At 34.4% G+C, this 69,323-nt stretch overlaps 7 protein-coding genes across 8 annotated transcripts in view; 5 read left to right on the forward strand and 2 right to left on the reverse strand.

Moving 5' to 3' along the window:
* Positions 1–2,509, forward strand: part of LOC120348103 (heparan-sulfate 6-O-sulfotransferase 2-like) — a 4,258-nt gene extending 1,749 nt beyond the window's left edge. The window contains exons 3-6 of the mRNA XM_039418222.2: positions 284–423; positions 976–1,172; positions 1,645–1,815; positions 2,040–2,509. Coding sequence (XP_039274156.2) covers positions 284–423; positions 976–1,172; positions 1,645–1,815; positions 2,040–2,123 — 592 coding nt within the window. The 3' untranslated portion in view covers positions 2,124–2,509. The remainder of the gene's footprint in view (positions 1–283; positions 424–975; positions 1,173–1,644; positions 1,816–2,039) is intronic.
* A 2,364-nt stretch (positions 2,510–4,873) lies between these two features.
* Positions 4,874–16,556, forward strand: LOC144429521 (uncharacterized). Its single transcript, XM_078117590.1, has 21 exons — positions 4,874–5,094; positions 5,514–5,615; positions 5,934–5,968; positions 6,324–7,035; positions 7,438–7,523; positions 7,900–8,039; positions 8,647–8,782; positions 8,989–9,137; positions 9,653–9,789; positions 10,219–10,368; positions 10,993–11,059; positions 11,467–11,547; positions 12,276–12,410; positions 12,515–12,631; positions 12,747–12,913; positions 13,045–13,212; positions 13,873–14,000; positions 14,239–14,373; positions 14,781–14,885; positions 15,476–15,734; positions 15,856–16,556. The coding sequence occupies exons 1-21, from the start codon at positions 4,998–5,000 to the stop codon at positions 15,960–15,962; spliced, it is 3,213 nt and encodes a 1,070-aa protein (XP_077973716.1). The 5' UTR covers positions 4,874–4,997; the 3' UTR covers positions 15,963–16,556.
* Positions 16,557–17,754: 1,198 nt separating this feature from the next.
* Positions 17,755–22,431, forward strand: LOC120348102 (uncharacterized). Its single transcript, XM_039418221.2, has 5 exons — positions 17,755–18,188; positions 18,462–18,626; positions 18,877–19,062; positions 20,006–20,188; positions 20,914–22,431. The coding sequence occupies exons 1-5, from the start codon at positions 17,903–17,905 to the stop codon at positions 21,228–21,230; spliced, it is 1,137 nt and encodes a 378-aa protein (XP_039274155.2). The 5' UTR covers positions 17,755–17,902; the 3' UTR covers positions 21,231–22,431.
* Positions 22,432–28,154: 5,723 nt separating this feature from the next.
* Positions 28,155–35,376, reverse strand: LOC120348101 (COP9 signalosome complex subunit 4-like). The gene is made up of 10 exons (XM_039418220.2): positions 35,081–35,376; positions 34,287–34,366; positions 34,025–34,176; positions 33,420–33,545; positions 32,847–32,978; positions 31,494–31,654; positions 30,083–30,243; positions 29,763–29,878; positions 28,960–29,044; positions 28,155–28,836 (listed from the first exon to the last, which is right to left on the reverse strand). The coding sequence occupies exons 1-10, from the start codon at positions 35,155–35,157 to the stop codon at positions 28,697–28,699; spliced, it is 1,230 nt and encodes a 409-aa protein (XP_039274154.1). The 5' UTR covers positions 35,158–35,376; the 3' UTR covers positions 28,155–28,696.
* Positions 35,377–40,375: 4,999 nt separating this feature from the next.
* On the forward strand, positions 40,376–43,489 carry LOC120347461 (transmembrane protein 87A-like). The gene has a single exon (XM_039417457.2). The coding sequence runs from the start codon at positions 40,430–40,432 to the stop codon at positions 42,257–42,259; it is 1,830 nt and encodes a 609-aa protein (XP_039273391.2). The 5' UTR covers positions 40,376–40,429; the 3' UTR covers positions 42,260–43,489.
* A 5,795-nt stretch (positions 43,490–49,284) lies between these two features.
* On the forward strand, positions 49,285–58,852 carry LOC120347626 (intraflagellar transport protein 172 homolog). The gene is made up of 9 exons (XM_039417672.2): positions 49,285–50,111; positions 50,443–52,753; positions 53,036–53,175; positions 53,777–54,875; positions 55,341–55,580; positions 56,237–56,410; positions 56,916–57,148; positions 57,826–58,010; positions 58,579–58,852. The coding sequence occupies exons 1-9, from the start codon at positions 49,327–49,329 to the stop codon at positions 58,677–58,679; spliced, it is 5,268 nt and encodes a 1,755-aa protein (XP_039273606.2). The 5' UTR covers positions 49,285–49,326; the 3' UTR covers positions 58,680–58,852.
* Positions 58,853–60,261: 1,409 nt separating this feature from the next.
* LOC120347469 (uncharacterized) overlaps positions 60,262–69,323 on the reverse strand; it is a 16,063-nt gene continuing 7,001 nt past the window's right edge. For both annotated transcript variants that reach the window (XM_039417465.2, XM_039417466.2), the window contains 6 exons: positions 66,995–67,077; positions 66,206–66,314; positions 65,283–65,457; positions 64,365–64,526; positions 63,046–63,155; positions 60,262–62,328 (listed from right to left, as the gene is read on the reverse strand). In XM_039417465.2, the coding sequence (XP_039273399.2) occupies positions 62,164–62,328; positions 63,046–63,155; positions 64,365–64,526; positions 65,283–65,457; positions 66,206–66,314; positions 66,995–67,077 (804 nt within the window). In that variant the 3' untranslated portion in view covers positions 60,262–62,163. The remainder of the gene's footprint in view (positions 62,329–63,045; positions 63,156–64,364; positions 64,527–65,282; positions 65,458–66,205; positions 66,315–66,994; positions 67,078–69,323) is intronic.

The raw sequence follows: 69,323 nt of genomic DNA on the forward strand, positions 1-69,323 counted from the left end.
ATAACATTAGATTACATCAACGAGGATAAAATAATTAGTAAAGTGTGTTCGTCTTCCTTTGGAGTAGACTGTTTATATGTAGAAATTTATATATATGGAAATATATTTGAAGGACAACAAATTTGCGATCATTCCACTTTTGAAACGATTAAAATTGATGAAACATGCGTGATGAAATCAATTCAAAATTAATGACTTTAATCTGTTGCACAATGTAATTACTATGCGTAAATCTAGAAAAGGGCAAATAAATTCAACGACGATTAATTAATGTATTTTTTAGATATTTTTACATAACTTTGCTCAGAAATCCAATTCAACGATACATTAGTGAATGGATTCATGTAAAACGAGGAGGAACATGGAAAACTACTAAATATGTTTGTAAAGGCCAACGGTCATATATTCCCCGGTGCTACTCAGGTTAGAATACCGTAATTATGCAGATTCGCGTAGCGTGAGTGTTAAAAATAAACGCAACGTATCGAGTATTAATATAATAAAAACTTACCTGTTACAGTACCGGTCCGGTACCGTCAAAAAAACTTCCCATAGTAGCATGAGATAGGTGGAAACACCACTACAAATAATTTGTATTAATTTTCAAGAAGTCGTCACACATAATTTCGAAGTAAATATCGGACACGAAATGGATCGCCGGAAAGCTATTACTTTTTCGTGTCCACATATTTGAGCGTACGTACGTTTGCTATTGCAGTTTTTAATGATGAAAAATTTTTCTCCAAAACTAATTCGTCAATCAGTTTCATTTTTTGTGCTTAAAACTGGTATGGGTCGCAATTGCTTTTATTTTATTTTTCCTAATCTTCTACGATGAATATATATTTTGTTCAATATTTTGCTACTCTTTAATAAATCATGGGAACACTTTTTATAACATATGGTGACACTTTTATATGACATTTGACTGTCAAAATGTTTAACCATTGTTCTTTTCCCCATCTACATCAACAGGAACAACATGGTCTGATGTAAGTCTTTCAAAATTTATTGAATGCCAATATAATATGGCTAATAATCGAGAGACGAGGATGCTCGCTGATCTCAAATTAGTTGAATGTTACAAGATGTTCATGACAAATGAAACATATCCTGATGTTTACAACGTTTGGCAAAGAAATATGTTGAATAGTGCGAAGCAAAATTTGGAGGTATATTATCTTTTTATGATTTGTAAACAACTACTACCATACGACACGAGCAGGGGCACAACATATTGAAGGCTCGAAAAAATAAATAAATAAAATAAATCACGGTTTTACTGTATAATGCGTGTTTTCAATTTATATGTCTGCATGTAAACTTTATATCCAGCATGCTTTCTCAAAATAGGTATCCATTTAAAAAAGGGTTTCACATCCGAATATTTAAATGTAATGCTCCTGGAAAAGGGTTGTTCCGGGATACACTTCGTAATTAACAAATTTTTTAGATGTTTTCAAAATACATTCTTCAATATTTTTTATTTCGATCAACGTTGACTACAGCCTTTTTGTTAATTCATGATTGTGTGTGAAACAGTGATTAGCATTATTATTTTTGTCGTGAACAAGATGGTCTACAATCTGAAAATCTTGCAATTTCTAGTAAACAGAGGTAACTTTGATAGCTTTTCTTGTGCAGTCAATGGCTTTCTTCGCAATAACGGAGCGGATGGAAGAAAGCCAAATGCTTTTTGAACACAAGTTTGGTCTCCGTTTTCAATCAAAAATGGAACAATGGAATAAAACTAATGCAAATACGTATCAACTGACAAAACGAGAGATGGAACAAATAAAACGTAACAATCAATTGGTAAGTAATATTTCAGTAAAAAGCATGCTGAAAAGTTCAACGCATCAAGTGACTAGTTTCACGTCAAATATTTTAAAATAGATTAGCAATTCACTGCACTATATCAAAATTATAACAATACGAAATAATTTAATATGCTAAACAACGTAAAGTTATTTCGAATTTTGGCACTTATCAAAGTAGATTTTTCTTTTGATATATAAATGTCTTTTCATTACTTTCAGGATATGGAGTTGTACGAGTTTGCTGTAAAACTATTCAACAAGCGACTGTCATTTATTAAAACACAACCACGGATTATTGTGTGAAGTTTTCCTATATTATGCACCAAAATACCAGCAATTACTTATGGCAGATGTTGATAGTGTTAAGATTGAAAATAATTTTCGAAATTAGGTAATATGAACTGTCTGAATGAAACGGCATAACAACGATATTCGAGATTCATTTGTGTTGGAATACTCACTAATTCGACAAGTGTATATTTTGTTTTATTTGGATAACATATATATAAGAAAAAAAAAATCAAGTATTATTATATATAATATATTTACTATATATATAGCATAATATACTGTACATATAAACTCTACTTTCAATATCGGCAAACTTAAACTGCCTCATTTTTTGTTAATAAAAGAATTTTATATTTAATTTTCGTGTGTTGTGTTTTAAAGATTTACTTCTCCTGAAGTAAAGATATGTGCATTGTTACTACAGTCTACAAGGTATGTTATTAGGTGTAGGATTTGTAAAATCACCGCCGTAGGTCTGAACTATTTTTATAACAGTGTTACACATCTGTGTCTTAGGCCAGTAAGGTCTTGAACATGTATCCCGTCTCTTTTATACCGTTTGACGTAGTGGTATATTTAAGGTTTAACGATTATGCAGATACTGTTACATTCTGAGGCAAATAAACATACATACGATGAGCCACACCGCCGCTTAGATGTCAGATAAACCGAGACCAGTATTTGCATTAAATAAAAGAGAGAGAGAGAGATATTTATTATTTTGTCAACCAAAATACCAACAGTCATCATACGAAAAAATGTAACAGGAATAAAACCGCTTTGGTATGGAGGTATTGGTTAATACTATCATTTCAGTCTTGCTAAAATGAACTTAACTGACTTGTTCTGGCCACTTGTTTGCATTTTTTTTAAAAACAGCAACTTTTGTAGTCCATTCAAACAGATCCAATGGTTTAATATAATAGATCAAAAATTTCATTTATGTCCAAAATTGCACCAACTCTCTTCGGCTACATCTAGTTAGCCTACAGTTCTGTAATTAGATTCACTGGAGGATATATTTTAGTCCGTGTTTTCCAAAGTTTCAGTCCAAAAATGTCTTTTTCCATCGTCCAATATTGCGTCGGCATCCGACGGCGCTCAGATCAGAATTCCTGTTAGCTATTCCACAACCTCATGTCGTACTTATATTGGTATCCGGACAAGACGATCCAACGACTAACATACCGAGACGATCGTAGTAAAAACTATCTCAATATATTCTTCATCTCCTATTTTTATTACTGATACGCTGATTAGAGTCTACTTGTTTTTAGGGTACGCGCAGGATGTTATGCTCCTAGCAGACAGTCGGACTGTTGGCTTCGGTTTACAATGTGCTTTACCCGCATAAAGTTTTGTTAATGGAGAAGTATTGGATGAATAAACAAACAAAATATTAATTTTATAGAATATAATTGATTGGACTACAAATTTGCTCACGGATATTAAATAGACCTATGTTCTCTTCTCAGTTATATTTCATATTCAAATATTTGCTATCTGCTGATGCTGATCTGAATTCAGTAATTCCAGAATTCTGTGATTACTGAATTAGCTTTAGTCTAGGTAGGCTTAATCAGAAGCAATCTCTGAATCTGCAATGGATGATTCGACATTGCCAAAACCATCATACAAATTAACCTTGAAATCATCGTATCAACCTGCTACAGAAATTATTCCTACCCCGTTACCTCAAGGTAAGTCCGTAACTTCTATGATACTGTCCGGAGCTGCCAATAATGTATTATTCAATTTAGCACCAACTGAAATAAAAAATATTGTCATTTATATGGTTACTTACAAGTAGTCTATGTTTTTCAAAACCTAGGTATTTTTTAATTACCGTACTGAATTACTGGTTTATTCATTCATATTAAAAATATGTCAGTATCGTAGGCAAATAAACATACATACGATGAGCCACACCGCCGCTTAGATGTCAGATAAACCGAGACCAGTATTTGCATTAAATAAAAGAGAGAGAGAGAGATATTTATTATTTTGTCAATCAAAATACCAACAGTCATCATACGAAAAAATGTAACAGGAATAAAACCGCTTTGGTATGGAGGTATTGGTTAATACTATCATTTCAGTCTTGCTAAAATGAACTTAACTGACTTGTTCTGGCCACTTGTTTGCATTTTTTTTAAAAACAGCAACTTTTGTAGTCCATTCAAACAGATCCAATGGTTTAATATAATAGATCAAAAATTTCATTTATGTCCAAAATTGCACCAACTCTCTTCGGCTACATCTAGTTAGCCTACAGTTCTGTAATTAGATTCACTGGAGGATATATTTTAGTCCGTGTTTTCCAAAGTTTCAGTCCAAAAATGTCTTTTTCCATCGTCCAATATTGCGTCGGCATCCGACGGCGCTCAGATCAGAATTCCTGTTAGCTATTCCACAACCTCATGTCGTACTTATATTGGTATCCGGACAAGACGATCCAACGACTAACATACCGAGACGATCGTAGTAAAAACTATCTCAATATATTCTTCATCTCCTATTTTTATTACTGATACGCTGATTAGAGTCTACTTGTTTTTAGGGTACGCGCAGGATGTTATGCTCCTAGCAGACAGTCGGACTGTTGGCTTCGGTTTACAATGTGCTTTACCCGCATAAAGTTTTGTTAATGGAGAAGTATTGGATGAATAAACAAACAAAATATTAATTTTATAGAATATAATTGATTGGACTACAAATTTGCTCACGGATATTAAATAGACCTATGTTCTCTTCTCAGTTATATTTCATATTCAAATATTTGCTATCTGCTGATGCTGATCTGAATTCAGTAATTCCAGAATTCTGTGATTACTGAATTAGCTTTAGTCTAGGTAGGCTTAATCAGAAGCAATCTCTGAATCTGCAATGGATGATTCGACATTGCCAAAACCATCATACAAATTAACCTTGAAATCATCGTATCAACCTGCTACAGAAATTATTCCTACCCCGTTACCTCAAGGTAAGTCCGTAACTTCTATGATACTGTCCGGAGCTGCCAATAATGTATTATTCAATTTAGCACCAACTGAAATAAAAAATATTGTCATTTATATGGTTACTTACAAGTAGTCTATGTTTTTCAAAACCTAGGTATTTTTTAATTACCGTACTGAATTACTGGTTTATTCATTCATATTAAAAATATGTCAGTATCGTATGTCTGTATGTGCTGATTATTCTGTCATTACATATTTTATATTTGAATGTGCAAAAAGTTATTGAGTTTTCATCTTCTGTTTGGGATGTAGGTAATGCAACAGTAACTAATGTCTAAATCTCAAGTCCTATACAATTTACTGTCAAGTAATTACATTCTAAACGCTTATACTGGTACCAGATGTTTGAAATTCAACTCCTAATTGTGTCTTTCAATTCTAGGTCAAGAGAAAATCCTTCTGAATTCTCAGCATTGTTCTGATGGGAAGCAGAAATATGTTGTGTATCTTAATCCCAGTATTCAACCTAGCTCTTCACATGAAGGTAATTTTTTGCAAAACAACATAGTTAAAATATATTGAGAGCATCAATAAATATTTCATTATGTAGAACATTTAGTGTGCTTCCATTTGATGCGTTAAAAGATATGTTTCCTCCTAATTTACTGCACGAGTTCAAGATAGACATATCAAAAAACTTTGTCTCATTTAGAAAATGCAAAATCTTAATAATATTATATAGACTTTGACAAGAATAAATTGTAAATAAATATAGTAAGGAAATACCCGTACTGAAATCCAATGATTATAATAACAGTATTAACTTGTATTTTATTGCTCACAGTTAATAATTATATTTTAGATGCCAGAGGAAACTCACAGATTAAAGTAAAATTGGTAAGCAAGGATAATGTATACGCCAGACTCAATTTCAAATTGTTCATATTTTTGTATTTTACGATGGAGATTGTCTAATTTATTAATATGAAAGTTTTCGTTGTTTTTTATTTTTTAATATACCACATCTTCAAACAAATACTGCATTTTCATAATCAATTACCTATTTTGGACTATCTCAGTGTGACATATGTGTCCAAGTTTAAAATTATGACATAACCACAGTCAGCACTCGTCCATAACTGTGTTATGCACTTACGCTATCTGTTTATTTTTGTTTGATTTATTGCCTATTATCCTAAGCCAATCTCCCTTTTTACCAATCATCTCATGGAAATGTTTTTTCCATTCCAAGCCTGAAAAGTCTTCACCATCTACATTCTCAAGAAACACAAGGAATTCTACAAGAAAAATACTTCCAAGAAAATCTATCAAACAAAATGCACAATACATTGTAGTACCAGCATCAACAAATATACAAAAACTTCAAGCTCGACTACTTTTGCCATCAAACTCTGTTTCAATTCCAAAACAAAAATCTGCCCCTGATTTAAGAACATTATGTCAAAGTGTATCTCTGCATCCAAGTCAGTTTCAGCAAAGTATCCCTGAAACTTCATCAACAGGATTTCAAGTGAGCAGTTTTAACACGGCAAGCATGTCAAATGATAATGTCGTATTGCAAGATGATATTGGTCAGTTTTCTTCTAGAAATCAGTTCGATACTGAACAATTGATGTCTAATTTTAGCAAAGCTGACTCACTTGTTCCACATACAGAAGAAATATTTTCTGGGCCATATTTTCAAAGTTTGATAGAGGGTGATAGCAGCATGTATCATCCAACATCTACAAATGAAAATGTAGAAATTGGTCATGTTTTAAGTGAGGATGCCAATACTCACCCATACCTGATACAAATACCCATGCCATCATCACAGAATGTGGCTGGGACAACTGTTTTCACCTCACTGGCAAATACGACTTGGAGGGCCGAGCTTGGTAATAAAATAATAAATAGTGAGGAACCGTCAAATATTGAAAGTATCGCAGGAGTGTCTTCAACAGGTATTATTATTTTTTATATTATAACTCATTTTCAGCGAGCTTATTCAATGAGCATCAACTTCCATTGGTTTTCCAAGTTTTTAAGAAAATGGAAGAAGGTAATTTGTCATGATGAAATACAATATGCATGAATCAATTTTACTTTTTTGTAAAATAAGACGCAGCACAAATACTAAATTAACTTGATTTACGAAATGAATTTTTTCATAATTTCATGTTACACATAAAGAGGTAATGTGACCAAGGATATCTTTCGTGAGATTTTTTTAAATTTATAATAATGATCTAATCTAATGTGAGGCATCAGCCACAATACGTCTTGTATAATTAGGAAGATAGCTATCACAAGGCTACTGTGATAGCCATGCAACTCGGCAAATTGTTTTCTTCTTCTTCATTCAGGACAAGTAGATGTTGAAATGCCAGTCCAATCAATTAATTTAGATGGCCATTCCACTGGCTTGTTACAAAAGCTTGATGAGTTCAGGGTGAGTTTTCCCATTTGCCACAGTAGTCGTAATTTGCACCCCAAGGAATTGACTATTATCAATCAATGTAAAATTTGATTTCCACTATGAGATTAATTATTGAATGCATTATCACTATGTTATTTTTAACATTACTATGAAAGTTTACTATTGCTATTTTGTTGAAAGTTTTCAATGATAAGCTCAAACATAAACGAATGCTTGTATAAGGGCACAAAAATTGTATCTAGAATTTAAGTTTTTAGTTGCTTCTTGAACGATGTACATATGTCTTAACAAAATGCTATCTTCTCAAATCTCTGTGGTATTCTGGCAATCATAATTTGAGATTGGTGGAATTTAGACATGAAATCTTAGGAGAACACTTTTTTATTAGAAAAAAGAAGAATTCTGTGATCTTACGATTGTAATTGGACGAACAGAAATGCATTGTCATTCAGCAGTCGTTGCAGCAATGTCACCTGTACTTTACTGTCTATTACAACCTCAATCTCAATATGGAACAAGTCTTAAAAGGTGATGGGTGTTTTTGTGTATTATTCATTATTGAGCCAAAGTTGACTATCAACTCAGATTTTTGTATTCAAATGGTCTAATGTTCACTAAAGTACTGTGGAGAAAAAAATAGTTGGAATCTGCACTACTATTCGCAATAATAAGAAATGGTAGCTATTTGGATCATCGATGCCCTAATGGTTTGAAGCGTTCTATATAAATATTTTAAAAAATTATTGAAAATGAATGAATGATGAATGAATTTTTACATGTGTGGTCGGCGGTGTAATACCGGGTTTGCAGGTACAAATTTCATGGGGCAAATTATGTGCGAGAGGATTGCTGGACACCTTGCCGCTGAAGGGTGGTTCGCATGACCACGATTTCCTCCACTCTCAATTCCATGCATCTGGAAACAAAAATAACTGGTTAACTACCGGTAATCCCATACCAGATATGGACTGGTCACTAGACTGGAGGACGTGGTTTGCCATATGATTAAGTCGCTTAATGACCTATCTCTCCCCAAAATAAATATGTGGATCCTTGTTATTTGTATATAGCTTGCTATGACTATTGAATATGCAATATGAGTATACTTGTAGTTATATTTTCTTCCTGATTTTAGGAAAATTTTCATCAAGCTCGATGACAAACTGGATGCGGTCTCACTTTCTGACTTGTTGGATTCAATGTATACTGGGTGCATCAAAATATCCAAAAATACAGCTAAACAAATGCTTATTATATCATCATATCTCAAGGTAATCTTTTCTATTTTAATAAATTCTGATTTTTTACGACTTTTCCTGAGTTGAGTCAATAGTCGACATATTTAACAGATCCTAAAAATACATGTAGGCCAGAGCTTCTCTTTATCGAAATTTTGTTGGCACAGAACTGGGTCAAACCTCCTCATAAATTTGGTATATTTCCCATATTGTGAACCAAAAAATGTTTCCATTGACAGATGACTTCAGTGCAGAATATATGTGGAAATTATTACAAATCGTTATTTGTAAATAACATGTTTGACTTTGCGGGGATTTACTCATATGTGGCGGGTTTATCAGATCCTTCTCTATGCTCCACCTCAACAGATATCACTTTGCATGATTTGTAAGTGTTCAAGTGTATATTCCTTTTTCACTGCAGGTAATTAGCTTGTATCATGATCCTTCGTTATTTTGGTATCCAGGCCGGATAGCGACTGTCATAATGGCGACCGCATTAAAACAGCGACTGCTATGATAGCGACTTGGCTAGTGTTAGGGTTAGTCCAAATAAAATGTTGTTTTAAAGTCCCTTTTGGTTTCAATCTTTCACTACGCAGTGTTTGCCTGTTTGTGCGTGCATACGTGTGTGGAGAGGTGTAGGGGATGGAAGGTGTGTGTGTTTGTGTGAAAGAGTGTGTGTGCGCGTAAGCCTTGGATGGATTCAATAAAATAAGTGATGTCGCTGTTGTGGCAGTCGCTGTTTTAAATGAATCGCTGTCGTGTAGTCGCTCTATTGACAGTCGTTGTTTTCAATTGATCACTGTCGTGTGGTCGCTCTATTGACAGTCGCTATTTGGAACCCTAGTCGTTATTTCAGTCTGTGATTTTATGTCTGAATAATTGATAAATTTTAACCAGAACGCCAGCGAATGAGAAAGCTGCATATCAAACACAATCGACTGATGAGATTGAATCTAGAACTATAGTGTCTGATAATGAAGATGACCAACTTGTAGTTGACGAGAATCCTACTAGCTCAAACTGTTTAGAAACAGGTACAATGATTGTCAGTCAGGGACTCCTGTTACATATGGCTCGTTGTCTAGAACTGTTGGAATCTTTGGTAGAATTATTACCACATCAATCCTGCTGGACCCTCCCCCCTCGTCTTTTTGAAATGTAAAACAATATTTTATCTGATCTGTTTCATCTGACTTTAGGTCAAACTCCCTTTTTGATCCCAGTTTTCGTCCAATATTAGCAAGAAACAAACTCTGCCTCCAAAGCCTATTTATAAATTAGAATATGGAATATTCAGCTTTAAAAACCAGATGCATCATATACAAGACAATTTATCAATTAAAAAAATTGAAATTTTTCCTGGTAATGAAATTGCAAAAACTGGTAACACTGCTTACGCAAATATTGTCATGTTTGTTCTTTCTCTCATGAACTTGAAATCAAATTATCTACCCCTAATTCAGCCGACGTGACAAAGCCAAGGTCATCATTAACCAATCTGGTTAGAGTTGCTTCGGAAGCATTTGAAGATCTTGATCAAGAAGAAAGCATTGATGACAGTTTAGAAGTTTCTACTGATGATAATACAGCTCTCTCATCTGAGGAATGTCAAGGTATATTGGTCAAGTATTTGTGTAATTGAGCACAGCATGTTTTATATTGTTTTTATGATGGCTTAAAGAAAGATCACAAGATAGGATTCACAAATTTATCCCGGGAGAGAGGAAATCCGATAAGATGGCTTAATCATATGGCGAACCACAGTCTCTCATTCAGTTACCAGTCCGTGTCATTTATGGGTTGGTTAGGCAGTTGTTTGTATGAGATTTATAGGCTTGATGGTGGAAGAAGCCTTAACTAACCAGCGATCACATGAACCACCCTACGGCGGCGAGGAGCCCAGCAATCCTATCGCACACAATTCGAAACTGCGAACCCACACAGGGTAATCAGATGTGCGATTCGAGGGTATTCCTAACACTGAGCATGATGTACCACATCACCGACCAAACTTGGAAAGTCAAGTCAACACTGTTGGGAAATCAGTTTTATGAAAGAGGCCCTTGAAAGTAGATGTTTAGTAAGAAATTTTGTTCGGTTTAGTATATTTTTGTTTCATTCGTACAAATATTCCACTTAAAAAGACTTGGTTTCATTCATTGGTTTTTAAAATTTTTTAGTTTGATTGTTCTAAACGAAAATAAAATCAGACCTCACATTTCATTTTTATATTCAAGATGCAATTCAACCAGATTCTAACAACGAAACTCTGGACATAACACCGCCTGTGACAAATGAAAAATGGTAAGATCTAATGGTGGAGCATGAACATCATATGATTGTGACAGCATTTTAGTCACATATTTGACAGACCATTTTTTCTCAAAAATCGTTTATGCGTCTTATTTTTGTATTTAATGAGCTTTGTACGGTCACAATACTCCTCAAAAACCGTTGCACCTGATAGTACGGAGCATCTTATGTATGGACAAAACCCCAATCTAACCAAGTTATAAACAGTGTGACTTATAAGCTGGTGCACCTCATGGTTCGTACAATATGGTACTATGGATATAAGTATTAACCCTGTTGAACTTGTTAGCAATAGCCTAATTCTAGCATTTTGTGATATAGGTGATTTTTCCTAAAATTCATAAGTCTGCTTATATATATGTATATATACATCAATCACGAATGTATTTTTTTTGTAGGTGTAAAATTTGTGAAAAACAATTCAGTAGTACAAAAAGGTACAAGAACCATCAGAAGATTGTACATTCTCAAAGTCAAAAGTGAGTGCTGCTCAACAGATTTAGTGTGATCTCTGACTTTACTTAGGAATCAAGGAACAGCATTAGTAAAACTTTACTATACTTATTGGACACAGAGTTTTCATATGGATCATTTTGTTATTAATATTTTGTTGTTGTTAGAATTCTTTTTCTTGTTGTTGTTGTTATGAAAAAAGTGCTTTTCTCATCAACTACTGGTTTGAAATTTTCAATGGTCAACTATTGTAATATTCGCTAGAAGGATATTACTTTCATTTATTTCAAAAAATTCTGTGGGCTCAATGGGATTCATTTTTTGTGTGCGATGTCGTCATCAAAATTAAAAAAATTGCGCGCCTTGTCGTGGTTTCGAGTTAGGTCTGGTAGTCAGGCGAAGTCATGAAAACTGTCGTCATTTACTGTGACAATTTGCATACTTGTATTATCGCCGTGATGTCCATATATTTGAGCATCGCTCTCTTGTTTTATATAATCTGACTTTATTGTAGTTAGGACCTGTCTAAAAGTAAAAGTGTGTATAGTATAGAAATTTTGGAAGTGGTTATATGTACAATGTATTTTGTATATACCGGTATATTAAAACCATCCTTGAGTTTATGTGTAAGTGTTTTTTATGTATTTGGAGGTACTATTGAAAATTTTGTAAAAGTAAATGTTTTTACCGGTTCTCTCCTCCCATGTTTCAACCTGGCAATAAGACATTGAACAGATTTGATTATTTTATTCAGAAAATCACAAAAATGTAGTTATTGTGAAAAACGTTTTGGAAAACTTTCTGATCGATTACTTCATGAAAAGAGAATTCATACAAATGAAAAACCATATCATTGTGAAGTATGTAAGAAGAAATTTTGTTTGCAGAGGTACAGTATAGTTTTTTGAACTGTGTGGGATTATTGATGTTATCATGAGTTAGCAAATGCTGTTTTTATATAAAGTTTGCTATTCTATTTTATATTTTTTTTAGAGAATTAAAAAGACATTTGAAGTCTCACAAAGAAAATAATCTTGTATGTATGATTTGTGGAAAGAAGTTGGGAAGTGACGCAGGAATGAAGCTCCATATTAAAGCACACGGAGAAAAGTAATGAATTTTTGTTGTTAGCTTTTTATGTAAAAAAATGTTAGGTGAGATTCAAGTTCAGTACTGAACTAATGTTATCAATAGATTCTGAGTAAAACCCAGTTTGTACTTCCAGGAAATTCAAATGCAGACACAGCAGTTGCAATACAGTATTTGCTACTATTCAATTGAGAAAAAGACACGAGAAAAGCCATTCTTTACGTAGACCATTTCAATGTGACAAATGCGAAGCTGCTTTCAAGTCTAATCATGAACTCATAAGACATAAATTAACACACTCTGGTTTGTGATCTTTTTTAAGTTCTTGATATATGATAATAATAAGAATAATTTGTATTTTTTGTCTTGTTTTTCTTCATTTTTTTCTTGTAATGTTCTTTTAATCTCATTAATGTGTTTTCATTTCTTTCCAGGCGAAAAACTTTTTAAATGTGATAAGTGTTCAAAATCATTTGGACGTGCGGAGCATTTAAAAAATCACATGTTAACTCATGATGATAGTCGGCGTTTCAAATGTAGTAAATGTGGTAAGACATTCAAACAAAAAGCTGGACTCAATGTTCATGAAAGAAAGCATTCAGGTCAGAAGATGAATAGATCTTCATATAAGAAACACCAATTTAATTATTATAAAAGCCTACATGATATATATAATCCCATTTTTGAATAGGTGTATCAACATACCGTAGATGAATCTTTCCAATTATTAAATTCATCCTAGATTTTTATGCAGATTTTTACGGCATGATTTGTTTCATAAAATACCTAATCAAATAGAATGTGTTCAAATAGTTTAAAGAACTCAACTATAACTAGCAAATGATTCACAGTTCTTTCACAAATTCTAGCTTGAATAATAAAGAGACGAAAGCCAACATTATTTTCAATCCTAAACCACCTGGTTATTGGTTATTCAGAACTACTGATATGGTTCCAGAATTTGGGTAAAATTTATAGGGAGAAAGAGAATTTATTGCTTTTTGTCAAACCTGTAAACAAACATATAAATGTAAACAAAAAATGTATTCAATGATTTTGGTATATGACTAGGTGGTAACGATATGAGTCTGTTACCACCCAATACAAAATACATGAATAAATAGTTGTCAGGTTCAATATTTTTAACTCTCTTTATATTTCTAAAATTATTTAACAAAAGAAATATCGAGAGAAACTTTACTAAGCACTCAATAGTTGAAGTAAAATAAAAAATTTTCATTTGTAATTCTCTTCATTTTCAGCTCCCTTTAATTATGTATGCGATATTTGTGGATACAAGTGTCATTCCAAAGGTTATCTTCAACTGCATTCAGTGACTCACAGCAATGAACGGCCTTTCCGATGTGATATATGTTTGACGCGTTTCAAGGTATTATAGCATGTTTTATATTGATGTAAAAAATACGCATGCGCTTTCACATAAGAAAGTGTATTTATATGCCAAGTGGAAAGAAAAGGTAATATTTACAAATCAATCCAAGTCCAGTTACTGGTCCATGTGATTGTGAGGTATGGGAATAGCTAACCAGTTACACAATACAGTTCCACAATTAATTTTATATTCACAGGGTAAGCATTTATTACTTAAATTGCGTTGTCTATGTCAGGCGAAAAAACATCTCAATCGTCATTTAAAAATCCATGAAAGAAAGGGAGAAACAGATGCAGAAAAATATAAAGAACTGAACAATGCAAAGTCAAAAAATTCTATGAATAAGAAGAAACTCAAAAAGAATGACCAGGTAAAGTGTACTCATGCAAAAGCTGAAGATAATAATATGGATCGTAATTTATATTGTTCGTGGACATAGCAAAAATACATAGATTCTAATGCATCCATTATCTGATTACATCGGTCAAATTCAAGTCACATCTTCTTGTCATTTCGATTCACCTTCCTTGGTTGCCATATACATAACATTCTTATACAGCTGTGATCTCGGTCTGCTGAAGACCTGCAGTGCATCTTTCAAATATTTTGATTTGAAGAAGAATAAAACTCCTTACAACAATTTATCAAATTGATTTTATCCATATATTTTGATGATTTGATTTAGATAATACGGCCGATTTATCTAATATGTGACAACATCAACGAAACAGCAGCAAGGATTTCTTATATTAAATTCAATTGTAAACTTTTTTTTAGGTCATATTCCCCAAAAATATTCCACTAATTCATGGAAAAACTGTACACAATAAGGCATCAACCAACAATGCAACCCACATTATACCAAAAGATCATTCAATTCAGGTACTATTTTTATTCATTCATATATATTCTGTGTATTCAATATTCATATTGTACATGTACCGACTTTATTTTCAGTAGCTTTTTTGTATGGTATTATTTTTTGTGCAAAAATCATAATGTTTCAATCAAGTTTCACTCTTATTTATGTGATATTAAAATGAAAATTTTGTTTTGTCTGTCTGAGACTATAATTCTACAAATTGTGATTTGAAATTTATCCATTATCTCAATTCTCAAAAGCAAAACTGTTTGTCTTTCTTATAAGACTTGGGAGTTTTTACACTTTTCTCTACCCTCTCACTGGTTAATATCCATTTGAACAAAATGTAACAACTAATTATCACTTGCATTCTTTCACATTTGGCTGATAATGTATTACGCATTGCCTCATAATGTACTGTGGGCTATGACGTTTTCTGTAGGTGATAACAGCCTTCATATGATTTTTCATAATGTGTAGCTGAAGTCTTATTTTTTTTTTGTCAACTCGTTGTGTTGTGCTATTTATTTGCTTTTAAGTCAGTGACATTGTAAAATCGGAAACTACGTTTATTCATGATTTCAAAGCTTTGTGCAAATTATTATTTTAGACAAATTTCTATGATGGTGAATCGATGAAATTGTATGCTCTTTCAAATCAACACACTGTTACTGTTTTACCATCATTGCGTGAAGCATTTTGTTCTGGTTCTACATCAAATCCTTCTCAAGCATCATTACAAATTCAAGAATCCAGTGTTCAAGTTAATGAAGATCTTCTTCAGTTTTCAAATGCTGTGCTATTGGATACTAGGCATATTGTTGACAAAAATATGAATGAAAATGGAACAAATACTTCACCCTGGCAATGTATGAATAAAATATATTAGCTAAAACCCGATTGAATAAAAAAATTACTTCAATTACCCTTTGTTGTTAAATAGCCATAATAAGGACTCATTTATCTATGGTTTATGTATTTATGGTTTAGGTTCTGCTCAAGAAATTCGAAATGACGAAATACCTGATACAGAAACTTCTATGAATCTGACTGATGAAGATTATGTCCCAGTCCTCACTGCCGAAGATTTTCTTTAAAAACAACTCATCTTATAATTAAATTTAAAGAAGATAGCTTCACAATTAAAATAAGTGGATGTATGTTACGAAACACTGTGCTTTCAAACATTAGTTTGGGATTTTAATATCATGTATGAAAGGAAAGCTGGTAAAATTGTTTTATTATGGTGGGCAAAGACTTCCGACTCTGGTAACCAGTCCAAGTCGGGTATGGAAACATTTACAAGGTTCAGTGTTCCATATGCATGGACTTGGATGATAGAGGAGGTCAAGTGGGTGAACCACGCTAAATCAGCAGTTTCCATCTTTGTGGAGTATAGTTCTTTTCTCACTGGCAATGATTTATGTGAGCCTGTATAAAACTGAGTTGGGCTTGTTTTTATTCTTTTCATGTAGGAAAGATGGCATTTTCTTTTGAGATTGGACATCGGGCAGGCAAGACTCTTAAAGTTAATTATTTTCATATAACATCTTAATTTTAAGGTATAATGAGACTGGGCCCCACGCAATCCGTTTCGCATATGGCCTCGCAATAGTTGAGGCCGGCCCTGCTTTGACCCATTGCTTTTCTTTTGCGACAGATATTGTTTCAATAAAGCTATTGCTTTAAAATGTTGTATTGAACATTATTAAGGTCTTTGTAGCGTCGCGATCTTGCTAGCAACCCGGGATGAATATTTTATCCTTCAAAGGGTTAGTTTTTATGGGTCATGCCCGAGAGGATTGCTGGACCTTTATTTAGCTGTACAAAATTACGATTACAGGTGTTGCCCAGGTTCACGATGATTATTATGAAACGCGAAAAGTTAATTTATAGGTTTGCGACATTGATACGCAAATTTTTGTTTCTATTGATTGAGCTATGCTCCGCGATTTATTAATTTCGCAGACTGTATTCGATTGCGCAATCCCTGGCAGATAAACCATGTCGATGTCAGAGTCGTTTTTCATTTTGTAATTCATTGAGAATAACCTGTGCGTTAAGGACTTTTTTCATAGCGGGGTGTTGTTCAGCTTGGATAAAAAGGAAACGGTTCTTATAAACGGCCTCGGGACATTTGTGGCGTTCGGCGCTTACAGGTTTTCGTTGGTGACGTTCCCAGAAAAACTATTGTGTATTTTGCGATTTCTGGAATAGTCTACCAACGGCTTGCAGATGTCAGGAAGTGTTCCCGTTTACATACTGTAGTTGAATATTTGTGCAAGACACTGTTAAGTATTCTGTCACAAATTCTTGATAATAATTTATAGTATAAAAAAGTTTTCAACTAAACTTGAAGTCAATCACAGCCAGCCAGGACTCCTGCAATTTATCCCAGCATATGATTAACTTTATCCCAATAACTAACACTTAGGGAGAATACCGGTATAACTTATACTGTTATAAGACAGTAAGAAGAAGAAAATTGAAAGGTGAATACCAAATAACAGTCTTTCGTTGGTTAACTGTATTGAATGTAGACTAGACACAATTAGTTTTTTTTTTCGACTCCATAATCAGCATAACAGGCAATAAAATGACTGCGAAAGAACAAATAAATAAAACTTTTTATGAAATGAGGAGAGCAAACAAAACATTCTGACATTAGATAAGGTTCGGTTTAAAACTTACAGAATATACAGATATAAGATGGAAAGTCTTGCCAAGAAGAAATGGTATGTGTTCCCCCACCTAAAACTATTAAATCAATTCACACACAACCACAGAAAGTTGAAAAAAAAATATAAGCTCAAGATATAAATTACATAGTGAACAAAATAAATAATTATTTGCCACACCATATTAGAAAATATTAGATTGGTTGCCACTTGTCTTGATTTTGTTCTGTGTTTTTAAAACAGTTCGGACTAATTTTCAACACTGTGATGGAGAATTATCCTATTACAGTTTTACCTTGATTTAAAATAGAAAATAAGTTCCAATCTGATAACACATTGTATACACAAAGCTTGCAACAATGGGGAATAAAGACTCAGACGAGGCTGCATCCTTAAAATGGACTTTATTTTCAACGATTTTATATGGATTTTGTTCGGGTTCAATGAATTTCTTGAACAAATTTATTTTATCTTATTGGTCTTTTCATGAGCCTGGTATAATCATGTTCTCACAAATGGTCTTTTTATCCTTTGGATTATTCGTATTGAAGTCCGCTGGACGAATAACACTTGTGGATTATACTCCAGAAAAAGCAAGAATATTTTTACCTCTGACGGTCATTTATTCTGTAAATTCAATAATGTGTGAGTATAGTTCTGTTTGTAAAAAAGTGTACATTTTTGATAGAATTAGAATCTTACCTCTTCATTTGAATCTCTCTATGTCTGTATGTTGTCGCACTTTACCAAAAGATGACTGATTTCGGTTTTATGGATTATTTTCATGGATTCTCTTATAACTTTTATTAGCGTTTAAGCAAATGTAAATCGATATTCCATTTTTCACATGAAAAAACAAACATTATATAGGCATTTAACTAAAGTGTTGTTTTTACATTATCGTTTTTTATTTTACAGCTTTGTCGGCGTTGACGGGGATGAACATTCCAATGTATAATGCAATAAGAAGATGTGTGCCAATAGCCAGCCTTGTATTAGGATTTTGTATGTTAAGAAAACAGAAAACAACATTCAACATTGTTATATCAATTTTTATTATAACTGCAGGAACATTCATAGCTGGTAAGTAATTCAAGTTTAAAATATTTTGTAATTTTGTTATGAATCATTATTTTTTGCTTGGTATAAAACAATGAACTTTATAATAGCCAATGTTATTGATTTGCACAAAGTAATACAAAATGTGTTTTCAAAATTCAATTTCAGTCTATTCTGGTCAATTCAAATCTTCCCTTTTAAGTTACTGACTGTCGTATTAATTTTTTTGTTATTAATGCCGGCGTCAGTTCTAATTTTCATATTTTGTTACCAGCCATAGGTGATCTTGATTTCGATCTGAAAGGATATGTATATGGGGTATTAAGTATCGTATCACAAGCACTTTATCTCATCACTCTTCAGCGATTGGATATGGAACACAATATCGGTGCACTGAGCATATCATATATAAATAGCATCAATTGTTTACCAGTCATGGCTTTAATAGTAATTTGCACAGGTAAGCCTCAGAGATTTAACACATATACCCTTGGCGTTTTGACTAGATGTCTTCACCGTATAATATAATGTTAGAAGCATCTTTATCGGTGGTTCTCAAACTTTTTTTGCTCGCAGCGCACTCACAAATAAAAATAATTTTGCATCAGACTTGTAAAAAAACAAAGTTAGCTTTGAACAAATTATTCTGCAAATGTTCATGGGATGTGTTTGCCAAGTTTTAAGAAACAATTGAAACGAAGTTTCGTCGCTCCCATTTTTTGCTTGATAAATTTCAGTCATAGCAGAAAATCCGTTTTCACAGAGCCATGAAGATGTAAATGGCTAGCTTATTTTGATGGCTTTTGAACCGATGATTGAATAGAATTTGTAAGTAGATAGACTCATCCAAACTTGCTTTCCTGTTTCCTAAAAAGCGTGCAAGTCAACATGGTGGAAAGTGTACGTCGTGTATGCAAATATATTTGACATAACAATACAATTATAACGTGACAATCACCCTTACTACAGCGATAAGGCAAATACAATAATATTACCGCTTACCAGTTCAATATAATATCGGATATTCAAGTCTTACAAGCTTGCCCGTTGCACGCACACCTATGTTTAATATGAATAGCTTATTTTCTAAAATTCCAAAATACACAGCGGCACACCCGAGAATTTCTTGCAGCACACAGTTTGAGAAATGCTGGTCTTTTATGTACATTAATGAAATACCTATTATGTAATGTAGGAAGCGTACAACATCCATGGTAAAAACAACTGGTTTTTGATTAGATAAGACTAAGCAAACATAGCTGGGAGACATAATTTTTCTAAATCATCATTATCTCTTTTTGCTACACTATTATCCTTACTGTGATTACTTTTTCACTTGCTATATGAATCTGTTCTTATTAGTCGAAATATAACATTTTATTAATTATTTTGTTTTCCTGCAGGTGAAATCAACTCTATAGTTACATTTGAACATTGGCACAATCCTGGATTCATAATTTCATTCATTGCGTTAGTTTTATATGGATGCTTATTTACATATTCTATGTTTCTATGCACAACTGTTAACTCCGCTCTTACAACTGCATTAGTAGGAGTGGCTAAAAGTGCAATTACAACGATGGTTGGTAAGTGCAATTATAATAAACAATCTGAACAAATCTTGAAAGATCATAGCATATCTATTTTTACGCTTCCACTCTAGTCAAGTCCAAGTAGAATTTCTAGGTATTGAAATAATGTCACATGATTCAGAATGCCTAACAAGTACAATACTAAAGCCCTGTTATAATCGGAACTGTCAGATCCATGGAACTGTGACAATTTGGTGGAGCCGTGGCTACCAGAAATTTCAGTAGCCTTAGCACCATCTAATTGTTTTTTCTCACTACTATTTTTCTGATACTTGATACAAAAAATTTTTCTATAAATTTCAATTCCTGATATTAATTTAAAGTTTCAAGTTGAATTCATATTCAAAAGTTTAATTCCCAAATTAGTTCCTTTATATACCAGTTTTGAGTCTACTTCCTCATAACTGCAAACGGGCTGATGTTCCACGTTTGTGATCAAGCTCAAAAACCTTAATGGGAGCCGAAGCTGGAGCCACAGTTTAAATATACTGAGACTCTGGAGCCATTGTGGTTTCGAACCTGCTCCTCAGCTCTTGTTATAAAATGTGTGTGACAAAAATGTTTTTACCTATGTTCTCTTGTCTGTTTAAGACTTGCCATTTATAAAGAAAACAGTTAACTACATAAAATGTTTAGCTTTATTTTAATTGTTTGGATCTTATCATGTTTTTAACCTGAAGTATCTTAGTCTTAAGGTAATTAATTTATTTTTATTTCAGGAATGTATACATTTGGTGGTGTGACTGCCACAGCATTGATGATAGTTGGACAAATTGTAAATTTAAGTGGAGCTGTTTTGTATACTTATGAAAAATACAGAATGAAAATGGCAAGAAAGGAAAAAATAAAACCTACACTTTCATCAAAAATGCTAGATTTGGGACATGATCTTAAATCTGACTCAGACTTGTTTAAATTAGTTGAGGTGAGCGTACACAATCAAAATTTAAATGGTGGTATATCATCTTCTCACAATCCTGCACCTTACACTATGAACGGACATGTCAATATTCATCATGATGTCAAATTTTCTTGAAAATATAATACCCTCAGCTACAGATGCACAAAATATTATTTTACTCCTACTTTAATTTTTATGGTACTTGAGAAAGTTGTTCAATTTTATTATAATGGTCCAAGACTAAATTGCTGCTCCACAAAAATTTTTTTTAAATATTTGATTTAAAAGTATATCAAATTTTATTTTGGTACGTCAATGATTAAAAATCAGAATTTTTGAATTATTCATGCATAAGCATCATTCGTATCATGCCTTATATGGCATTGATCACCAATAATCATGAAATAGTGTGCCATTTGTATATACCTAGTTCATATTTTTATGCTTCTATGATATTGTAGTTGGTGATGCTATTGCAGTCCTTAATTCATGTAATTTTATACTTTATTCCATTTTTAAAAACCTTGTGGCTTATTTATGTATATATATATAGAGCGAGAGAGTGGCAAAACTGGCGACATGTATGATGTTTTTAAATATGTTTGAAATATTTTGCGCTATGTTTTATATAATTCTCCTTCAGACTTTGTTGGGTTGAAAGGTAATATATAATTGTGTGATAAGATAGGGCGCTCCCACAGACAAGACATTGTATTCTTATTTCAATCCTTTTTCATTATCTTCTCTATCACTACAAAAGAAGCTTAAATTGAAGCAAACTTTTATGTTGCACGGTTCTGGCCTTCCAACATTTTAAACTTTATTCTCTATTATGTTTTTGCACTTACCTTGCTTTCTTCCCTTTTCTTTTGTCCCTGTGTCTGGAATATTGTAATCATTATGTCAAGTCCTGATTTTTCTATTTGTTGGTGTGCCAGACACTGGGACAATAATGCTCCATCCATTATCAGCTGTAAATAACCATGGTAATTGGTAAACCTTCTCTTTGATATTCCAAACTATTCATTTTACCAGTTCTGAGGTCAATATAACCTCCAAAACAAGCTCATATTCCAGTGTGTTCATCATTACATGATATGCCCATATTTCTGGAATCATAGCACTTCAATTTAGTATATTTATTATTAGATATCACTGTATATCATACATAACACCATACCATTTTTTGTGGGTCTGATGTAGCATTTCACCTGACCCTAGTCAGTGTAACCAAATATTGAATTCTCCAAGTCAAACCGAATCTAGATATGAAACTATATTGTGAAGAATTTCATACTGTCATTTAGCCTTTGCTTGAATAAATATTAAATAGGCATGTGCAGTTGTATTGGGACAAATTTTCTAGGGTGGGATTCACATATTTATCCCCATAGGAAAGTCGATAAGACGGCTTAATCATATGGCGAACATTGGGTCTTTTGTCCGGTTATCATGTCGGGAATGGGATCGGGTATAGTTAGCCAGTTCTTAGTTGTCAGATGCATGATGAACTTGATGGTGAAGGAAGCCGTAACCGACCAACATCTACGTGAATTACCCTGCGGTGACCAGGAGTCCAGCAAACCTGCGTAACTAACCCCGCATGTGATTCAAACCTACGAAGTGCCGATCCTTGAGTAAGTCCGCAGCAAAAGTCATAACGAAACAATTATTGACTGAGTATAAGTCGCAATGGCATGAAACCAGGAAACTTGCAACCTACCGGGAGCGTCGACTGTGGTTTCGTATGGTACCGAACCCGTCCATTGTAATGGCACACAAGACAAACTGGCAGATAGATACGTATGTCATGCGACGCGCAAGTGCTAACAACTCGTGAAAGTTGGAAACGGAATAGGCAAGGTTTCCCTTTGAATAAATGTAAGTTTAGAGTTGAACAAAAATATGTACACTTTGTGTTCGATAAGCTCGTAACCCTTCCTGTCGTTAGTTGTTGTTAAATTCGCGGCCGAAATTTTACCCATCAATCCTAAAAATTTTCGGGTTCAATAAATTTTCAGAATCTTATGTACAAACCAACAAAGTTTTTGTCAAATCTCGCATTTTTGCATTGTTGGCGGGGGCTTTATACAAGAGATCCATTCTCAGTCAGAATAGATAAACGATAGTTTTGAGTTCCTCATACAACTTTTCTTTTTTTTTCTGGAAATTTAACGGGTCCGTGATGAAAAAGATTTCTAAAAAGAAGTAATATGTAATAATTTTTATATTATCAGAAAAAAGGGTTCTAATTAAATTCGTATTTATAATATAGATATTTTTTGTTTTTCAAATTTAGACTAATCAATGAGCATATATACAATGAGTGGAAACTTGCAAAGATTTGCTCATTTTGGTATTGTTCCCTGCATTTTTACGTCGTCCAGCTAAATGGTTCGTTGCATATTAAGAAAACGCATTGCTCGCTGCCAAAATCCCTTGCTTCAGCCAATGAGCATATATACGCTCATTGGACTAATTCATTAACAACAACAACACAATAGCGAAACGCATCTATGGATCCATTTCGTGTCTAATAATTGTTTGAAATTAAATGTCTAGGCCAAGTCTAGGTCTAACTATGCGGATATTCGAACAAATAATTATTTGGAAGGTCTGACTCCAAAACAGAAAGGATTAATAGGTTGATGTGTTCAGCCGTGATGTTTGTTAATTCGATATAACAGCAAAGGATCAAGAGTCTGCCTCTAAAAGGTTCTATTTTCTCCGGTAATATATTACAATGGAATAGGATTTACATATTTATTTACGTGAACCACACTACGGCGGCGAGGAGTCCAGCGATCCTCTCACACATAACCATTCCCGCATGGGATTCGAACCTGCGAAGTGCGAACCCACGAAGAGTAATCAAAGGTGCGGTGGCGGGCGTATTCCTAACGCTTAGCACGGTGAGCCACTCGGCCGCGCCAATAAACTAAGTCACATCAATGACATTTAACAACATGATGCGCAACTCCGGCATTTTTGTCCGAAGATCGTATTCAATAGCACGCTCCAATGCACATACTTGACGAGACGAAAACGAGCGGATGTGTGCTGCTTTCAAGGCGTAGCACAAATGGTGTTCGTGCCTGCTTTGACAATTGTTGTCGATTTTAATGATATTTTGGAAAATTGAAGGTAAAAAGAAATCGGAAAAAGGTAAGGTAAATACTATTGTTGTATATCACACCCGGACATAGCACTGTTAAGCCAGCTTTTGTCAAATACTACGAAGTTATCAAATCAATACGGTACGTAGTTGCCCATTTGCCGAAATTGCATATTTACTTACCCTTTATGGTTTCAAATAGTTCATGCACCTCCATTTAGATTTTTCTAATCAGTGTAGAAATATATACTCATTGCTGTAGCATACTATTGCTCATTCACTTTTATTTGCGTATTGAATCAAAGGGTTAACAAGTTCACCTAACATTTTACTCATACCGGTCTATATTGTATAGTATGATCTCTCAAGTATTTAGAGCCACGAATGCTTGTAATTTTCTGACTAAACCCTTTTATTAGTTGATTTATATACCAAATTCAGTAAAACATTTTTTACATTAAACATGAGATATTGGATTTATTAGCTTTTCCATTCTAAGTCATATAGACTGCTTTATTTATTCTTAACGAAAATTAATAAATCTCCTCTCTTTATTCAGATGTGAAAGTTGTGGACAAACCTGTCTAAGCATTGTGAGACTCCTGCAGCACAAGAGGCAATAGCAAAAATAGTAAGTATATTAATCAAAAAATTAAGCCGACATAAAGCAAAACTTTCAACTATTCGTCTAATCTCAATTTCCTATTATTTATTCACAGGACATCTGTAGCAGAAGGGGAGATATCAGAAGAAGTCTGGCGACATATCAGTGACAGTGTGATTCCAAGAAATATAATTAGAATACTCCATAAATGTTTGCAATAGAAGAACAACCTATGAAGGCATGCAAAAGCATTTGACCCTCCGGTAGAGTTGTATATGGCCCCTACAACCTGCAAGGCTTGAGGAAAATAACTAAAAATTCTAATGCGTAAGATTGCATAAGCGGTCTTCTTTGTGAAAAAGCACAAAACATGCCAGGCATACTTAAAACAGCTTTGAAAAATGAGGATTACGGGTCACTACACCTATGTTATATTTGGTTCATCAACTTTTGGTAGTACTATAGAAAAAATTCAGGAAAGGGTATAATCATGATTCATGATAAAATACTGGTATATATTTTGGACAACTTCAATCTAGACCAAACTCGCGGCCCCAGAGAACTTCCAGTGCGGCCTCGAAAGCTTAACAATAATTGTAAAAGTATTTTGGAAGTTTTTTTTATCTAAATGTAACAGATTTTTCAAACTTTTTGAAGTGAAATTGAATATTCACACAGAAAACAATTTACTAAAAGTAGTTTTGAAAAATTAATTTTTTTTGTTCACATTTTAACCCATTTAAGAATACACATCAAGCTAGCAAAAGAATACTTGAATAAAACACTTGAGTTATTAAATTAAACGCAAAGTACATGAAGAAGGTGGCATTTTCGAAGAAAATGGGAGTTGCAATATTTCTGCATTTCACAAAATTCTCTGAAGCACATTGTTTAATTTGTCATATTTCCATCAGTACAATGAAAAACACAATAAGCTCAGCAGTCAATATGACAAATTCGAAGACCAACTTCGAACAGAAAATTTCCATGTGTTTGTATATTAATATAATTATACAACTTTTTTGTTACTAAATATCAATAATAATTCAAGCAATCCTATGCCATGCAATGTGGCGCGAAATGTCTTGTCGAAAAAATCTGTCATTTGTTTTTTTACTGATCTATACATGAAATGATAAAAGTAACTTTTTTGCATTACTGGAATTAATTAAACATTCGCAAAGATCCAGATTAACCCATGATCATGTGACCTCGTTAGTTAGAGTTGGTACTATAAAATTATTTCATCCTGGCTTTAGTATGCTGGTGACACAAAAAAGATGCCAAACGTCAAAAAACATTGAGTTTATATTTTAGATATTTTGTTAATTTTAGGTCCATATATTTAGATTGAGTCATTTTTTTAGTGTATGTATTATTCTTTCCTTATCCAAAGCTTGTTCAAAAATGATTTTGATGGTTGTACATAAAATTTTATGATTTTTTGTAATAAATACAGTAACTTGCAATAATAGTGGAATGCAAATATTAACATGAAATTGCATTTGAAATTAAAGAAAATAATAAAACTTAATCCAACTGTTTAGTTGCATCCTAATATATGCCACAAACTAAAACTATCTTGAAAATATCTTTCAAGTATACATTATCAAAAATTGTTTGCGGCACTTTTTATAATTTCCAACATGCAATGCGGCTCTCGAAAACCCATGAGTTTGACACCACTGATCTATTCTAGACAATTCAAGCATTGCTTTGGGAAATAATATCACTTCAATTGAATTGAAAAAAAAATTTGCCGTATTAAATACGAAATCGTTGCTATCATAAAGGTAAACCAATTCAGCCACTGGGAATATATTGGCCTTCACAAAGCAATGGAGGCAAAATTGAGAGTTCATGGGCTATGAACTTTTGTTCTTTTCTTTGTCTTGAACTTTTCATACTCCACAGCCCCTAATAATTTTTTTTTTAATTTTAATTACCGTGTGATGGTCATACATATCTTTAACTTGTATTTTCTGTAATGATGTATTATCTCAATGTGTCAAACTTTTAATTAGTGTGCATATTTTGCTTCCAGATGACATAAATGTATTGTCTTGTTTATTACCTCAGCTTGGAGTATTGACCAAAAAAAATGTGCCAGTAAATTCTTTGTTATAATCAGAATTCACAATTAATAGGAATTATAAACAGCCACCAATCAATGAGAATTACATGCGAAATTCCTCACAATAAATTTGTCTAACAATGTGTAATAAATTCACCTACTAAAGCAAGTTCGATAGGTGCAAACTTTGTGTTATGGAATTGTATCACAGCACCGTTAAGAGAAGTAAAAACAGTTTTGCTGTTTTGTGTGACACATCTTTAAATGAAATTTCAATGTTTAAGCGCAAACATTAAAATTACTAACTTTGAACTTTGTCATTATCTGCAAAATGTCCCACACAAATCTTTACTCTATCGTGTTTGTAATCTTCTCTGATAAAAAAAAGTCTATGATGTCCAGAATTACTCTTTACAGCTTGTATGTCATTCCAGCTTTCCAAGTGAGCAAAACTTCTTAGATATAGAGATTATTTTCTTTCGTTACAGGCGCAAAAAGGCAGGTACTAAACGTAAAGAGGACGCCGATTAGCAAAAGCAAGCGGAAAACGGTCGCGAAAGGCGACGAGAAATATGTGCATTGGAGCGTATCATGAAATACAATCTTTCGCATGTAGTCTTATGGAGTGACGTCAGAGTTGCCTATCATGTTGTTTAATGTCATTGGTCACATGAACAACTCGCACTTATAAGTTATTATTTTGACAGATAAAATTATAGCATAGATTGTACAATTGTTTTTCGAGTATCGCATTTAAAAAGGAACACACAATTTTCATATCACTCGTAAAAATCGCATCTTTCTTTATTATCTTACGATGTTCGTTTTTCGAAGTGGGATTTTTGTTCTTTCTCGATTATTTCGAGACTATTCTCATGACAGAAATCCATGTAAAACAGGATAAATCAGTCATATTGCTGATAATCACACCAGGATTGTGCATAAGATAATAAATGGCGGAAAGTCGTCCGCAGCGTTGCAGTCCTACCTCGAAGAGGCTCAAAAATATACCCAAAAAGCCTATATATTGATCTTCTAAGGACTCTTCTACCTTCCGAACCCTTCTGTCGATACCGTGAGCAATTACGATACCGCATTCAAACCTACAAATATATCTAGACTCCCATTAACAGCATAACAGAAGAGAAAATGTTCAATAAAAGTGAAAATTTTCGCATTGGAAGCCCGGGATAGAGACGAAAAATTATATCGAATCTGTAGGATCCCAATCAGACAGCGTCACCCATGACAAATATGAAAATCCTATCATAGTAATCAATATATTTATATAAACCTTCACGGGTCACAGCCGGATTATGATTCAACAAATTGCAATGGCTCAGCTTTAACAGAAAAATTCTACTCATTGAAGAGAGGTTTCTGATACAAAACATTATATCCATCGTGATTCGTTGCTGACTAACAAACCAACAAACTGGCTTCTAACAATAAGTAAAGTCATCCATGTGTTTTAAGTATATTTTTTGCAATGTTTCTCATTTTAGAAACTATTATGGTTCCATAAGTCCAGATTATCGCAAAAAAAAGAGTCTCAAAGGCCAAAAATATCATTCTATTACCACAGGCTTTGCGAAACAAATTGAAAGCATTGATTACTAGGTATTGCAGTAATCAAATATTGAATATAAATATGCAAAACTTTACTGAAACAATGGAATTTCAACATTGACTGTGAACCTCTACTTCGATACAAAGGGTGAAATTCTGAACGGCTTTGCACAGAGTTGAGTTAAGTTGCTCACAGCTCTTAAACTTGTAGACACATTCATAATGCGTAATCTTCAATATCAGTCTTTGGGTGAAACTAATTGTTCCATTGTTTCTGCGGCCCAATCTGGATGTGCTGCTGTTATTTTATCAACCAGAGAATTGAGTTCCAAACATAACGATTGAATTTGAGTGTCCCACATTGGTAACATTTCCCTTGCTTTAAAAATAGATGGTACATTTGATTAATTTTATTTTTCATCTTGAATAATGCAATTGACTGCATTTGAGTATATTGCTAATGCTATACGATAGCAGAGTAAAATAATATAAACAAGCTTACTTTCAAAATGGACAATGCCATCAATCTGATCAATATAACCACTCATTCTGTTTTCACTTATCATCTGTGATGCAATTTTTTCTGCCTAAAAAGCATCAATGCAAACAAAAGGTTATCACAGCTTCACATAGGTGTATGTTAACTGCAGTGGGGATGGATCAGTGTTTGGGATGTTTTCTGAGTCATTAAATCAACCAGAGTTGGACTCATATCACCATTTATCAAAGACTCAAGCCATCTAAATTAAAAGACTCCAACTTGCCATCACCTAACCACCAGTGAAACTTAACTCAGAGATTGGCTCGACTTGGGGCTTCGGTACTTCTATTCAACACTGGGATAGATATATAAATCAATATAGCTTTGAAACAGGGCTTCCTAAATTTTTAATCTCGCAACCACTTTTTAATATATAATGTTTTCAGCAACCTCTGTTTAGTCAGCATTGTTATGCAAGCGCACATCTTCTCGGGTTTTACAATCAAGGTTAGCATTCTCTGATCCCATGTATTCTCTTGAAATTGTAAAATTCATGTTTTGCACCAGTTTTAATAATTGTGTTTCCAATCAAAAGTCTAAAAAAGTACAATACATAGAGTACTATGTGTGGAATTGGTGTACTCTTTGCGCCCCCTAAAATCCGTGCACGGCCCTCAGCAGGGTGTGACAATCAGGTTGGGAAGCCCTGCTTTAAAGAATAACCTGTATTTGTGAAATTGAGCATCGTGTATAAGTGTCCAAGGTAATGTTCAATCTAGAAATCTCTCGTTTATATTATATTCTAATGACAAACAGAATAATACCTTATCTGCTGATATCTCAAGGAGAGCGCCGAGGCCCTCAAATGTAATATTGTTATACAATTTGCTGGCAGAAAGGAGATTGTGTTCAGTGACAGCACGATCAAGAATACTTGTTCCTGTGAAATATAAGTCATAACTGTATTTTATTTTTCATCATATAATTGTGAAAATATGGAGTTTCAAGGCAGAGGGAGATGTCAAAACACTACTGACTATAATCTTCAAAACCATTTGCTGAAATTCTAAATATTAAAAAAATTTTCACCTAAAATGGTTCAACACATTCATTAAAAGAGGATTTTCAAAAAAAAAAATCTCACCATCTGCTGTTGTTGCTTTTTGATGAGGCATCAACTGGTTGGCGAATTCTTCTAATTCATCGGCACGAATTATTCTGTCTAAATACATCTTCTCTAATATACCGAATGAAGATAATTGCTGACATCGTTCATCTTTGAATAAAGTTGCCAACATTCTTGATCTTAAAGATTAAAATAAAATCATACTTTCATCAGACAAGTATCGTAGTATTTCAAAAATAGATACAATAAATCGAACATAATAGCGCACTGTCAATTGCTTAGATTGGGTTTTTATTCATACATATAGCGCATCGGGCAATAAGACACAACAATACTCGTTTGGATTGTAGGCAATAAGCAAAAAGAACTACCTGATCCATACATTAGGCGCACCGGCTTATAAGGCATACAATCGAAGAAAAGATTATATATAAAGCATAACAGGGTGGTCCAAGGTTGAGAGGTCGGCGGGCCGCAAAATTTTTTGTGGATGTTTTGCGAGTCGCGGTCAGAAAAAACCCAAAATTGATCTAAACATCGCGACTTTACGTATATTTAGAAAAGAGTTTTTCGTCCTAATCAGTTTTTTAATAAGGTAGATATATAAAGCATTTAGTTATTTTAAAACTGCTCCTCGAGAAATACAGTGGTATTTTCGGTATTCTTTCTTGTGTTCGGTTTTGTATTGTCGCTTCAAATTATATTCTTTCGTGACAGATATTACTTGAAAACACACCAGACACTGTGGTTAAAAGTTGTTGTGGGTTAGGAATTGCGTTTACCTCGGTCACCTTTTTTTACACTCATTGTATGATGAATTGTTATATTTGACTAAGTTCATTACTTGTGGAAAGAGCAGGCTTGGTGCTATTGTCAAAGAACAACCAAGTTCGTCTAAGTTGGAACTCCGGACCCAGTTAAAAAAAAACTGGATTGCTTGGCTCTAAGTCAGCCGAGCCACATGGCCAACGCTTGAAAATAGAGAAGTGCTTTAATAAAATAAAGGCACAAAACAGCTCTCCAAATGAGGAGTTGCTTGACGCGAGCTCAAGGTACGAATTTTTGATAAAAAGCACGACCCATCTCATCGGCATGGTCCTGTCTGCACAAGACAATCCATCATCTTATACCGATCACAGGCCGTCATTCCCATACTGGCACCGTATTGACGTTTATAAAAACAACATTGAAACAAACATGAATCCCAACATCGGGATTAGGAAAAGGGCTATTCCCAGTTCGCGGGAATAGTTTAAAATAACTCAAAAATGTTCTGCCAAAAAATACAAATATCTGCCAATGATTTAGTGCACAACACTGCACACTAAAATTGTTCTGCGGGCCGCACAATATGTGTCGGCAGGCAGCGGTTTGGACCACCCTGAAGTATAATATGATACATAGATTATAACCTGATGGAGTAATTTACCTTTGCTGGCCAGCTGGAGCCAATATTGCACAGTGTAAAGCTTTTTCTAATGCTTTCGTTCTTTCGTCCTCATGTATCGTAGTTCGATATGATAATTCATTGTATCGTTGAGCAGCTTCAATAAACTTTCTGCGGTAATCTAACACTCTTGCATAACATACCTGAATAACATATGATTTGATATGGACATTGATATTGATATAATAACATACTTCAACTTTTCAAATTGCATTTTCATAAATTTGGTACAAGAGAGATCATAAGCCATGAGGTGTAGGGGAAAGGAAACTCAAATCAGAAGAAAGTTAGCAAGCATCAGCAAATACCAATTGAACTCAACAAAGTTTTTAATTTTTTAGGGTTCATTTAATTCTTTTGCTCAGAAAACTAGCATTGATGTGAAAATCATTAAAACTAGGGCGCTCCACAAGTATGTGCACCAGATGGCGCACAACCTGATAACCCTAACCTGGTACACATATTATGTTCAGGTTGTGCGCCATCTTGGTGCACATATTTCGGGAGCACCAAAACTTGCAGTTAGGATCAGAGAAGTGGAGTTGGCGTTCTACATTCCTACTGATTATGAAGTAGGATATGGGGCCTTATTTTCAAACCTACTCGAGTCTGAAGTCGATATTTTGAATTGTACAGAGTTGGGAGTTGGAACTACGGATTTTTATAGGATGGTATCGGAATTTAAAATTCGAAAACAATTGAAACTCATGAACCATCAGGTTAAATAAACATTCTCAACAAAGTCAGCGGTTCCCAAAGGGTGCGCCGTGGCGATTTCTAAGTGCGCCCCGAAAATTAACATAAATATGTTAAATATAACTAATATATGATTGAATACTCCACTTCTGTTGTTGTATTTATTAAAAATGTTTTGTTTCTTTTTTTAAATGCTGTTTATATGAATAAACAAATAATACATTTCACATTTCTATGCTGTTTACTTTCTGTTTCATAGTGTCTGCCTTTATTGTCACGCAACAATAGAGGTAGACACACAATGCAATGTCATGAATTATCTGCTGTACAGAGTTAACGAGCATGGGTGATTTTTTTAGTATTGACTTTTTGTCTTTATTCTTCAAGCCTACACATGTTTACAATCTTCAAAAGACATAAAGTACACATATGAAAGCAGCAATTCTTTTTCGATGGCGCCGCACAAACAAAAGGTTTGGAAACCGCTGAGGTAATGAATTGAAAAGTTTTCATTATGAAAACTTGGGTTTCTTGCAATTCAAGGCTAGAGTAGGAAGTCAAGATTTCGTTCAACCAGTCCGAGGTATGAATCCGCTGTAAATTTATCTTTTTTCTTTATCTATATAGTAAGAACCTCACCTTATAATGGATTTGTAATTGCTCATTTTTGGTTTCATTTTGTAGCATAGATGCTCTATTGATATAGGTTTCTGCCTGTACTGGATCATCATCTTCCAAAAATAATCTCGCAATTTTCAAGTATGTTTCTAACTGAAATAAGAAAGTACAGGTATTATACTTAGAAAAAAGGCTAAATGGGGGTCGCAGTAAAATCTTTTCTGCACTAACTTATGTTGAAATAAAATATCAGTCACATTTGGAAACAAATGGAGGCAAGATTTGATCTTTGGTGCGAGAATTTTATTATTTTTTTCAATATTTTCTGTATTATTAAATTTTACTCATTTCAGTTCCTGGGGGTTGCAAAAAAATTAGCTGTGCCAAGTGGATTGTGATGAAGAAAGTTTTAAGAACACTGGGTATCGTATCTCACTGATAACAAACTAACCCAAGGCGAATAATAATTGAGGGAAATTTCAATGATGAAAAAAGAAAAGTCATGTTCAGACCCATAATCACAGCCATATAGTTCATTATCAACTTTTTCAAGTTACACAGCTGAAACTGGGTATTTCATATTTTGAAAGTTACCTTATAATCATGATCATATTGTTTCTGTCCTGATTCAATGTTAATTCCAACAAGAATTGTAGCTGCGTCTTTCCATGATTCTTCATCTTCATAAACTTTTGCTAAATGTTGTCTGATTTGAGCAACCTGAATAGTATTTTAAAGATGTTTTTATGAGACGTGTACCTTTATATAAAAACAAATATATGAAACCTTGATAGGTTCATGAACTTGAGTTCTTATTACATTATTTGAATTTGAAATTTAAAACATGTAGCCTACTACTACGTAGATACATTTTGCCTGCACGCTAAAACTACCCTGATGCCAGGGAAGGACACAGTTTTAAACTTCATGATAGATAACCATATAGCCAACTAAACAGAATAGGATATATATCAGTTGGTTTAAATACCATTAAAAAAAAAATTGATGTTATATTTCAAGGAGTTACTCCAGGTGTAATAAGGGTGAAAGAAAAAAATAAAAGGGGGTTCAAACACAGACTTAATTTAGAAAGGCATAGGAATGATAACAAATATTCATGCTAAACGACTGAAAATAGATTACATCCCAGTTTATATCTAACCTTTGTCAATCATTTTTCATGAACTTGATAAAAATACCTGTTCTTCGAATGAAATTACTCTTGGTTGAATTCGATCCAGTGCAAAATGACAAACTTCTTTACACATAGCATTATTAAGCTGAGATAGATGTTGGCAAAATTCTGTCATCAATTGACGAGATACTATTTGACTCACATTTTCATTCACCACTAAAAATCAATAAGAACTAAAATAAGGTAAACGGATAATTACATATAAAGGGCCTAACATGCATATATTCGCAGTACTCAAGTTGAAATTTATATTCAGCAATACTAACTTGCATCTATAAACATCTTCAATGCGGAAACTTTTTCATTATCAACCAACTTGAAGCATGCTTCTAATATGTGTTGATATCTGAAATGTATAAAAATATAGACATGTCCTGAAATATGTTTATTTATGATTGATGACTAATACACAGGCAGACAGGTGAAGGGATTGCAATAATATTTTCAAGACTCCAATGCATTTACTGTGAGCTAGCACAGTTCTTTGTCTCTGTTACTATCAGATTACCACACTTTTTCTATGGACTGAGGAAAATATGCCGTTTGATAAGCTTGAAAATTTGAGGAAAGGAAGAATTTATTTTCACAAAAAAACTTGAAAAAACAATAATGGAAGTACACATTGCAGCATTGAGAAATACACATTGTCTGTGGAGACAAAACATAACCAGAAGCAATTTATGAATAGAAAACCTATGTCATTTTATAATAATGACAGAATAGTAGAGATTGAGAAAGTTTGAGGGCATAAAAATGTAAAGAAAGTAAATCTTATCCCAACTAGCCCAAAGATAACGGTAAATATATTAATTCTATACCACCAACAGCAAAACGCAAGAAAAACATGGATTCCTTACTAGCTTAACTAGGTAATTGTATATCAGTATATTCAGATAAATATTGAACAACTTCAAATGAACAATATGCCAAGGCAGAGTAAGACAAAATTGATAGATATCATTTGAATCATGTTAATTGTGTGATTCAATAAAATACATTGCTTAGTCCAGTAGTCAGAAGATGATCACTAGTTACATTTGCAAGCATAAATTTATCTCACCTTTCAGATAAATCTCTATGTGAACTGCTGGCAGCATTATTGAGAACAGCTAAATCAGCGCGAATGTTGGCTGCCATATATCTTTTTATTCGGATAGACTTTTTCTCTTTAACAGAACTGATAATATCGGAATCAAGAACTAAATTTTTCTACATACTCAATAAATGCTCAAATCCGTTGAAACTCTCAGGACTGAAAATTTATATTTAGCAATAGAGTAGAGGGGGTGTTTTTTCTATGAAGCACTAGCAGTGACTACTGAACTGAGAAAGAGGAACGGAGGTTAATTTCCACAAACTATGCGATTGTGAACACTGGAATATAATACCGAAAAATATTGAAGAAAATTTCTGGTGTCAAAGGTCGGGGAAAATACATTTGTACAACACAGCGTGGTTGCAGTTAATGGTTGTAACTGGTTTTCAAATAATAAAATAGAACAATTTAAACAAAACTTTTAACTTTAAGTCAATAACTAATATTCCCAACACACTTTTCGAACTGAAGAACCGAAGCAATAATCGCAAAATCGATCAAACTGTTTTTGTTTGTTTTATGGGGATATTTTGTTACGTATATTTTCTATCAATGTATATGATGTCTATCATTGCTACACTAAGAATATTATGTTAATTAATGGACTTGAACCTGCCACCCTGTTGTAATTTTCAAACATTTATTGGTGCTTATTCCTGTCGAACACGAGACCAATCGCTCATTCTCTGCTGCTGGCGTATGACTTCGTCTACACGTCTTTGGTTTTTACGCGTGTCGTAATGTCGTTGACTTGGTGTAGTTCTGCTGCAGTTGGAGAAACAGGGTGTTTTGGGGGATACGATACGATAAGTTATTATATGTTTCGTTACTGTAGAAATTTTTGAATCTATCGTTATCTGTCATATATTTAAAAAAATTCGATTTATGTTAGTATAGTTAACGTTAGCCACACGACGGTGAGGTCAGGATAGGTTACGTTTATCAAATTATTACTGTAGCCTATTATTGTTTGTTCATCCTGTCTCCGGATTTCATAATCAGTTCTTATTTATTTACCAATCATTTTACTGTTATGCTGATTATGGAGTCGAAATAAACTTATACTTACAGTCTCGATTAAACCTGTAAACGTTTGCGAATTTTCGGTTGGGTTTGCTTTTTTGTACCAAGACCCCAGACTGGATTCCATGGCAGGTGCACGCCCGAGGGCGCTAGCGCTCCGCAAAAATGCACGCGAGCGAAATCAATTTTGCACGCCGAAAATTTGCAATTGCTCACCAATGTAAATCGGTTTAAATGGTTTTAAAATCAATAATCCAGTAATATAAAGATGCCAAAATATTATAACTCCACAATTGTCGACAAATACCAGCTTGCAAGATTTGGTCTGATCGAAATATTGCGAAGCAAAAAGACAATGGACCTTTCCCCAACCTTTGACCCGCGAAAAATTCCTCTCATTGTTACGTCCTTTTTTGCATCTTGCTGATTGGCCAAAGCCACGAAGTAAACAAGGAAGTCGATGCTCGGGGAAAGGTCCATATCGTGTTGAATGATAGGAAATAGGAATCCCGTGAGAATAGTTATGGACGAAAAGATCGCCTCCGCACCAATGGCCAAGTACGGCTCTGATTCAGCGTATTTTTTATACAATAATTTTACACGAATGTACTGAACAGTACCGGTATCTAAAGTTGCTCAAACACTCCCAAAATTAGTGACAAAGTATGAAAATAATGTTTGGGGTCAAAGGTCAAACGTCCATTTTGCTCTAATTTGACGTATTTTTTATCCATTAATTCTACGTAAAAACACTACCAAAATTAATGACTAAGTATGTCCATTTTGCTCTGGTTCAACGTATTTTTTATCCAATAATTTTACGCGGATGTACTAAACAGTACCGGTATCCAAAGTCGCACAAACACTCTCAAAATTGGCGACAAACTGTAGAAATAATGTTTGGGGTCAAAGGTCAAACGTCCATTTTTTCTCTGATTCAACGTATTTTTTATCCGATACCGGTAATTTTACGCGGATGTATTGAGAGGTATCTGATGTCGAAGTCAGTTGCACGCGAGTGCAGTTGTTTTGCACGTCGTGAGCTATAATTGCACGCCAGGAATTCTTATTTGCACGCGGGAATTTCTGATTGCACGCCCGATTTCTCGTTCAAAAAGGCCATGAAATCCAGACTGGCCAAGACCTGATAACTGGATAACAGAGTTCAAAATACCATATCCTATTTCAGTATTTCATCATACTAAATTTGAAACAAAAATATTATTAGCTGAGCATGAAGATTGTTATTTTCCCAAAACCTGTAAGTTAAATCAGCCTTTCAGAGTTAGTTCCAATTCTGCAATAAGATCAGCATATCATTTTCTATTCAGGCCCTTGAGTATGTGAGAATGAGAACTTAATTTAACTTTTATTGTATTATCAGGGATCAAACATGGGCATTTTCTCTACTGATTTTTATCTGTATTTATATATTTTTCTTTTTTTTATTTCCTAATTTTATTTCTCGTTTTAGATTGAATCATGATAATTCTCCAGTAATTTATGTAAGCTGTTTTCAGATTCAAATTTACTTCAGTAGGCTACTTTTTACAGTACCTGGGGGGAGGGGGAAATTGATATTTTTAACATTGTAAGCCCAATAACCAATTTGACATAATGATCTTTTTTTCCTTGTATATCTGTAACATATCTCAGTATCTTGTTTATATTTTTTTCCTAGTGATCTTGCCATCACCATTTTATTTATGTTTTTTTCCTTTGAAATTGAAATTTTTATAGATTTATATTTGAATTCAGGTATTCTCAATCATATATCTGTATATGGGCCATTCCAAGCAAATGTTAAATTTCATCAATTTATAAAAAAAAGTAATTGTGAAAAAAGTGAAAGTAATTGTTTTGTATATTTTATATCAAAAGACAATTGAAGGTTATTGGACTGCATTCATTTCATGGATAAATTTAAAATTACACCCAGGTTTTTGATAATTTACACAAAGTGGCCTGAAATAAAGAAATTTTGGACCTCCTGAAGGAGGCGCAGTTCTTACCACTTCATGGCAGCTCCTGCCACGAACGTACCACGCCGTCTCCTGCCATGGTTTTATGGCGCTATTACCGGTATATTTACAAATTCATGTACCATATTTTAGTTTATCATGCGAAATTATATCTACTTAAACCCTAACCCCAAATCCATCCAAACTGTATCCATAAGAAAAACATTCCAACTCACCAAGTATTTATCACCATCAGCAAATTAGGGGCAGCCCTGCTATTACAGCCGACCTGCCGTGGTTACGGCAGTAAAATTGGTGGTATTCGATTTGCTGCCGCAACCACGGCAGCTCGCTATTGGTTTGTGGCAGCTAAAAAGTCAGTCGCCGTGGGTTTGGTCTTAGTGGCCATGGTTTGGAAATCCCGCCATGGTTTTGCGGCAGCTGTAGACGCCACAAAATACTTGAAACTGCACTTGTCCTGAAGTGTGCGCACCAAGATGGCGCACAACCTGAATTCAGATTGTGTACCAGGTTAGGGTTCAGGTTATGCGACATCTTGGTGCGCATACTTCAGGAGCACCGAAATTTTGATATAATAGGCACGTTTTGTGATGAATCGTAACATGAAATGTTTGATTATGTGGTACAGTTATTTAATTTCAAATACAGAAATAGATGCACTGAATGCGCTGCTCCTAATGCGCTGCGTGCAATGAGACTTTTAGGGTACCACCACTAATGGAACTTAAGTCAATAAAGCCTAGGTGTTTGCAGTGCTGTAGGACATGTCTTCATCTATCTAACAATTTATTACCAGAATTTTAAGAGATGATAGAGGGTGCTGTTCCAAAATGGGGCAAATGTTCTGTAGAGTCATGCCGGTAGAGTAACATACATTGTGCCCATTATTGGCATGGATCTACAGTTTTACATTACGGTAAGTTACTTATTAAGCAACTCATAGAGGGGTTCTTCAGCTACTGCACCATCAACACAGTAAAACGGTAATGCATGGTGGATTTGCTGTCCTGTGGAGTCTCGCTATATTTTAATATATATTTTATATCCACTAAGTAAGTCTTGTATGTAAGTTTTGTGCAATTTTGTTCCAACCCCATAAAGCAACTGATTGGACAATAACACAAAACTTGTAGCTGGAAATGTAAAAAATAGGCTATTGCATCTAACAACATGCAAAATTTCTAAAATTGTCCAGTAGCGTCACTTGGAATAGCCCATATAAGGATTTATTTTATAATTAAACGAAGTAGTTTTATTTAGGCAACAAATTTAGTTTGGAAAATGAATTGATATAATAAATTAACTCCTCAATAAAGTATTTTCGAGATATATAATTAGATGGCTAGGAGCTGGAGTCTCTAAAATTTCTGGTGGCCTTTTTTAATTGTCCATTGAAAAGACCTTCATGCTTTTTTGGTTAATTTTTTAGCTGACTTCGAGCACAGCCATTGAAAATCAATAAAACCTTAACCAAAGTCTGACTGATCAGCCTGGGTAACAGCCCAAACCAAACTTTAAAATTATAGAATAAATTATAAATAGCAGCAGAAGCTTTTTTTTTTCATCAATGTCACTGCAATATATTTACGACTTTTTAATGTGATTGTCGAATGGTAATAATTAGATACAAATGCACCATGCCACGAAGTATGTACCGGTACATTTAAATTTTAAATGAATTTCTGCAGAGCATATTTCTGTAGTGATATAACGAGTGAAACTGTACTTAGCTAATAAAATTGTGTTAGTTTTCTATTGACAGTTAGATTAGTACATGTGTAGTATATATTTTCGAGTCAACAATCTAACATGTTCATTTTCGAAAAAAATTAAAAATGTGGTGATTGAATTATTACAACTAAACCCTAAATGTATTTCAACTGACCTGACGATCAACTTATTTGTCATTTATTTTGTAAAAAAGATTGGAAACAAAATGAAAAATAAGGATATACCGTACAAAACTATTATATCTACGGTGATCTACCTATATTATATCTACAAATCTATCATATTATACCATGCATGTTCATATAGAAAATAGTGTGCTACATTGAGGTTCCTTGTAAAGCATTTGAAACTGAAAATATCCAGGAAATTGTGACACGGTAACTGGTGCAGCATTATTGACAAGCCCATTGTATGCTCGTCTACATTGTTAATAAGAGTTTAAAACAGATGTTTACGAGGCAACCGCTGTTTATATATTCCCTTGCCTAGCTAATATGATTATTTCCTTTCAACTCTATTTTATTTTTTAAATAAACAGATTTATGGAATAGAAATTGTATATATACACATTGAAATTATGAAGATATTTTTGATTATGTCAATAGTGACTTTGTTTTGCACAACATCATCTGCGGCACCACAGCAGGGCAAATTTGTTAAAACATTAACATTAGGGATTGTTGAGATTCAACCATTTATGAAAACTTTATACAAAGATTCCACCATTAAAATCACAATAAATAGTAAAAAATGTAATCCCAGTGATGCTGAATTAAAAATAGCATGGACTGCTCGTAGTACATCGTGTTTTGAAGAATACAGCTATGATATGCCAAGTGAACGACTCCAAAACTATCTTGAGCATCCAGAAAAGAATCAGGTGGAGGGTGCAAGTGGAGAATATCAAAGTAATATCGGTGAAACCTTCAAATGTGATGCTACCATGATTTTAAGTGACTCTAGTAAGAGAGATTGGAAGAAATTCCCCATAAAGCACACCAATATATCAGCAACGACCGCACCTGCGAAGAAGACAAAAAGAGAAGTTGCAGATCAAGATTCAACATCACAAGATGATACCAAGACTGGTGAAGCAAAAGGAAAAGAGGACTCTCAACCTAAGGACCCTAAAATTGAGGAATCCCAGAAACCCCCAAATTTGGAGACACCCAAGAATCCAAATCCAAAGCCTGAAGCAACGGAAACAACCACAACAAAACCGTCAACATCAACTAAGTCACCTGAAAAACATGTTGTTACAACAGTACAAATCGTAGCCCCTTATTTATTGGTTGTTGAGATTGCACCGTCGAAACCCGGTAATACTTCAAGAGGCACCATCGAAATAACCGTTGAAATGAAATCACCAAAAGGATACCTGTCTGCTCATGAATATCCCCTCCTCACATTTTATATGATAATGTGCATTATTTACTCCTTTTATGCGGCTGCTTGGCTTGTCATGTCAGCTTGCAACTTCCGTGACTTACTAAGGGTGCAGTTCTGGATTGGTGGAGTGATATTGCTTGGAATGATTGAAAAAGCCGTATTCTATTCAGAGTATCATAGTGTAAATACAACAGGAGAATCTGTAATTGGTGCAGCCAAGTTTGCCGAAGTTGTGTCCGCAATGAAAAGAGCTCTTGCTAGGATGCTAGTTATCATTGTGAGTCTTGGTTTTGGAATCGTCAAGCCCAGGTTGGGACCAATGCTACATCGTGTTATTGGTGTGGGAGTTCTTTTCTTCATTTTGGCGGTAATAGAAGCTTTGGTACGCACTGACTCTTTAAGCCATGATCCTACTAGTGGAAATTTGCTGTTTGCTCAAATTCCTCTAGCTGTCATAGATTCAGTCATTTGTTGGTGGATATTTATGAGTCTGATGCAAACAATGAAAACTCTTCGCCTTAGACGAAATGTGGTGAAGCTTTCCTTATACCGCCATTTCTCTAATACGATTATATTTTGTGTGATTGCTTCATTAATCATGATTTTCTATTCTGCTCGGTATAGAGATGAGTGTGTCACTGGCTGGCAAGATGTTTGGATATACGACGCATTTTGGCATATTCTTTTTTCCGTCATACTACTCGTGATCATGGTGTTATGGAGACCCAATATTAACAATCAAAGGTATGCGTTCTCTCCTCTTATTGATGGAGAAGATGATGATGAAGGTGAAGCGGGAGAACCAATGTTGGGTGGTGGGGCAACTGAAACTGTTAAAATGCGAGGATTAAAAAATGCAGCTGATCCAGCTCACAATCCGAATACAAAAGCAGAAGATGATCTGAAATGGATTGAGGAAAATATACCACAAACTGTAGCTGATGCTGCACTTCCTGCTATTATGGATTCTGATGAAGAAGTGATGACGACCAAGTATGAAATGAGTAAGATGGAATAAAGTATCCTATCTTTCTGACGATTTGTCACACAACCTTGATTCGCATGATGTCATGAAAATACTGTGTGTTTTTTACAAATCATCATTGCAGTCTTGGTATTTACACACCTCGCTTGAATGTTTCCTAACTGTGCTCTAAGCAAACTTAAAGCTTATTAATTTCAAGTTGCTGCTGAACGGTTATAAAAGAACATAAATCAGTGAAATATAATAAAACTATTATTCACAGAATATGTATGTAGGAGGCACTCATAATGTCGTTTTTTCCAGTGCCTTTGCTCATTGTCAAATTCTATGCTGTATTTAATCTAAATAAGAGCAGGAATTCTGGAATTTTACGGTACAAAAATAAGCGATTTTTTCCGCTATGGTTTGTTACATCTCTTAGCTATGGAATTTTTCCTACTTGGTTCTATTAACATGTAGCAGCCGCAGCAGCAGTATATCTGTTAAAGTTTAGCTGTGTGGCTTCTAAAGTTCCACAAAAAAGTCAATGCACGTGTAACAAAATATAAGAACTTTTTTCAATGCCATGCAATGTGCTTGCATCCTCTATGTATAATTACCAATATTATCAAACATATATATATATTTAGATTATTTTTCTTCTGTGTTTTACATGCTAATTTAGTTTGGGCTAACTCTGTCCAATTCACTTCTTAATTCTATTAGATGGTGTACTATTTGGCAACCATAGTTTGTATAAAAACATAATTGTGCAACAAACTTTTACATAGAATCTACCTGCTTGCTTTTGAAGATAATAATTTGATCTATCAGAACTCAGAAGGGACCCCCATTATTTTTATTTATTGCCTTGCTATTCATTGATAGGTAAGATCATTTTGACTAGGGAAAACATGACATAATCCCCAGGAATGATTGTGGTTTTACTGCATTATAAATATGTTATGGAATTTACTTTGTTTTCCGCATTTATAAAATAAAAATGGTGAATTTGAACGAGTTCTGCTGTTGGTGAAAAAAATTTGATTCAAGTCATGTCGGATGCACCTGAAACAAACGAATGGCCAACTATTTCCATACCTGACATGGACTGTAACCAAATGAGAGGCTGTGGCCTTATGATTAGGCTGTCTCCTCTCCCCCGGGAATAATTGGGAAAATACTGTCCTAAAACTGCATGCACCGTTATAAACAAGTTATTATTTGTCTTTCATTTTTTGTTATTTAAAAATAAATTTGTTGCCCATAGTGTATCACAATTTTCTCAATGTCTTTTTTCAACTTTTTCACATATCCTACATTGATGGTTCCCAAATAAGGTATTGAATTATAACGAATCCACCATACACCTGATGGATTTTCCCTTTTTTATTTCAGTCATGGATAAATTACACACCAATTTCCGAGATGTTACTTACTTGGTTAAATCTGCACAATCTGCGGGGTGAATCCGTAGACACAAATGAGTGTTACAGTTGATTATCTTCATATTTATATAAACACAACTAGGTGAGCCATTGGAGTTATCTTTAGCGCATGGTTTTCACTTTGAGGTTAAGATGGTTTTGTATCACTATTTTGAAGAGAAGCTCTATCAACTGTAGTCACATAATTAAAGTCGACGTATAATCTGACGCATTTATGTATCTTTGAATTTCATATTACTTGGAGATCCGGGTTGTAGTTGATGATACTCCGGGATACGACAGGGGGCCAACACGTCGCCATGTCTCTAGCAGTCGATCGCGTCTAAGGTTGAGTGAAATGAATAACACAAAAATCACCGCAAAATATTACCTTCAGGCAGTATTATGCAGCGCCTGCTGTGTGTCTTAATACAGTGAATCCGACTGTGCACTCGCAAAGTACGTCATACACTTACAGCATGCAAGTCTGTTGGAGCATATTTTTGCGTAACAAATGCAAGTTTCGCCGCTGACAAAGCTTAGAAAGAACTGCCGAATAATATATGCCTTTCAAAAGGTATTGTCTCCCTCCAAGGGCAGAGTGATAAATTTTATTCGTAACGGTATCAGTTCGCGATCGACTCCCCCTTTCTGAAATTTTTGGAAGAATGAAGGGATCGAAAATAACGCGTGCGTTTGCATTTCGTTAAAATCACCGATTGTTTTCTTCAGCGTGACGTGTCATTAATTCAGATTCAGTCATTAAATCCTTAAACACCTTTACGTCGGCGTTTATTCCACCTAAGTCACAAATTTTCCCGAGTCTTGACGATATTAACTTTTTTTGGACGGAACTGTGAAACCAGTGAGAAAGACGAGTTATTATATAAACATAGGCGACGAAATGCTAAAAATAAATAAAGGAGTTAGTTTTAATTTGGGAGCCCCACGACAGATTACAAATAATATTTTAGAGATTGTAACTTTCGTGTGCCAACGGCATACTTTTTGATTGGTTAGCTTTCGAAACAATACAGTAACTGTAAATTAAAACAGTCAATTGTGAACGCAATGTACTTCTGATCAATTCTAAAATAACCTTATACAAATAAGTGTAAAGTAAATTCGATCAATTTTTCATTATACCAAAATAAATGTTATTGCATAACCCGCATAGGGTAATCGGAGACGCCAAGGCAAGCGTATTCTAGCTAAAGAGGTTTCGACACCAGCCATTTTTCGGTGTCGTCTGGACGTAAAACGATATTTCCGATATATTTTGCCTTTCGATGTTATCTAAAATGTTTTAAAATATAGTGATATATATGGGTTAATATACGTGTGTTAAAAACTATTTTTTGCGTGGAGGGATCATGTTCGTGGTATCTGCCTCGTTAACTCTGAGCCATGCTTGTCCCTACTCCCGCGAGTAGACACAGGATCAGAATTCTGACCTGTGTTTAGCTATTGCCAGTTTTAATATTATACGCAGAAATATATCAATCGAATATTGGTGGTTTTCCAAAGTACATGATATTGGCACAAAACCCTGCGCACGCAACTCTATGTGTCTGTTTGATAGTTGGAGCTAAACCCTCCATGGCATCCAAACCGATATGAGTTTTCTAATCGAACACGAGACATCTGAATCTGCACTTAAATTAATAATTACAATAATTTTTTTTTAAAGTATTTTTCGTTGGAACTAATCGGTAACGGCGACAAAAATGGTGTGGGTACATCACTATTCTTAACGCGTAGCCTGATGCGCCAACAGCCGAGGCCTGGTCACCGAGTCGGGCATGGGAAACAACAATTACCCAATTATTCGTTTTGGATACACGAACTTAGTGGTAGAGGAGGTAAGCGGCTTCCTAATCCAACGTACGGCGGCGGGTTGATCTGCAATCCTATCGAATTATGCAATGCGACATTGCAGCAAGTGATGCCTCAGCGGTTGTGTTTCTGAATGATGTCTACTGTTATTAACACGTGAAAGAAAAGTTTGGTTGCGTCAAATCGGGACGATCACGTAAGATGCAAATAGAATATTGCATGTTTCAGTTACTGAATAAGGGTTGACAATCTGAGGAAACTTTGCGAGCGAATACAGTAAAATGGACCACATTCGAACAACACGCCCTTCACGCCTTATATAAATATGACTTCTTAGTATTGAACTAGTACATTGTTACTGAGAAAAATCGAATATCTCGATCACAATCAGAAGCATAAGTTTTTTTCTTGATAAATTAATATTATCGATGACTAACGATGAGGTCGAGTTAAATAGCCAGGTAACCGCTTGAAATAGAAAGTCAACGTTGTGGGGTATGTGGCGCTCGCTATTCTAATCAAAGCCTATCTAGTATTCCTTCCTTCTCAGAGGTGCAGTTGGTTTGTTGTTGGTTACCAAAGTGCTGTGTGTCGAAAGTCCCAATTTCGAGTACCGGTACTAAACTACTCAACTACTGGCAGACGGGACTTGAAGTAATAGGAATAATATGGTGAATATTAACTCCTGAATTTAGTATCCCAGATAAGTTAGTTAAAAGACTGAAAGACTAATGCAAGTTGAAAGAACTGAAGAATGGTGAATATGAATTGTTAACATTCAGTTCAGACGTTAATCGCATAAGTCTGATAAGTGCTGAAGTATAATAAGACTGTGACTGTTAAAACAGCAATGCAAAACGAATTGACAAATTGGTGTATTTATTTATATTGGATTATCGGTATACCGGTACTACTTTTATTGCAATATTATGTCATGTATGTACGGTATCCAATTTATTACAGTAAGTTTTGTATTAGTCGATATACAGATATAATAATACAATATAGATAGATAGTTATTTTGAAAACTCCACAATCTGACAATACAAACATATAAAGATGGAGAATTCTGAAGAGCGAGCAAAATCTTTAACAGTTTAAAAAAGTTTAAAACAGGATGAGTAGGATAGGATAGGATTTACATATTTATCCCAGGGGAGAGAAAAGCCGATAAGATGGCTTATCCATATGGCGAACCACGGCCTCTCATCCGGTTACCATTCCAAGTCGGGTATGGGATTAGCTATATTGTTTGTTTTCGGAAGCATGGACTTGATGATGGAGGAAGCCGTAACCGACCAGCGGTTACGTGAACCACCCAACGACGGCGAGGAGTCCAGCAATCCTCTCTCACATAACCATCCCTGCATGGGATTCGAACCTGGAGGTGCGGTGGCCAGCGAATTCCTAACGCTTAGCCCGTTGAGCCACACCGCCGCGCGTATCATGTGCCCACTCACCAACAACACGCATTCACAAAAAAAACACAAACTTTGTTAAACAAGGCTTGGGCCAGAAATAACACACAAAAAATACGCGAATGTAATAAAATTTCGGGCTGTTGTATACTTTTAAAATACTCAAGCTAATAAGGACCAATTCAATCCCATACCAAGACAACATGTGTAGGTGTAATGTAATGTGATAATCCAATATTCCATCGATCCAAGTGTTTTCAGGTTTCAGTATTTTGCAAAAAACTTCGAGTCGTAAAAAGATATGTGAAACTTAGACATGAGTGAGCATTTTTAGATTTGAAAGTTTAATTAACTTAACCACTCCACTCTTACATCCGGTTTTTCAAGGATTTGTTTAACTTTATTTTTAACACAAGGTATGAGTGCCATATTGCTGCTTGAAGGTTGTTTTGAGTATATCCTCGTTTTTATGAATTATTCAAAACACAGTACCATTAACTTTTAAAGTTGAAACTGACATGATTCAGTATTTAATATATTTATTTCGTTTGTGGTAATTTTGATGCAATATTCTTGATCTCTTTCTAACACTGCTCACAATATCTTTTTAAGAAAAACACATACACTGTCATACACAGGTTAGAACCATACTTCTAAAATTGATCCTAATTGAGAGTGAAAAAGTAGAAAAAAGTAGAAAAATAAAAATTGCTTAAGTAAGGGCAGAATGTTTTTACTTTATCGAAAAAGGAGTGGGAGTGGTGACTCCTCTGCGGCCCATGGGACGGGGCCACGGCCCATCAAGTTGTGTAAAGAAACTATTCACTTGGCTAACACAGACAGTCCCCGAACTCATAATAGAACTATAATGTAAAAAATCTGAATTTTTTTTGTCCTAACCCTAACCTGGTACACATACTACAGGAGTATATTTTTTTGGTTTGAATATTGACAATTTGGTAAAAATTGAAAATTTTGTTAAGATAATTGAATTTTTCCTGATGGGGCCGTGGCCCATCAAGCTATGGGCCACGGCTCATGTGGCCCAATTAGATGGGTCGTGGCCCCGGCCCATGGGCCGTAGAGGAGTCACCACTCCTGTAGCGAAAAAGTACCACTCCTTACCAGTAGGGCGCAGTTTTCAAATTCCGAGAATGTCCCGTCATTTGGTTAAATAAAACAAACACTTCATGTGTCTCACAAACAAGGGTCGTCTGGCACAACGACGGATGCGTCATATTGCACCATACTTGTCTAGTCTAGATAATACTCTAAATCAGTGGTTCCCAAACTTTTTAAAGTTGCGACCCACTATTTATTACCACAGCTTATGGCGACCCATTTAACTATTTATGACATAACACAGAACACAGCAATGGCTAATCAGCGTAAAATTACCATGTTTCCTCGAAAATAAGACATTGCCTGAAAATAAGACCTAATTTGAATTTCAAAATTGATTTTAATTAAACCCTACCCTTAAAATAAATTTAAAATGTGTGGGAGAGGAAAGGTTCAATGACCTGAGGTAATGTGAAGATCACACCACTATTCAAGATTGTGTAATGTCACAATCACAATTATGATATTTGTCATTGATTTTTGTATAGGAAATACAAATAAAAACAATGGACGTTGTTTTTTATAAACTGTTTATTAAAAAATCTTGGGATTTTTTACAATGTAATTTTATTTTTGATAAATGAAATCAGAAGATCTCCAAAAAAAAACCATAGTGTTATTCTTCAAAAGAAAATGAATCTAAATCCTGTCTAAATTTCAGGGAACGCGGTAGGAAGTGCTGTACAGTGTACAAAACTGCTATGCGTGAGAAAGCCACATGGTCATTCTTTGTGTAGCAAATTTTTGTTCCTTTGAGAAGATCGTAAAAAGAAAAGTTTGACAGATTAAAATTTAAGTTCAATTTAATTTTTTTTTTTTTTGAAGATTTACGTATTCAAGTCGCCACCGATCCTAATAACCAGTATGATTGATCAAAGCTTTCTACATCTTTTCACGACCCACTAAGTTCCCTTTTGCGATTCACCAGTGGGTCGCGACCCATAGTTTGGGAACCGCTGCTCTAAATTAATCGCGGCCATCATGTGAACAAAATTTTCCTTCTGTAAACCGGAATATTTTTCGGATGAATTCAATGATGATGTTTTTAGATTGCGCTTTTTTGTTTACTACGCAACTTCATTTTACTGTATTTTTATCGATATTGAGGGACAACAATGTCCATACGTCCCCAAAAGGAGGGGTGTCTGTTCATCAGCAAAGGGCATTCTCTGAAACAAGACAATGTCGCTCAATTTGAAAAGTGTGCCGTACTGTGTGCCCCAGGTGCCATGTTTAAAAATATATTATATTTAGCCATAAAATTCTTTATAATTTCCTTTTTTTTTTATATAAAAGTATTTTCTAAAATAGTATTAAAATGCAGTTGAAGCATTTAAAACCATTACTTAATGCGCAAGTTGGGGCAGCTAAAATATGTTGTATGGCATGGGCTCCTAATAATGCTAAACTAGCAGTTTGTACTGTGGATCGTGTCATTCTTTTGTATGATGAAAACGGAGAAAGAAGAGACAAATTCTCCACGAAGCCCTTAGATTCAAAATATGGAAAAAAGAGTTATGTTGTAAAAGGAATCGCATTCTCACCATGCTCAAGTAAACTTGCAGTCGGTCAAACTGATAACATCATCTATGTGTATAAGATCGGAGATGAATGGGGCGATAAAAAAGTTATTTGCAATAAATTCGTTCAAACAAGTTCTGTTACTTGTCTCATTTGGCCGATGGATAATGCTATCGTTTTTGGCTTGTCAGAAGGTAAAGTTCGACTTGCTAACACCAGAAATAATAAGTCGTCAACCATTTATGGAATGGAATCCTACACTGTGTCTGTTTGTTGTAATACATCAGGAAAAGGTATAATATCTGGTCATGCAGATGGTACCATTGTTCGTTATTTCTTTGATGATGAAGGTTCTGGAGAGTCTCAAGGAAAGATAATCACCCATCCTTGCCCCCCATATGCCCTAGCTTGGGGTACAAATTCAATTGTTGCTGCCGGGTGCGATAGAAGAGTCATTGTTTATGGCAAAGATGCTCGTGTGATTCAAAATTTTGATTATTCCAGAGACACAACTGAAAAGGAATTCACTGTGGCTTCAACGAGTCCAAGTGGACAGAGTGTCATCTTCGGAAGCTATAATAGGTGAGATATTTTCTGTATTAATATATGTGCAATTATAATGGCAAATATTTTTCCGATGTATGATTGTAGGATAGTATTTTTTTCACTGACATTTTTTTACAGTGCATTGTGGACTCATTCACAACTTGTTCTCGGAATGGCGTGATAATTAGCGAATCTTATTTATTGTAACTATAAGTTCTGGATGGTTTTCTTAAATTATGGAACCTGTTGTTATGATTTCAATACAAAATTTTAAATCTGATCACTGCCTATAATGATATAGCGTTTCTCTCTTTTTTATCATTATCATTTTCTTATCATTTTAATTTTTTATTGTGTTTATTTGCAGATTACGAGTATACAATTGGAGTCCAAGAAGAGCAGCGTGGGATGAGGGAAAACAGAAAGATATTGAGAATCTTTATACGATTACTGCACTTGCTTGGAAAAAAGATGGATCGAAAGTTTGTGCTGGCACGCTGTGTGGAGGAGTTGAATTATTTGATTGCTGTTTGAAGAGAACAATAGTTCGGAATAAGTTTGAAATAACATACGTTGGATTATCGCAAGTTGTCATCAGAAATTTAACTTCAGGAACAAGGGTGGTTTTGAAATCTCACTTTGGCTACGAAGTTGAGGATGTGAAAATTCTTGGCAATGACAGGTATATTGTGGCTCATACTTCTGACACATTACTCCTTGGTGATTTGTTGGAAAATAAGCTGTCTGAGGTATCTTGGCAAGGAACAGGTGGTAACGAGAAGTTTTTCTTTGAAAATGAAAATTGTTGTATGATTTTTAATGCTGGTGAATTGTCTATTGTTGAATATGGTAGTAACGTAGTTCTTGGATCTGTCAGAACTGAATTCATGAATCCACATCTTGTTAGTGTTCGATTAAATGAAAGAAGGCCAACGAAAGGAAGGGGTGAAGCAGACAACAAGAAAATGGCTTATCTTGCAGATGCAAAAACAGTCACTGTGTTGGATTTATTGACTGGCTTTAATGTGGCAACGATTCATCACAGCTCAAAATTGGATTGGTTTGAACTAAACGAAACCGCTCGAAAACTTGTCTTCAGAGACAAAAGGCTTGGTCTTCATCTTTTCGATTTAGAAAGCGAAGCAAAAACTACACTTCTCAATTACTGTTCGTATGTCCAATGGGTACCTCAAAGCGATGTACTTATTGGACAAAATCGAGGAAATCTCTGTGTTTGGTATAACATTGATACACCGGAAAAGCTGAGCATGATTCCTATCAAAGGTGACATCGTAGATATGGAAAGAGATGAAGGCAGCACTATTGTTCTAGTTCAAGAGGGGGTAAATACAATAACATATCCTTTGGACGAGGGACAAATTGAATTTGGTACTGCAATCGACGATGGAGATTATGGAAGAGCGATTGCTTACATCGAATCTCTCCCTCCATCCCCAGAAACTGAAGCTATGTGGAGAACATTAAGTAAGCTTGCCTTGGAGGGAAAACATCTATATATTGCTGAAAGATGTTATGCTGCTCTAGGGAATGTGACAAAAACAAGATATCTGAGAGAAATCAATAAAATGATAGATCGTTATGAAGCAGAAACAGAAAATAATGGTCTTACCTATTTTCCGGTGCAAGCCAAGCTTGCTATACTGAACAAACAATACAAAACGGCAGAACAAATCTATCTTGAAAATGGAGCAGTGGAAGAATGCATTCAGTTTTATAAAAGTATACAAATGTGGAATGAAGCTATCGCTGTTGCAGAAGCCAAAGGTCATCCTGACCTCGACAATTTACGTCAAGAATATTATAAATGGTTGCTCGATACTAATCAAGATGAGGCAGCAGGGGGTTTGAAAGAAAAGCAAGGGGACTGGAACGCGGCAATTTCTTTATATATGAAAGCGGGTCTGCCAGCGAGAGCAGCAAGATTGGCTTATTCAAGATCAGATTTGATGTCGAATCGAAGCTTAATGGAACAAATTGCTTCTGCGTTGTTGAAGTATGACCTACATGAACAAGCAGGAGAGCTTTTTGAAAAAACGGCAAATAATCAAAGAGCACTGGAATGCTACAGAAAAGGCAATGCGTACAGAAAAGCAGTCGAACTTGCGCGACACTCGTTTCCCTCTGATGTGGTTCGTCTTGAGGAGGAATGGGGAGATCATCTTTCATCTCAAAAACAACTCGATGCTGCAATTAACCACTACATTGAAGCCGGAGCAACTGAAAAAGCAGTTGAGGCTGCTATAGGAGCAAGACAATTTCGAAAAGCTATTGTTATTTTGGAAGGACAAGACCCAGCAATGGCTGCGAAATTCTACCACAAGATTGGAAAATATTATGCACAATCACAGGATCAAGCCACAGCAGCTCAGCTTTTCATGAAAGCAGGGTCAAGAAAGGAGGCTGTGGATCTACTTCTAGCATCGGAGAAATGGGAAGAAGCATATGCTCTTGCACAAACATGCATGAAGCCTGAGGAAATTACAATGCTGTATATTAACAGTGCACAACAACAAGAGGCAAAGGGCAAATACAAAGAAGCGGAACGATTATATGTAACTGTGGATGAACCAGATCTGGCTATAACAATGCACAAGAAATTACGAAGATATGATGATATGATTAAACTGGTCGAACAATATCACTCAGACCTATTACAGGTAATTTTCATTTAGTTTGTAACTCTGAAATATTCAGATAATAACTCACACTGATAAGTTAAGAACATGGGTTATAGGTTTAGACAGGGCTATGAAGTCGAGGATGATTTACAATCAATTCCAGCCTCTGATATCGTAATTTAATTAACAGCCGTTATAAATTGTCGGTCAGCGATCAAGGGGCCGCAATTTCAAACTTTGCCATGGGCACCACTTTACAAAGATATGCCACTGAGTACACTGATAATAATTAACACTTAGCTTTTTCTCTTTTTTATGCAGGACACCCATATTCATCTTGCTAAAGAATTAGAAGGAGAGAATTCATTGCGTCGTGCTGAACATCATTATGTTGAAGGTGGTGATTGGAAGGCTGCTGTGAATATGTATCGACAGAAAGATATGTGGGAAGATGCTTACAGGTGCTTGCTTACAATTTATTCAAATTTCGAAAATGGAGATTCAATATCGATAGTTCCTGTGCGATTAGATTTTTGTCAAGCATTAGTCATAGATGTATTTATGGTTTGTGAATAAGACTTCATGTAGCAAAGCCCATACACTGAGGGGCCAGTGGGCTTGAAATTTAGAAATCTAACATGCATTCGTAATTATCATTGTCCCATCATATATCATTGCATGATCAAATGCGGTGTATGTACTCGCAACAGAGCATACTAGCAGGTTCGAGACCCATACTGACCAATTACAATATATGCGAGAGGACTCCTCACTGCTGTAGGGCGGTTTATGTCATAACCACTGTTCGGTTACAGCTTCCTCCACCATTAAGTCAATGCATCTGAAATAAATAACTGGCTAATTAATCAAATACCCAACATCATCAACATCAACTGGTAACTGGACGAGAGACGGTGGTACACCAAATAAGTAAGCCATCTTATCAACTTTCCCCTTCCCGGCATAAAAAAGATATATTATCTTTTCTATTTTGACTTTGAGCACCCAGGACTTAGACTTAGCTTATTTTTTATGATTTCATTTTGATTTCTCATTTTACAGAGTGGCAAAATCTTCTGGAACACCAACTGCACATAAACAAGTAGCTTATCTGTGGGCAAAATCACTTGGAGGAGATTCCGCTGTAAAATTATTGTCTCGGTTTGGTCTATTAGAAGCTGCAATCGATTACGCATCAGAAAATTGTTCTTTTGATTTTGCGTTTGATTTGGCAAAGACTGGAATGAAATCAAAAATGGGTGATATACATCTGAAAAACGCCATGTTTTTGGAAGATGAGGGAAAATTCCCAGAAGCTGAAAGTGAATTTGTCAAAGCAGAGAAACCAAAAGAAGCTGTTCTTATGTACGTACACAACCAAGATTGGGATAATGCTCAGAGAGTTGCACAAAAACACGATCCTGGTTCTGTAAACGATGTATTAATTGGACAAGCTCGCGTTGCTTTCGAAGCAAAAGATTTCCAACGAGCGGAAGCATTTTTACTCCGTGCTCAGCGCGCTGACTTAGCTGTGAAGTATTACAAAGATGCTGGGATGTGGCAAGACGCACTTCGTATTACTAAAGAATATTTGCCAAATAAATTGGCCGCAATGCAAGCCGAATATGATGTTGAGATGGCACACAAAGGTCCAAGTGGCCCTGAAGGCATCATAAAGCAAGCTTTGGATTGGGAAGGACAAGGGGAATACGCACAAGCAATTTCTTGTTATTGTAAAATAACATCAGACATGACAAGCGATATTAGAGTTCTGGAAAAGTGTTGGATGAAAGCTGCAGAACTGGCTCTGAAATTTTTAAACCAAGATAAAGCGGTTAGAGTTGTTGAAATCGTTGGTCCGAGATTAATTCAAATTCAAAAGCAGAGTAAAGCCGCAGAATTGTACATAAATGTTGATCTGATTAAAGAAGCAATTGATGCTCTTATACAAGGAAGGGATTACCAAAAAGCAAAACGTGTGGCAAAGGAATTTGCTCCCCAACTTGAATCTTATGTTGATGACAGATACAAGGACCATCTTAAGCATCAGGGCGACACAAAAACAATGGCGTCGGTTGATGTTGAAACAGCATTAGACATGTATGTTGAAAGAGGACAATGGGATAAATGTATCGAGACAGCAGAGAAAGCTGGATTCAAGGTAATTTAAGTTATCCAAAACAAAAAAGTGAAAATTGTGATTTGGCTGCTGTTGAATGAGAGACATAGTTTGTCTCAAACATTAGGTTTTAAATTCTCAAAACAACAAATATTGAAATGGAAATATTTCTACCACATCGAAAATATTCAATTTTGTATGAATCGAAATCTTCTTTTTGTTTTGTGCATCCCTATTTACGCCTCTCTGAACAAAGCTCTGCATAAGCAATCAAGTAAGGAGCTACTATATATAGTTTGGAAGGTCCATGTTTTTTTGTGATTCGAGCATTCCTTTACACCCTTAGTGAGATGGTGGGCATGAGATTGGAACTCGATATTTTAATAACACAGACAGTTAGGTCTGACAATTAACCACTAGGCGATTGCCACACAAATCTCTTTTTTTATAATACTGTGAAGTTTGCTTTTATGATATGTTAAGATGTCGATGATGTTTACTACTCAGGTTCTACATAAGTATGTTGCGATGTACGCTGCAAATTTGATAAAAGAGAACAGTACATTGGAAGCAATGGAATTGTATGTGCAACATGGAGCTCCAGCTAACCCACAAAATTTTAACATATATAAGCGAGTAGTTCAAGATGTCTTTGCATATCCAGACTCAGGAGCAGAATCATATAAAACATGGGCTAATTTGAGAAATATGTTGTTCAGTTTGTGTAAAAATATGGAATCATCCAATGTAAGTATATCAAAACATAAGACATCAAAGAGGAGATTATATAAAAATCATATACATTCAAAATTCAGTGATATTATATTCCCTTTTTTTTGTTTTATAACGAAAGTTTTGTGGAATAATTTTCTATGCACTTGGTGGAAATTTTGGTGTTTTTCCGTATCAGCTAACAGCAAATTGTTTTGTTTTGAGAATTCATTCTGCATAACTCTCAATATTTTGGGAGGTATTATTCATTTTTTCATCTCGGTTTGATCTAATTGGTAGCTTTGATGATTGAAGGTACATAGCTAAGAAAAATAGGATGAGTTTGATATAAACCGATTTGAGTGTTATTTAAATTATGTACTGGTGTTCATAAAGATTACAAAGTGGTTTAATTACATCATATATAGTTTATTGAGCCGTACAGGTATATTGAATGAGATAAAAAACTCAAACAACACTGAAAAAAATGAAACAAAAAAGGGTTGAGATATATTGAGAACTGACTTTGTATCAAAATTGAAATTATGAAGACTATTATAATGCCATTGGAGTAAACGCTTTGAGTGACTTCATTTTGTGATGCTCCATATCATATTGAACAACAAATTGTTCACAGTGAAAAAGTCATCTACATATTAGTTGTACAACTACTTCATAACTCTATTTTGCAGGAGAATGGTACACCTGATCATCAGGGCTTTGAAACTCAGTTGCAAATAGCACATTATTATTCTGTGAGATCTGCTTGTGGAAATCAAAACACACTTTCAGAAATTGCTGCAAAAATATCAACATCGTTATTGCGATATACAACCTTAATTCCAGCAGATAAAGCATTTTATGAGGTAAGTATAGGCATAATATTGAAGGTTATTCATACAATCTTAAAATATTTGATTTTCGAGTGAGAATTTATTCGATACCATATATATAGTTACGGACTTACCGTATTATCCTCGCATATAGGCCGATCTCGCGTATGAGCCAACCCCCTAAAACAAAGAATTTAGAAAATTTTGCATATAAGCCGACGCTACAAAACCGCAAGCGATCATGTGTATGACAACCAATCGCAGACTGTTATCACTGTCATAACATATCAAGCACTGCTTTGCGTGTTGGAAGGCACAGGGTGTAGCCGGGGGTTCTGAATTTATATTTGTCAAGTTAGGTCAAAACAGCTGGCGGGTCCGGCCAAATGCCAGAAAACGTGTGGTTTCATGAGTCTTGAGGGTCTAAAAATCGTTTCAATCTACAATTCCCCTGGCTACGGTGATAATTAAATTTAAATTGTAACAAGACTTTTTGTATATGTAGGATTTTAAAAATCAGCAATCATATTTATTTTAGGCTGGAGCCTATTGTCGCGCTGTCGAGTGGAACAATATGGCATTTGTGTTTTGGAATCGATACCTTGATTTGTCAGAAGCAATAGAGGAAGGATCATTGGACATGATGGATAATGCTGATTTCCAAGACACCGATGTCCCATTTGAAGTTCCTCTACCTGAAAAACATTTCTTGACTGAGGACAAAAGAGAAGAAGTTCGAGAATGGGTTCTTGCTGTTTCTATGGATCAAAAGTAAGACGTGATAATCAGTTGGGCACAATGATGCCTCTTAAGTCATTTTATGTTTCATATCCAGAGATGTTCAAAACGAATCGAATTTGACATAATAAATTTTTGAATTTAGAACATTTTTATTTAAAAATCAGGGGGAAGGTGGGGTTTGACCCACAAACTACCCCCCTGCGTCACACAAGCATATAATAAATGCAATATCTCAACTGGTAACAAACCCTCAGTTACGTCGTTTTAGATGTGATCAACATGAAGATAATGATTTATGTAATTTTCCACATTAACTTATGAAATCGATAATCTTTATTCAAAAATATTTTCTCAGAATGTATTCGAAATAGTGAAATATTCAATTTTGGCCATCCCTGATCATAACTAATGCTGTAGAAGCTGAAAATGCCGTATACATCCGACTCTTGAGCCAGTTCAAAAACGGCTCTAACTAACCATTGCGACAATTATCAAAAGTATATAAGACTTTGACAAAATTTTTGTGATTATTCTTCTCTGCTTTTTCGCAAATGGTATCTGAACTAGTCGCACAATTTTTTCTCATTACCGGTTACGATTGAATAGCTTAGGCACCGTAACCGCAACTAAGCTTTTCAATCGAACTCTGCCTTTAAGAATCAAAAAAATTGGATGCATTATAAATCTACTATATTCATTTAATACAGAGTGGAACAAGAACTTCCAGTTGACGAACGAGACACGTATGTTGCCAATTTAATCGCACATACCACTAATATGAAATCACTACCATGTATTATATCTGGATATCCAGTGTTGAGAAATAAAGTTGAATTTAAAGTCAAAGGAAAATCAGCAAATGCAGAAGATTGGCAGAAATTTAATATGGCAGGTAAGCTTTTAAAAAGCCGTTTTGCAGAATTTTTATTTTCAACAATTATTTTAGTCCAAAGGGCAGTCAAAGAAAGTCATTTAAAAATTAGCCCAGGTCCTGGCGAGATGGAATTTTGAATCCAAGGTGAAGTTAATTTTGACCACAGAAACGTATAAACACAAAAATTTATTCGTCTGCTGATAATTTATAGTAAACTTGTTATATTTTGAGTTTCTGTATGAGATTTTGAATTGTTTTATCACCATTTATAAGGTGTGAAATTCTGACTGCTGGTAAAATTTTAGACTCCGAAGAGTTTGAAAATACAAGCTAAATTTTGCTTAACATCGATTACTGCCAATAAAAGTCTTATATCTTCAAAGCATCCAAATTTCTACTTCTGCTCTAACGATGAGTTTAAAACAGGGCTTCGATATCAATAACTACTACATGCTAAACTCATACTCACAGCTCGGTCAAAAGAGGAAACGCTCTAACTTTTTGATAAACAAAACTGCATTTAAATGTATAAGCAAGATTGTTATTCAAACAGCATTTATATTAATATGATTTGTTTTATCATCAGCAAAAATATCTCCATCATATGAAATTCACGACGTTCTGACGTTCATTCAACAATACTGTGGGAATGCACCTGCTGTTGCTTCAGCATATGGATACCAGTAAACAACTGAGATGATAAATAGAACATTGGCTGTTTTTGTGAAAGACTGGATTCAAATATTGACAGTTCCATTCGTTTATTATTATCAATGTTGCACGTCTTCAATTGTTCATATATTGTTACTGTGTTTAGTCTATTTTGTTACAAAAATAATATAGATTTATTTAGAGATCTATTTGTTTGGTTGTTGTTTTTAATTATTGGGTGTTCTTGGAATAGAAGAGATTAGAGTGGCCTTTTCTTAACTCAACAGAGTGAATAGTTCCAAATTTTGATAGCCAGTTCATGATAAAGAATTTTCCAATCCTCATGCATTGAGAGAGAGAGATAATAAGTTCTAAATTTACTCAATGCCATGATAATTTCATAAATAATTTGCACCAATTCATTGAAAACGACATGAACCTGCTCAATAGGTATCTGATGTCCATACTGCAAAACTTCTGAGAACTGCAGAAAACAATCTTAAACAGTTCATGTCAAATATACAATGTATGATATACAATGAAATGTACATGTTTATTTTTCAGACCTGTGCCGTTTTTAAATATTCCATATGGGAGATTATTATTTAAAGAATTATTCAAAATATATCATTGATCATTCCCGACATGGTTTATCAAACTGGGCCCTCCACCTTCTTAGGGAGCCACGAACAAAGGCGTTCACTTGGTACCATTCCCCATGACTACATTAGTTTAAAGTTGAACAACTCTTTGTTGAGTAATTCTTTGACTGTGATGCATTGGTTCTCATTTGATAGATTCTTTTTGCCAGAAGTGGTGCATAAAATAACTGATTATACGAAGATAATAGAAGCCAAGCTAGGTATTTTTATTGACAAGCGGGGGCTACAAGAGTTTTTAGGGCCATGAAAGTTTTGAGGGTAATACCTTCTTTCATCGGGGTGTGCAACAGGCGGGCCACAACCTGGTCCGCCAAGCCATTTAGGGTGGCCCTTGTCAACACTTAGATTTTTCCATCAATCTTAAATCTGACAGTCTATGATTAATAATTCGCTCACACAGGTAAAAATACATATTATTTGCTCTTGTCGGCGTTAAATCTTTTGCTGTTTCGCCCAGTGTCTTTTTTCATTGCCAGGCAAAGCAGTATCCTATCCGCAGGATCTTCTCTGGAGGAAAAACTGAACATTTTGTGTGGCCTTGCTAGATGTCTGAAGGTTATATGGCCCATCGATCTACTTAAAAATGTTGCTCACCCCTGTTCTAACAATTTCAGTCTTTCATTGCCATGGAACACATTCTTTATGACTTTTTCGCTTTACTCCTGTACAGATTACACTAGTGGTTGGTTGGTTCCCAAGCTTTTTCGACAAATTGCTCCCTTTGGCTATTTTAGATAGCTTTAATCCTTCCTCACTACGCATAAAAATTCTGTTTCTGCTATTTGTTCAATCTTTAATGGATCCTTATTTAGCTAGTGCCAAACACAACTCGCACTCGGGCGTTGGCACAGTTTGAATATCTTATAAATAATATATCCATGAATTCGTATTACAATAATACTAAATGCAGAAAAAAAATTTTGAACAATAAAATTCAAAAAAGACCAACAAACATCTTTCCCGAACCAGAATATATTTTCAGAAAAACCTCGTTTAGAACAATAAATGACATCTTGCATAAATCGGAACAAGATTGAAAAAATCACACAAGAGATCACAAGAATTAGAGAATAAAAGGAGTGAATTAGGATATCACACATCGAAAATATTTGTCCATGACATATCTGCCAACACCGAAATTACTTTTAACATGCAAGAAAAAATAATAAAAAAATCTATTTTATTTAAGTCAATAATAGAAATCAGATATTCCTGAAGGTAGATCACAAGCCATGATAGTACTAGGATTTTTGCATTTTAAATCTACATGCAATTCAAGAGTCCTACTGCACACTAACACAAACGTATTTCTTGTTACAGAAATACATGTGTTAGTGTGCAGCCAACTCTTGGATTGCACGGGATAGTCATGTTTATTTCTGCTACAGCATCTTCGTATTATACGAATCCACTAACATACAGGAAGGATAGGGAGTTAGTCTCGCGCAACCCAATTCACAAATAAATATACATGCTCGGATACGAAGTGAACCTAGAGAATATTTCACTAAATTGTTGTTCTTTTTGGAGTGTTTGTTGTTCAGAGAATATTTCACTAAATTGTTGTTCTTTTTGGAGTGTTTGTTGTTGTCGTGAAAAAATCCGTTTCTCCGCAACAAATAGACCAATCATTACAAATTTTCAGGACTTTTAAGTAGTAGTTTTTAAAATGCTAATTTATTTTTTCTAATTTTTCACACAGATTCACATCATAGATTATCACTCTTGTCTTTGAATTATTTCCGCATCCTAAGACTCACATATTTAAAAATCTCATAATTATATACAAATAAAATGACAGTGTAGAGAAGCAAAAAATATAAATTTTAAATTTTTAGTATATTTTTGATTTTTTCGTTCAAACGCCAGCCACCACCTTCGAAATATTTATCATATTCAGCCACTGAAATTTTGTTGCATGAAAGCATATCACCTGCGTATCCGGAAAAAAATGACTGAAATTGCATTACATAAAAAAAATAGAATTGCATTCAAAAATCAATGAAGGATTGCCCATATTTCAGAATATATTTTCCACCTACTATTTTCAGTTAATATTGTTCAAAAAACAGGACTTATTTAGGCCAAATGCTTGGTACATAGATACTTTGTATGTAGGTACTCTATAGGTATGGTTACAAATACATTCCTTTTGTAAGTGTTAAAACAAAAAACTGATTTTGATAATTTGTTTACGTCATAAAGATGCATATGCCAGTCTATGGTGACTTAACCATGACAATTAAACGCTTTCTGTTAACCAGCTAGACTTCAAATGGATGACATGCACACAATACACCAATTTGGTAGTACATATGACAAATAGATGGAAAGTCATTCCCACATATGATATAAATAAAAATCAATTAAACAATAGTATTTGCCCATTTGTAAAATACTTTGGTAGTAAGGAGAAAAATCAAAGTAAATAAAAAGATGGCCTGACATTATGACAAATTTACAATTTTTTTACCAGTGACATTTCAAGTTGAGGAACAATTGTTATTAATTTAGCTTTTGAGTGAAGGCACTATGAGGTCAAGTTTGCTCCAAAAAAGATAAGGTAGAACAATATGACAAGACAAGTTCCAGCTGCGCAAACAAAATCTATGAGTAGTGAAAATTGGCCAATCTCAGTTTCATAAATACTGCAAAACTTGTTTTCTCATTGAAAAATGTGGTTGGCAAGACGGTGGTCTGCAAATTATTATTAATAGAGTAGGAAATATTCTCTGTAGGACATAAAGGTCATCAAACTTCGCAAGTTTATTAAAACCTGCAGAAAAGTAGAAAGAAAAAAGCAGCAAAATTTCCTTGTGGCTGACTGAATATTATTACCGTAGTTATTGTCCATGGTGCTATAATTTTGGTGACCTTACATGACCTTCCGTATCTTCTTGATTGTCTTCATCAAAAGTACTTAACGACGTAAATCCATTATCACCCCTTTTCCAAACTAAGTTATAATTATTATGAAGAGTTTTTTGTTTTTTGACCTCATTGTTCAAGGCCGATTCCCCTGCCTGAGAAAGATAAAAAAAAAATATATATAAAGACACTAAATAACCTATATTCTATGTACTATGTATGTGTACTATATTCTATGTATGTATTCACATTTCACAGTACACTACTGGTACCGCAGTGTTCACGACCTCGCCTGAACACCAGGCATGAGTTTGCAAGATCAAAACGAAGACAGTCGTCATAATGTCATAAAAATGTGGAGAAGGTCGTCATGGTGTAATCAAAACATGTTCCCATGAATAAAAATGAAACAGTGGACATTTGGATGGAATATCATATCTTACAAGAAATTTACGAACAAATAAAAAAAAAAGCCTTCTTAGTGACAACAACAATCTCTAATCACTGTAAATGTTAAAGCAATTGGTTCAGTTATTACGACAGCTACGTCATATATCGGTCTGCAGATTCTAATAAATTTATGAGCATTTTTTGTTTTTATGCATTAAAAGTGAGGTCGTTCGAGAACCAAAAAGAAATTTTTAGTTGTTGTAATTAGCCCGTGGGCCGCAGTTTGCCAACCTCTGAAATAGTGTTTTTATATCTTCCAGAATAAAAGTACAGTTTCTAAAATTTGCCATAAGCCACATTAAAATTTTTAAATCAAATTTTAGAAATGATAACAGAAATTTAGAATGTTAATTCTTTGGATTAGGAACTTCCCAATTTGCTATAACTTAGATAGATGAATTTAGAATCAAAATAGAACTCACCACAAGTTCAAGTAACATATCTCGAAACTTCTCTCCTTCTTCTGTACTTAATGTAATAACGTCACCCAATTTATCATGGCTTGTAACGACTCTGATTTCAATATGATTATCTGAAAAAAAAAATTAGATTGAAGATAGAAGGAACCCAAAACAAATTGACTGAAAAAGGAAAACCCATGATGTTATAAATAACAATACTGAACCGGAAAGATTCAAATACCCCGAAAAATAATTGCTCAAATAAAGTGACTGTCTTGTTTGGAGCAAGGATGTGAGAGGGAACATAATGAAAACGTACTTGAACACACTTGAAAATGATATTTTTTGGACCAGATAATAAAAATTTCAATGGAAATCGAATTAACAAAAACTAACAACTTTATCAGTTCAATATCATATAAATATAAATGTATGGATTCTATGTCCATGTAATAACAACATAAATCAGCGGTTCCCAAACTATGGGTCGCACCCACTGGTGGGTCGCCAAAGGAATCTTAGTGGGTCGTGAAAAGATGTGGAAAGCTTCGATTAATTATACTGGGTATTAGGATCGGTGCTGACTCGAATACGTAAATCTTCAAAAAATAAAAATAAAATTGAATTTAAATTCTAATCTCTGAAAGTTTCCTTTTCACGAACTTCTCAGAGGAACAAAATTTGCTACACAAAGAATGACCATGTGAATTTTCACGCATAGCAGTTTTGTACACTGTACAGCACTTCTTACAGTGTTTCCCCGAAATTTAGACAGGATTTAGATTTATTTTGAAGAATAACACTAGTTTTCTGTGGAAGAGACCTTTTGGGTTCTTTATCAAAAATATAATTTCATTGTAGAAAATCACGAGATTTTTTAATGAACATAATCATTTTAAAAATTCGAATTAGATCTTTTTTTCAAGCCAGGTTTATTTTCGAGGAAACACGGTAGTTTTGCGATGATTAGCCATTGCTGTGTTCTGTGTAATGTCAATTTGTTTCCTCCATCAATGTTTTATTAAGTTATTAAAGGTAAATGGGTCGCCATAAGCTGTGGTAATAAATAGTAGGTCGCAACTCTAAAAAGTTTGGGAACCACTGTACATGGATAAATCAAATAGATTACAATATAATATTTATGAATTTCTCATAATTTAAATTAAAAATACTCATATAATTACTGAAAAATTTCTATTTCGGAAATTTCCATTTATGGAAAATTTTTTCCAGGAAGTATTCAATTCAAACCAAATTCAACCCTAGCCTCCACAAAAAAATTTTTTGATAGATATTTTTCGAACACCCACGCATGTGGATAGTGATAAATTTTGAGATACCTTCAGATTCAAAGCCAGCCTCTTCAAGGCTTTTTCCTATATCTTCTTCAAGTTTCTTCCATGAAGGATCAATATCTTCATCTGTTTCGCTCGCTTTCTCAAGATCATCCAAGTTGATTTTATGAATTTTCAAATGAACTGAAGGCTTTTTCTTCGGTGTATCTGTTAAAGCAAATATATATATCTTGTGAGCAGCCAGGATTTTTTAAAAGGGGGGTTCAAATAGAAAATACCCATACAACAGATTTTAAAGTAGTTGCCGCAATTACGCCACTCCTCTAAAAAAGAGTTTTTCAGTGATTTCACTTTTGCATATTGAAAAAAGAACTGTGCACATTGATACAGATTACGTGAATGGTATCAAAGAGTTGATATGTAATTATACTTTATAGAAATCATCATAGATCATACCAATGTGAGTACGTCGTAATACCCAGTGTTGGGGAGGCATGCGACTCTACTCGAGCCGCCATGGGATTGCTGTTTATCAGAGATTCTCCGAATCTTGAAGTAAAAATCCTACTACAATCAGTAATTCGTAGCTTATTTTCCCACCATACAGAAAATACACTTCGTACACACAATGGCATTTCAGGGTGAAGGGAGTAAAAACTAATATTGGCTATCAAGCAGTGACACCTGTGATAAGCCTAACTGTAATTACCGTAAGGCCTACTAGCATAAACAGAGAAAATCGAACAGTAAATTTTGACAAAAGTTTGCATATTACCGGTAAGTATGTTGAGGCGATTGTATATTCCCAGAAAACGACACTTAGCACTGGCTAGTGGAGTAACCATGGGAACTGCAGCACAGAGTCCGTACAGTAACAAATACAACCAGCGCAAAAGCGACAAAATTTGTCCACATGAAACCCTCCTTAATTGTCTGATCAGAATGTTTAGCAAAAGTTAATACCTGATTGCTCTTCTTTTTCTTTCTCTGAATCTAAACCAACCGGCATATTTTCAACCTCTCGCATTAACTGATTAGTGAGGGAATCTGCCATTGTTTTTTCAATATGATCCAAATCAAATTGTGATTGCCAAGCATCTTCCAATGCACCAACAAAAGTTGAAACATATTTCTCTATCTTGAAATAAAAAAATAGTAAACAAATTTAGCATCAAAAATTAGACGAGAATATCGGTCAGAGACCGAAGACTTATCGATCGAAAGTTAAGGGATCCCCCAAAACAACGCTCTTACTCCATAGTGACACCTTCTGTCCCATTACTAATTAATTAATAACTCGCTAATTATACGACATAATTGGCCCAAAATCAATAGGCTTCTGGTCCAAGATAAGATGAATGCACATGCAAAATCTGGAGCAGATTCAAACTCGCTTTCGTGAGATATCGCGTGCACTTAACAGACAACAGACAGACAAATACCTATCAACATACTTACCGATTAAAATCGATAAGTAATAAACTTAGTTTGAATTTTGATTTTGATAAAATTTGTTGTACTATTTCATTTATGATCTTCAACCAAGTATACTCTATATTTAGGATATTGAGATATTGATTAGAAAATGCTGTAATCTTTCTATAACTTAACCTAATCTATAACTTTCACTTTTATCGTTATAGGAAATTATCACTATAACATTGTTGTCTGCTAGCACAACCATGACATCATAATTTTGAATCATTGTTCCACATAGCACTTCCTTATTCTTTGTTACATTATAGTTATTTATGGATTTTGTCGATCTGCAATAACCCTGTTTTGATTTGTTTGATTGATTGTTTTACAGGAAGCAAATATGTGTTGAACTTGGGTGCATTTGATCTGAAGCTTAAAAAAAGCTTGAAATAGTAATTCAGCTATACCTTTCTTGCTACATCAGCTGTTGGTAAATGTTGATTCTTTTTTAATAAATCCGCAACATTCATCACAAGTAGTTTTTGTTTGAAGGCATCCAGACTTCGTAATCTGTCTCTGAAAAATGATAGAAGAATGAATCAATGTAAAAGTTTAATATATATTCTTGTAAGTTCAAAGTAGTAGGAGTACGAGTGGAATTTTCTTATTTATCCCAGGGTGAAGCAATTCAATAAGACTGCTAAAGCATATGGTGATACACAGCCTCTTACCCCGTTACCAGTCCATGTAGGGTATGGGAAAACTTTACCAGTTATTTGTTCCAGATGCATGGACTTGATGGTGAAAGAAGCTATAACGAACAAGCGTTTGCATGAACCAACTGACAAGAAGAACGCAGTATTCTTTTGCACGTAATCATACTCTGTGGAATTCAAATCAACCCATGGTAATAGATTAGCTTTCAGCATGATATGCCAACCACAGAGCCAATTGCTTGCAAAATGTTAGATATAGTTTACAGTAAAAATGTATACACTTGCATTGTAGATATGCAATGATATAAATTTACATTGCAAACAATTATGAACCAGAATAAATGAATAGTAATATTAATATTACAATATTTGAATATGCGAATGAACGAATATACTATGTTATTATGAAAGAAAAAACATTTGAAAAAAAATTGTATCAATACTTTCGGGAAGTTAACAAACGATGAGTCCATTTATTTTTCCATTTCCTCATTAAAACATTTTTTTCATATACATCATATACACATAAATTCCACTTACTCCACTACAAATCTTTCAATAAGTTTGATTGCTTCAGCTTCAAAAGGTTTTCTATTTGCTTTATTGGTTTCTTTGGACTTTGACTGAAATATTTTAATTCACGTAAACAATATGGAGAAAAACGCAGATTCTGTCCAATGAAAATAATACGGTAATATGAATAGCACATACAATAAAAATTGGTTATATTCAATTTAGTAAATTTTTGATTTTAGGAAAAATTTAGAATATCCCAATTTGAAAATGTCTTTTTAAGATTTAATATCTTATGATAAATAAAAAATTAGTAAACTTCTCTGACAGAATAAAATAGCAAATACTAATGAAAACAAACTTTATCTCAATTATTCTGTATATCCAAATTACCGTAAATCGATGAATTTACAGTTGTCTGTCTTGGTGAATTTCTCTTGTTAAACTCCACAAAGCCATTTTAGAATATGTTCAATATCTCATATTCAAAAAGACTATTTTTATTTATTTGAAATACTGATTGGTTCGGTTTTGGACATTTCTGACATTTATATATAATATGAATAGTGAATACCATATATATATATATATGTTGGCAGTTTCATATATTCTCTAGTGCATAGGTTCTCAAAGTGCTCCGTACGGAGCCCCAGGGCTCCGCGAGAGAAACCCAGGGGCTCCGCGAGCTATTCGATTACTTTTCAAAATACTGACTAATTTTGTAATTGTTCAAAGAAGCAATAACAGCTTTGATATAATCTAACAACAATATAGCCTCGAAATACGGCAAAGAGACGGAGTAAAAAAAATGACATTATCTGTAAGCAGGAGCACAGCCAGGATTCTTAAGAGGGAGGTGGTTCAATTTCCGCGCAACATTCACGATTAAAAAACGGATGACGAGATTTCTGTTGCGTAAAATATTCAATCCATGACCGATGCGAGCATTTAAAGTGTCTCGTCGTTAAAATGTAATTGTGCTCATCTTTACTCACCTTTGATTCGAGATTACTATTAGGATTACTAAAATGAAAGAATACCATTCTAATAACATAAAATATGTGATAAACTGTCAACTATAAATAAATTGGAGTCGTATATTTGCGATCTTGGGATTTGTCAAACTTGATTTGTTCTTCCGCACTTGAGATTATTATTAAGCAAGATATCGCCGTTTAAAAAATCACAATGTCTGGGCAAAATACGAACAGCTAAAATTTATTATATTGCACACGGCTACGTCGATAGTTTCAGAATGAAAAAAGGTACATCGCGGATCGCGCTCACAATTGATTGCGTGCGGCTCCGTCGGCAGTTTCAAAATGGGTAAAAAAGGTACATCGCACGCACAATTGACGCACGCACAATTGACGATTTCGCATTTACTACGATGAAAATCTAACATAACAGCAAATTTTGTGATTTACTATGTCTACAAAAGCGTTTTCAATCTGAGGTGAGTCTGCTGAAACCAAACGTGTGATCTTCCATTTTAAGTTTTAATATTTTGGTGCCGCTTTTCAATCAAGAAATTTGAGTTGCGGATCTACCTCTTCATTAGTTATTATTTTCAGCAGTTCGTCGCCGATGACTATAAAATGGTAACATATTTTTCACATTGAACTCATAATTCCCCACGAGAACAAAAATGCAATTTACGTCGTCATTGTGTAACAATACATGTATATATATACCAGGGAAATTTTTGATTTACGGAGAATAAACACCGGCGTAAAGATTGTAGGTTCAAATACACGCCGCCATGCTGAGGAAAAAATCGGCGATTTTAACAAAATGCAATCGCGCACATTATTAGCGGCCTTTTAAGTCTTCCAAAAATGTCAAAAGGGAATAGATTCGAACCCGAATTTATTAGTATGTTTGTCAAGTGTCAAATTTACAGCTTTAGTATATATAATTTATGTTTGAAATTTAGATATATTTATGACTTGTATTAACTCTAATAAAAAAGGTTCAGCATTTAAATTGAGTAAAGTACTTTTAACTTGCTCAAGAATATTAATCTGAAAGTTACAATTTTAACATTTATTTCGGGGCTCCGTGAATAATAGTCAACAATTTCAAGGGCTCCGCGACACCAAAAGTTTGAGAACCCCTGCTCTAGTGGAACAATTTGTCTGACAACTCAAAATCTCTAATTTTTAAATAAAAATGTTCTAAATTGTTCCTAAATCAAATATTTATTATATTGAATATAACTAATCTACAATGTATTTGATTCGTTCTGGACATCACTGCTGAGGGCCCAGCACGAGAATCCATCCTAGACATTGTACGATATTTACTCACATGTAATTCAAGGGATATTTTGTGATACAATTAGACATATTATTTC

This window comes from Styela clava, chromosome 11 (assembly GCF_964204865.1).
Source record: "Styela clava chromosome 11, kaStyClav1.hap1.2, whole genome shotgun sequence".
NCBI classification, from domain to species: domain Eukaryota; kingdom Metazoa; phylum Chordata; class Ascidiacea; order Stolidobranchia; family Styelidae; genus Styela; species Styela clava.

Bases quoted from the DNA above. Each gene is read 5' to 3' on its own strand.
- LOC144429521 (XM_078117590.1), top strand. From the start codon at position 4,998: ATGGATGATTCGACATTGCCAAAACCATCATACAAATTAACCTTGAAA. The intron at 5,095-5,513 runs GTAAGTCCGTAA...TTTCAATTCTAG, and splicing joins TCCTACCCCGTTACCTCAAG to GTCAAGAGAAAATCCTTCTG. The intron at 9,790-10,218 runs GTACAATGATTG...CCCCTAATTCAG, and splicing joins CTCAAACTGTTTAGAAACAG to CCGACGTGACAAAGCCAAGG.
- LOC120348102 (XM_039418221.2), top strand. From the start codon at position 17,903: ATGGGGAATAAAGACTCAGACGAGGCTGCATCCTTAAAATGGACTTTA. The intron at 19,063-20,005 runs GTAAGCCTCAGA...GTTTTCCTGCAG, and splicing joins TTTAATAGTAATTTGCACAG to GTGAAATCAACTCTATAGTT. The intron at 20,189-20,913 runs GTAAGTGCAATT...TTTTTATTTCAG, and splicing joins TGCAATTACAACGATGGTTG to GAATGTATACATTTGGTGGT.
- LOC120348101 (XM_039418220.2), bottom strand. From the start codon at position 35,157: ATGGCAGCCAACATTCGCGCTGATTTAGCTGTTCTCAATAATGCTGCC. The intron at 33,546-34,024 runs GTATTTTTATCA...AATACTATTCAG, and splicing joins TAATTTCATTCGAAGAACAG to GTTGCTCAAATCAGACAACA. The intron at 29,045-29,762 runs GTATTATTCTGT...GATGCTTTTTAG, and splicing joins TTGAGATATCAGCAGATAAG to GCAGAAAAAATTGCATCACA.
- LOC120347461 (XM_039417457.2), top strand. From the start codon at position 40,430: ATGAAGATATTTTTGATTATGTCAATAGTGACTTTGTTTTGCACAACA.
- LOC120347626 (XM_039417672.2), top strand. From the start codon at position 49,327: ATGCAGTTGAAGCATTTAAAACCATTACTTAATGCGCAAGTTGGGGCA. The intron at 53,176-53,776 runs GTGCTTGCTTAC...CTCATTTTACAG, and splicing joins ATGTGGGAAGATGCTTACAG to AGTGGCAAAATCTTCTGGAA. The intron at 54,876-55,340 runs GTAATTTAAGTT...TTTACTACTCAG, and splicing joins CAGAGAAAGCTGGATTCAAG to GTTCTACATAAGTATGTTGC.